We start from the raw sequence: 72,089 nt of genomic DNA, 5'->3' as shown, positions 1-72,089 counted from the left end.
CATTGGCAAACAGGGATAGCTTGACCTCTTCCTTCCCAGTTTGGATGCCCTTTGTTCCTATCTCTTGCCTAACTGCTCTGGATATGACTTCTAGTATTATGTTGAGTAGAAGTGGTGAAAGTGGGCACTCTTGTCTTATTCTAGTTCTTAGGGGGAATGCTTTCAACTTTTCCCCATTCAGTATGATGTTGGCTGTGAATGTGTCATATTTGGCTTTTATTATTTTGAGGTATTTTCTTTCTATACCTAGTTTGTTGAGGGTTTTTAAAATAAAGGAGTGCTGGATTTTATTGAATGCTTTTTCTGCACCTATTGAGATGATCATATGGTTTTTGTTTTCAATTGTGTTTATGTGGTAAATTGCATTTATTGATTTGCATATGTTGAACATATGCATCATAACATCACATCCCTGGGATGAAACCTGGTTGATCATGGTGAATTATGTTTTTGATATGCTATTGGGTTCAATTTGCTAGTATTTTGTTGAGGATTTTTACAGCTATGGTTATAAGGGATATTGGTCTATAGCTTTCTTTTTTTGTTGTGACCTTTCCTGGCTTTGGTGTCAGGGTGATACTGGCTTTACAGAATGAGTTAAGGAGAATTCCCTCCCTCTCAATGTTATGGACCAATTTCAATTGGAGAGGTTCTAGTTCTTCTTTGTAGATCTGGTAGAATTTGTCTGTGAATCTGTCTGATCCTAGGCTTTTGTTGTTGTTGGGAGATTTTTTTATTACTATTTTAATCTTGCTACTCATTATTGGTCTGCTCAGCATTTCTATTTTTTCCTGATGCAAGCTTGGGAGGTTGTGTGTTTCCAACAATTTACATATTTCCTGGAGATTTTCTAGTTTGTGTGTATAGAGGTTTTCATAGTAGCTCGGATGATATTTTGTATTTCTGTGGTATCAGTTGTGATGTTTGCTTTTTTATTTCTGATTGATCTTGTTTGAATCCTTTGTCTTTTGTTTCTGATTAATCTAGCTAGTGATCTATTGATTTAGTTTACCTTTTCAAAGAACCAACTTTTTGTTTTGTTGATGCTTCGTATTGTTTTTTCATTTCCATTGTGTTTTTGTTCTGCTCTGATCTTTGTTATTTCTTTTCTTCTGTTAGCTTTGGGTGTGGTTTGTTCTTCTTTTTCTAGTTCCTTGAGGTGTGACATTCAGTTATTAATTTGTGCTCTTTCTGTCCTTTTGATATAGGCATTTAAAGCTATGAACTTCCTTCTTAGCACTGCTTTTTGTGCATCCCAGAAATTCTGGAAACTCATGTTGCCTTTGGCATTCAATTTGAAAAATGTTTTTACTTCCATCTTTGTCATTGACTCAAAGATCATTCAGCAGCAGGTTGTTTAATTTCCATGTATTTGTGTAGTCTTGATTTTATGTCTAGTTTTATTCCACTGTGGTCGGAGATGATATATGGTATGACTTCAATTTTTCTAAATTTCCTCAGACTTATTTTGCAGTCTAACACATGATCTATCTTGGGAAATGCCCCATGTGCTGATGAGAAGAATGTATATTCTGTAGTTTTTAGGTAGAATGTTCTGAAAATGTCTGTTAAGTCCATTTGTTCTTGAGTTCCCTTTAAGTCCAGTGTTTCTTTGTTGATTTTCTGCTTTGATGATCTGTGTAGTTCTGTCAGTAGTGTTGAAGTCCCTGGCTATTATAATGTCACTTTTTATTTCATTATTTAGATTTAGTATAATTTGTTTTATGAATTTGGGAACTCTTGTGTTAGTTGCATATACATTTAAGATTGTTATATCTTCTTGTTGAATCTATCCCTTCATTGTTACATAATGACCATTTTTGTCTTTTTTATAACAATTGTTGATTCAAAGTCTATTTTATCTTATATGAGAATAGATATTGTGCAGAATATTTTTTCCACCCCTGTACCTTGAGTCCATGAGAATCTTTGTGAGTTAAATGGGTTACTTGAAGACAGCATATATTTTGGTTTTGTTTTTTTATCCATTCAGTCAATCTATTTTTTAAGTGGGGCATTAAGACTGTTTATATTCAATGTAAGTATTGATATGTGAGATATTATTGTTCTGGTCATCACATTGATTGTTTACTAGTTGCTTTGTTCTATCCCTTCTGTTACTGTTTTATAAGAGCTGTCAGTTTTAACTTTTGGGTCTTTTTTCACTGGTGGGTATCAATTGTTCTATTCCACGTATAGAACTTTTTTTTTTTTGTCTTTTTGAGACAGGGCCTTACTCTGTTGTCTGCATTAGAGTGAAGTGGCATCATCCTAGCTCACTGCTTCAAAGTCCTGGGCTCAATCAATCCTCCTGCTTCAGCCTCCTGATTAGCTAGAATTATAGGCATGTGCCATATGCTGGGATTTTTTTTTTTTTTTTTTTGTAGAGAAAGTATCTCCCTATGTTGGTTAGGCTGGTATGTATAAAGTACTTTTAAACATTCCTTAAATAGCAGGTCTGATGGTTACAAATTCCATTAGTGTTTACTTGTCTGGGAAATAATTTATTTCTCCATTTATGAAACTTACTTTTGTAGGATACAAAATTATTGGCTAGCAAGTATTCTCTTTAAGAAAACTAAATATGGGACCCCAATCCCTTCTTGTTTGTAATATTTCTGCTGAGAAGTCTTCCATAGTCTGATGGGTTTTCCTTTTGTAAGTTACTTGATGATTTTGTCTCACAGATTGTAGGATTTTATCCTTCACTTTGACTTTGGACACACTGATCACTGTTTGCCTTGGTCTTGAATCTATTTGTCTTGAATCTTCCAGGTGTTCAATGACTTCCTTGTATTTGGGTATCTAAATCTCCCGAATACCACAGATGTTTTCCTCCATTACTCCCTCAAAAAGGTTTCCCATGCTTTTTGCCTTTTATTCTTCTCTCTTAGGCATACCTGTGGTTCTTATATTTGTTTGCTTTATATAATCCCATATTTCTCAGAGAGATTGTTCACTCTTCTTGATCCCTTTTTCTTCATTTTTGACTGACTGGGTTATTTCAAAAGTCTTGTCTTCAAGCTCTGAAATTCTTTCTTCTGCTTGGTCTAGTCTCTTGTTAAAACTTTCCACTTATCGGCCGGGCGCGGTGGCTCACGCCTGTAATCCTAGCACTCTGGGAGGCCGAGGCGGGCGGATTGCTCAAGGTCAGGAGTTCAAAACTAACCTGAGCGAGACCCCGTCTCTACCATAAAAATAGAAAGAAATTAATTGGCCAACTAATATATATATATATATAAATCAGCCGGGCATGGTGGCTTGTGCCTGTAGTCCCAGCTACTTGGGAGGCTGAGGCAGGAGGATCACTTGAGCCCAGGAGTTTGAGGTTGCTGTGAGCTAGGCTGACGCCACGGCACTCACTCTAGCCTAGGCAAGAAAGCGAGACTCTGTCTCAAAAAAAAAAAAAAAAAAAAAAAAAAAAAAAAAAAAAAAAAAACTTTCCACTTATCTTGAAATTCTCTAAATTATTGTTCATTTCCAGAAATTCTGTTGTTTTTTTTTTGTTTTTTTTTTTGAGACAGAGTCTCGCTTTGTTGTCCAGGCTAGAGTGAGTGCCGTGGCATCAGCCTAGCTCACAGCACCCTCAAACTCCTGGGCTCAAGCGATCCTATTGCCTCAGCCTCCCGAGTAGCTGGGACTACAGGCATGCGTCACCATGCCCGGCTAATTTTTTATATATATATCAGTTGGCCAATTAATTTCTTTCTATTTATAGTAGAGACGGGGTCTTGCTCTTGCTCAGGCTGGTTTTGAACTCCTGACCTTGAGCAATCCGCCCGCCTCGGCCTCCCAGAGAGCTAGGATTACAGGCGTGAGCCACCGCGCCTGGCCATATTTTTTTCTTATGTATCACTTTAGTGAATTTTTCATTGATATCTTGAATTTTTTTTGTTTGTTTGTTTCTTTGTGTTGGTTTTCAACTTCCTTATCAATCCCATTGATTTTACTTGCAATCCATAGCCTGAATTCCATATCTGACATTTCAATAATTTCCTTTTGGTTGGATTCCATTGCTAGTGAGCTAGTGTGATCCTTTGGGGGTGTCAAAACAGCCTATTTTTTCCTGTTGCCAGAGTTCTTATGCTGGTTCCTTCACTTCTAGTACCTCTCCTCTCAGCTGAAAATGGATAGCTTTGTGGTACACCTGTTCTCCTCTGCTGGGAACTCTTTTGCTCAGTGAAAAGAGGAAAACATCCTTGGATGTCATGCTTGAGTTCTACTCTGGAAGATTGATCAGGCAGGAGAAGTGCATATGCACTATGAGCTTTTAACACTGCTGCTCTCCTGTGTCTCCCCACTCCTCCATGGCTGTCATGGGTGGGTGGGGTGTGGTGAGCATGCAGTGCATGGCAGTGTGAGTGTTTACTCTGCCCAGGTCTGGTGGTGGCAGTGGCAGTGGTGGTGGCATGAGTGTTTAACCCACCTAGGTCTGTCAGTGGTGTTACTACCCAGGCAGTGGTGGCAGGTACTCAGGGCCATGGGCATGTGCTCCTTTGTAGATCCTGTGGTTGGGTGGAGCCACCCAGGCAGCAATAGCAGCCACCAGTTTATGGGTACCTGTTCTCTCTGGGTACACTGGTGGCTGTGAGGGGCATGCAGCACCTCCCCATAGGGTGTGTGAGGATGCCTGCCCTCTTTGCTCCCTCCCTGGCTGGGCAGGGGTGAAGGGGGGGGTGGCAGCAATGGAACTGGCCCCTAGGTAGAAACAGTGCTCTGACCTCAAAATGGCACCAGCTGCAGAGCTCATGGTTTGGAAGCCAGCAGGACCCCTCTGTGCATTCTCTCCAAAGCAATGCCACTGCACAGGCTCCAGTCAGCTCTCTGTATCAGACCAGAGGCCGTTGTGGTGGAGCGGCCCTCCTGCAGCTGTGATTGCAATGTCCACAGTGGAATTCTGGAGTCCAGGGATCTCTCCTCTGTCCCTCCCTCATGTGTGGGCGCCTTCCGTAGGTACCTCTGATCCTGCTGAGTGGATTGCCGCATTTCCATCTCCTTCACTTTGAGAGCCTCCCATCGCCTCGCTGTTGATTCCCAATGCTCTCTCCTAGATGATCAATCTGATGGTGAATATATACTTGCCACATTTGATCCTCTCCATGAGAGTGACACATGCAGGATGCCTCTAGTCTGCCATCTTGGCCCCTTCACCCATAATAAACATTTGATTACTTCAATATTTTATTTATTCATTTATTCAGTAAGCATTCCTGGATGCCTAGAATTTGCTGGGTACTAAGAGATAATGAAATGTTTTACCATACAGATATGCTTCCTCCTCTCATGGAGTTTATTATATATTAATAAAAGGTAGAGAGATAAGAAAAAAGACCTAGAAAATAAGTTGGATAAAGTTGATATCAGGGGTGGTAGAAGGTGTGATGGGAGGAGCTTAGATAAATGGGTAATGTGGCCAGGTTAGTGCAGCTCACCAATTATTCCAGCTCTGGATTTATTCCTGTCAAGGGACTGTGAGTGAAGTGGCATGGATCACTTTTTTTTTTTCTTTTTTCTTTTTTTGAGACAGAGTCTCACTCTGTTGCCTGGGCTAGAGTACTGTTATATCAGCCTAGCTCATAGCAACCTCAAACTCCTGGGTTCAAGCGATCCTCCTGCCTTGGCCTCCAAGTAGCTGGGACTACAGGCAGGCGCCACCATGCCCGGCTAATTTTTTCTATATATTTTTAGTTGGCCAATTAATTTCTTTCTATTTTTAGTAGAGACAGGGTCTTGCTCTTGCTCAGGCTGGTTTTGAACTCCCGACCTTGAGCGATCCACGACCTCCCAGAGTACTAGGGTTATAGGCGTGAGCCACCACACCCGGCCCATGGATCACTTTTTATTGTTTTTTCTTTTTTTGTTAATCTTCTCTGTATCGTTCCAATTTTAGTATATGTGCTGCCAAAGCGAGCACTTGGATCACTTTTAAGTGCAGTTTTTAAGGGCATGTGTGTGTTCTCCAGGCTCTCTCCCCCTGGCGTGGTAAGACAGAATCTGCTTGGATTGCTGGGTTACTGCATGGAGGACAGCTGTTCTGACTCTCAATTTTGTATGTGCCAGGAATAAACTTTCTATTATAGCATAGTCTACCATATCTGACTAATGTGGTGCCTAACCCAGACCTGGGAGCTAAGGAAGGCCAGAGTGAAAAGAATACTAGAGAATGAAAGATAGTTCAGTGTGATTAGATCAAACAGTGCTTGAAAGTCAGTAGGAAGAATTAGGTTGAAAGATGGATACAGTCCAGGCTTTGCAAAGCCTTGTAAAACCATGTTAGGGAATTTTTAAAAAGAAAAAGAACCATTGAGGATTTTAAGGTAGAATGAAAATCAGATTGAGTTTATGTTTTAGCATGATCACTCATGTTGCAGGGTAGAGAATAGATTGAAACAAACTAAAATCTGAGGTAAGGAGACGAGTTATAGAGGCTATAGTAGCAATCAGAAGAAAGCTATCCTGAAATGACCTAGGGACTGAAGGTGGAGGGTGGGAAGGGAGCAGAAGTATATAAATATCTCTTTCCCAAGACCTTGGGAGAGATTTTAGCAGTGTGTTCACATACTCCTGTATTTCTGCAAAATTTGCAAACGTAAGATATTTTAATCACACACACTTAAGGCTGCTTGCTGACTTTCTATTTCAACTTCCTTCCCTCTGACACGTGTCCTCTACTGTCGTCAGGTGGCTTTGTAGAGAGGCTGCCAACATATTTGGATTTAGTTAGGGGGTAAGTTGAGTTAGGGATATATTCAGTTTGGGTCTGGTGTGATATAGATATAGCCTGAAGTCACTTCCTTGTATGGTTAAGTTGCTACTAGTCTTACGTACAAACATACTTCCACTTGTCAATTCATCCCGTGGAACATGAAAGTACAATGCCAGAGATCACAAAGAAATTTCGTAGGGTATGGTAGCTGGTCTCAAAAATGATCCCCAATACCTCCTGGTATTAACATCCTTGTGTAGTCTTCTCCTCCTAAATCTTGGCAGGCCATGTTTGTTACTTGATTTTGCTTTAAAAAAAATGTTGTAGAAGTGATTGGGTAACTTTTGAGACTAAGTTCTAAAACATTTTGGAGCTTCTGTCTGGATCTCTTGGAACATGTACTCTAGGGGAAGCAAGACATTATTGAAGCAGCCTAAATACCCTGAAATTGGCATGCTAGGAGGAAGCTTAAGCCAGTCATGTGGAGAAGGCCAGCATCCCCCAGCTGTTTCAGCTGTCCCAGCTGAGGCTGCAGAGATGCGATGAGGAAGCCACCTTGCATGTCCAGCCCACTAGAGCCTTCAGATGACTCTAACTCCAGGCCCCAATGACTGTGGCAAAATGAGAAATGTCAACTTAAAAGTGCTGAGCTGAGTCCACAAACCATACTAAGATGATAGTAAATTGTTGTTTTAAGCCTCTATGTTTTAGGGATTGTTAAGTAGCAGTAGATAGCTGGAACAGAATCACTGTAGTGTAATAAAGATGGCCACAAAATCTTTACCACACCTAGCATTAGGATGTTCTATTTCTTCTCCCCTTGAACCTAGGCTGGCCTGTGACTGCTCTGCCTAATAGAGTATGGCAGAAGTCACCCAATGCCAATGCTGAGAATTTCTTTTTCTTTTTTTTTTTTTTATTTCGGCATATTATGGAGGTAGAGATTTTAAGGTTTCAATAAATGACCTTTCCCCCCTCCCCCCACAAGTCTGAGTCTCCAGCATGACCATCCCCCAGATGGTGCACATCTCACTCATTATATATGTATATACCCACCCCCCTCCTCCCTGCCCAATACCCTATTACTATAGTACCTATGTGTCCACTTAGGTGCTGCTCAGTTAATACCAGTTTGCTGGTGAATATATGTGGTGCTTGTTTTTCCATTCTTGGGAAACTTCACTTAATAGTATGGGTTCCAGCTCTAACCAGGAAAATATAAGTTGTGCTATATCACCATTGTTTCTTAGAGCTGAATAGTACTCCATGGTATACATATACCACATTTTATTAATCCATTCTTGGATTGATGGGCGCTTGGGCTGTTTCCACAGCCTTGCAATTATGAATTGTGCTGCTAGTGCTGAGACTTTCTTAAGAGTACTGGCAGCTTCTACCTTGCCTCTTGGAGCAATTAACCACTATGCAGGAAGTCCAACAACCTTGCAGGAGAAGACCATATGGAGAGAGAGAACATCCCAGGCAAACCCTAGCATGGGAGGCTGGACCCTGCAGATCAGCCCCTGGCTGCCACCTGAATACCAGCAAGTGATCCTATTGACACTGTAGGAAACAGAATTGGCCAGCCAAGCCCTGTTCAAATTCTTCACCTACAATATTGTGAGATATAATAAAATGGTTATTGTTTTAATCTATAAAATTTGGGGATAATGTATTATGTAGAAATAAATGAAACAAGGAATTTCCTCAAATTTATAAAGCATTACTGATGATGAACCATGACTATAAGTTGTAAAGCAAAAAAAAAAAAAAAAGTTAATCTAAATTACTAATAATAAAAAATAAATTCCCACCAACCATTCCCGAAGAAAGACTGAATCACCTTTCTATTCTCTTTGTGGAAAATATTAAAAAACTATTTTCATATGAAAAAGATATTAAAAAGTGAGCAGCCAAAAAAGTAGGAAAAATATATAATGGAGTTATTTACATATTATAAAGTAGTTAATTAATAAAAACTATATGATATTTTTCAGGATTTTGTAAGGGAGATTTGTAGTATGTATCATTTGGTTTAAAGATTTGTGATTTGTTGTGGGCTTTTTCATTTAAAATAAATATTCACTTTTGTACCTAATTTTGTTTTTTGTACTTTGGTATTCCTTTTCTTCAAGAGCTTCTGCAAATTTTAAAAACACTGCAGTTCAAGAGAAGATTCTACAAACTTCCAAAGAGAAAAAAAAATCCCTAATTGTCACGTACAAAAAGTATCAGGAATCAAAACGGCTTTGGACTTTTCAATATCACTGGAAGATAGAATTTAATAGAGAAAGGCCTTCATAATTCTAGCAAGAAGTAATTTCCAACACAGAATTTAATACACAGAGAAAACAAATGAGAGGGAAGAAAAACTTTTTCTGACTGGTATATCAGGTCTCAAAATTTTTACCATTTATCTTATTTCAGGAAAGTACTAAACAATGTGTTTAAGTATATTTAAACTTGTATAAACAGGATATGACTTAACTCTGACACACTTTAATTTCCAAAAACTATGTCTCTTTGACGTAGGTTGTACCTGATAGACTTTGCCAGAAATATCATGCAGACACAATTGGCGCTTTTCAGCAGTAGCAGCCAGTATACAAAGTCCTCTGAAGTGAAAGACAAAGGTCACCTTACCAGCTACATTCCCTAATAAAATTACTGTTTTAAAGAAAAATTTGTATGAGAAATGGAGTAAAAAAAGCATTTATATACAAAAACTGGCTGGCAAAAGCAAGAAAAAAACTTCAAATTTAATTTGTGATTGGAAGAGAAAACATTTTCTGAAATTTTAGTCTCGTTTGAAGTCCTCTGGCATGAAGACTGAAACATCTTGAATAGCAAAAGGGAGACTGAATATTATTGTAGGAGCCATGAATGTGTTGCATTTAATTGCTAATGTCTGGCAAAACATCAAAAAGGATAGGATAACACAGAGAGAAGGGAGCAAAGGATAGACTTGAAGGAGAGAGACTGCAGTGGATTAGCTTCTTTGTCTCACTGTCAGCCAACAAGGTCCCTGCCTGTGTTTCATTCAATCCAAAGGATTGCAAATTATTACAAGGAAAGTTTTCACAGTTCTTTCCTTCATTTGCTTAGGAAGCAGACGATTATCAGAGGAATCAGGGCCAAAAAATATTTATAATGAAAAATGTATTTGTCATTAGAAATAACTGAATCAATTTCACTTATAATCATTTACAGCTATTTTAAAATTTGGCAGTTATTTAATAATTATTAACTAACAAAATATTACACAGGAGTTTAGCTACAGCAGTGTGGACTATAGGTAAAGCAATTTCAAATTTACTATGTTACTGATATTTTACATGACCACAAATTATGTGGTTTTTTTGTTTTGTTTTGAGACAGAGTCTCACTTTGATGCCCAGGCTAGGGTGAATGCCATGGTGTCAGCCTAGCTCACAGCAACCTCAATCTCCTAGGCTCAAGTGATCCTCCTGCCTCAGCCTCCCGAGTAGCTGGGACTACAGGCATGCACCACCATGCCCGGCTAATTTTTTGTATATATATTTTTAGTTGGTCAATTACTTTCTTTCGATTTTTTTTTTTTTTTTTAGTAGAGACAGGGTCTCGCTCTGGCTGGTTTCGAACTCCTGACCTCGAGCAATCTGCCCACCTCGGCCTCCAAGAGTGGTAGGATTACAGGCGTGAGCCACCACGCCAGGCCCATGACCACAAATTATGTATGGACAATTTTATGTTTAATTTCATGTTCATAATTCTGAGAAGTCTAAAGTATTTTGGTAGGGTTGTTAACAGTGCTGTATATAATAAGTTAGGGGTAATTTTGTTTAGAATTTATTGAGGACAATCAAGTCCTGGTGTTGAATTATTTAAAAAGAATGTTGATCTTAAGCTTGAATAATAAAATAAGAATTTTAAAAATTTGAAATAATGTTAAACTAAACCTAGACCATGAAAAAACAGTTTTTAAATAAGGATTGTTAAAACCTGAAGTGGAAAAGCTGACATTTATTGAGCCCTTACCCTATGCCAGGCATTTTGCAAAAAGTGCTTGACATACTTTTAATATCCTAATTTATAGGTGAGAAATTGAGGATACAAGATGCATTTCTACAGTAGACAAGCAACAAAGTGATAATGAATTAACTGAGATTAATGTGTTATTCAAAGATTTTCACAGTTCTTGCTTGTGGAAAAAAAATAAGCTTATTGAAATTCAGGACTGGAACACAAAAATAACATTTCTTGATTTTCTTTTGCATGCATGCATTCATAACGTTTATTAGTATTTTTGCAGATTCTTGCACGACAAGTGTTTCTGATCTGACACCAGTCACAATTATATTGTATCTTTACCTATTTTCTGAGAGAAGCAGAGATTTTATCCCTTTCTTTTATTCTTTCGCTTATTTTTCTCCTTTGCATTTCTCCCTAGTTCATTATTTCTTTTAAATCGTTCACATTTTGTACTTCGTGCCTGCCTGTCTTCATTCATACGAGGCCAGGTGCTTAATTTTAAAATCTCATTCAAAATGGTGCCACGTCATCCGCCAGGGCCAAGGATCCAGAGGTGCTGTCATAGTTCTCCCTGCCAGCGTGGATCTCTTCCGAGCCCCGCCCTCTTCTCCTCACCTGCTTCCTGGGGACGGCGACGCGGAGGCCGCTGTCACAAGCTCTGGCCTAGGGCTCCCTCCCCCACGGGCTCGGCCCCCTCCCCCTCGCCCCGGGGACCGCTCCGCCCCTCCCGGATCCCGACCGGCGGAGCGCATTTATTTGCATATTTCTACCTTTGTTCCCCGCCAGCGGCCAATCAGCGCGCGGGGCGAGACGGGAGGCTGGGCGGGGCTCGGGCTCCGGCTCCAGCTGCCGCGGCCGCAGGTTCCAGAGCGGGTCCGAGCCGCGGCGGGCGCACCGCACTCCGCAGCCCCAGGCCCCGGCCCCCCGCCCGCGCCCGCGCCCGCGCCGCTGCCCCGCCGGCCAGGCCCTAAAGGCGAGGACAAAGCAGCGGGCCCGGGAAGCTCCGCAGGAGTCGCATTTACGTGCAGCTGCCGGCAACCGCAGGCTCCAAGATGGTTTGCGGGGGGTTCGCGTGCTCCAAGAACTGCCTGTGCGCCCTCAACCTGCTCTACACCGTGAGTATCCCGACCCCGCTCCTACCCGCCTAGGGACTTTGCACCTGCTTGGGCGCTCCCTGGCTTCCCTGCCTGGCCGGCGACTCGCTCGCTCGCTGCATCCGCGCCCCCTTCCAGCCTTCCCACGCTGTGCGCGCCCCGGGCCTCGCCATCCGGCCCCGGCTGGGGACCGGGAGCCGGCGCTTGTCGCAGTCTCTTCCTTTCCCTCATTGTGAAGCAGCAGTCTTTCAGGCTCGCTGGCCGCGTCTCTGCACATCGCTCCTCCCCGCCCCCTCACCCACCGCCTTGTTTTTCAGACATTTAACCAGACCTTCCCACTTCCCGATCTCTGCTGCGGCTGATGCTCGCTCCCGGCTTCCGAGCCCATCTGGGGCGGGTTCGCGGGCAGTTTTGCGGAATAGCGCGGTCTGAGACTGACCAGGCGGCATACGATGACCGTCTGTTCTGGGTTAAGCTCTACGTGCTCTTGTGATTTTAATTGAGGCCACCGAGTAGGCTCACAGGATATCCGCTGCTTCCGAAGTTTGTTCCGTGCTTACAATACAAGGATGTCTTTTTGCTATTGTTGTTGCCAGTTTTGCTCCTACTTGATGCTTTCTCCATGTGTCTGCTCCCTTATCAATAGCCTAACTCCATTTTAAGCAAAGTCCACCAGTAAATAAGCGAGCCTCCACCCAAGCCATTCCTTTCCCTGCTAACCAGCTGGGGCCTCTGGGTTCTACCGCTGCAGGCTAGCTTTGTAATTTTCGAGGCGCAGTTCTGGGGGAACAGGATGGGGAGGACCGATTGTCGTTTATTGAATGCCTACCAGGTCCCAGGTTTCACGTACACAGTGTGCGTTCGTTATCTGATAACCATCCTAGGGAAGGGGCATTGTCTAAATTTTAAACATAAGGTAACAGACCCAAAAGGTTTTTTTTTTTTTTTAAATAGGTTTACATAGCTAGAAGTTGGCGAGTCAGGAGGTGAACCTAGGCTGTGGAATCCAGATCTTTCCACAGGCTGCCTCTGCGGGGGTGGGGGGAAGAAACTTCCTCTTCTGTCATCTGTCCATCATAGTCTCGCTCCCTTCTATAAATACACCTGGCGCTTTGCAGCACCCACCCTGAAAACAAACCCAGCACCCCTGCATTAGTGAAGAGCTAGGCCATTTGTGCAAGCTTAGGTTACATCCTTGCAATCGAGAGGCTGCCTTGTGGTCACCAACAGGAGAGAGAGCCTGGGTCATTTTACCATCACTGTTCCTTTGTATGTGAACATGATTGCAAAGCTTTGAAGGCAAGACAGAAACAGGCATAGAGTATGCTTTCCTGGCTAGTTAGAAGGAATTTAGTCAACATGGTCATTAATGGTACTTAAGGGGGAAAAAAATTCTAGAACATCTGGTGATGCATTTCCTTGGAGATACATGTCAAGTTTCAGATCAGAATCCATCTTTGTCTTACCTGATGCATGCTTATCACATTGCTTGTTTATTAAGTAAATGCTGACCAATTTTCCAGTTTATTTTTTTAATCAGTGTGACTGGACTGCTTAGAACTTCAAATTTCCCATTTTGTGCCCTGACCTCTGTTTTGTTTTTTTTCCTGTCAATGATTTAGTCATCTGTTTGCCAGACACTTAAAGTGTCTGCTTACACACGGTAGAATGTCTACTTTGTGTATTTACGTGACTCAAGCGTCTAGATAGATTAATATGCAATATATTTTTAAAAGGCAAGTTATTTTTAAATCAAGTTCCATTGCTTTCAAGATATATCATTTTTAGTTGTATTTACAGTGTATCAGGAAAGTGGGGTGAAAAGAAGGTGATCTAAAGGGACATATTAAGACTATTAATATCTCTTCTAAATTATTGACCTTCAAAGTGTATTCTATTGATTTTAATAGCTATGCGGTAAAACTTAATGAATTGGAAATTCGTGGGACTATAAAAATGGTTAGTCCTTTTAAATCATAAACTTTTTAGACAAAGGGACATTTCTTACAATAAATATTGGCTACTTCTTATACATTGTGCACAGTCTTAAATAAGTTCAGCAGTTTAAAGTGGAGGCAAATAATTGTCAGGTAAAAGTTGGCCCAAGTCTTAAATAGATGCTGAAAATATGTCCTAGCAGTTATTTAGATATTTTATCTTCCCTGGTCTCTCTTTCAACATTTTAAGATGGAAAAAAAAATGTGAAGTCGTTGAATCTCACCCTGTTCATCACCTATACCCAAAGCTGCAGGATTAGGTCTGAGGTCATTTCTAGAAGTGTTGGTAAAACCCGGATTGCATATGGGAATGGCAGGTGTAAAGGCCACAGCTGCCTTCAGCATCATTACTGTTGTGTGAAAGCATTTTCCTGAGGAATTTAGGACTCTCCCGGCTGAACTGTCTGCATGCTCAGCCCAATGATGAGTTCGAGATTTGTGCTAGATTCATGATCAGCCCAGAAACCATGTCACTAAAACAAGTTGGAAGTCCGAAACCTGTCATGGAAATTTGGTCACTAAACAAAGGTTAATAGTTGATTTTTGTTTTGTTTATGGCTTAGTTGTTTTAGTTAACAGGATCTCTAGTAATGGACAACTTTAAATTAATGCAGTACATGTTAACAATTTGTAAGTAACATGTTAATAATTTGTAAGAAGGAGAGGGAGAAGCTATAGTCCCTTATTTCGCCTTCTTGGTGTTCTAACAGAGGGAATGACTTCCCTCAGGGCTTCCTACATTTAAAGAAACTGAAAATTTCTTCCATTCAACAAATATTTATTGCGTGCCTACTACATGCCAAGCTGTTCTCAGTTTGGAAATGCAACAGCGAACTAAATAGAGCTTAATAATCAATATGCTTTTATGAAGCCTTTTAAAAAATTTACTACTAATACTTTTTCTACATATGATCTCAGGAACTGTATTTAGTCAATAAGCACTTGCCTACTGTGTGTACTCTCTGAGAACTGTGGGAAATAATAATTAAATATAAAGGCAAACACCCTGTGGTTTTAACTTACAGTTTTAAAATCAGGAGGGAAATTTTGGAAGTTGCAGTTTTGTTTCTTTTTTTGTGTGTCATTCTAAAATCTTTCCAAGTTTATTTCTTTTTCTTTTGTGATTTTTTTTTTAACACCTTTGGATGTTTTGATAAAAATTCTCATGCAGCATCAAAAATTATACTGACTTGTATCAGTTCTAAGACATACTTACATTTTAATGTCTCAAGTTGGGATGCATTTTATGGTAGATAAAATGTGCCATATCTGTCAGATAAAAAAAAGTTCTTGGGGAGAAAAAAATCACTGGAAATATGAAGAAAATAGAACTTCTCCAACTCTGCTACTTGGACAAACAGCTTGCTTTAATTGAGTTTCAGTTTCTTCATTTATAAATTGGTGATGAAATTTTCCTTTCTTCCCTCCTGGACTTGTAGTGAGGATAAAATGAGATAATATGTATAAATGCTTTAGATATAGTACAGAAATAAAATTAAGTAGTTACAGCTTCAGGTGGAAAAAGTTGAATTACATTAAACTTCTGAATTACAAACCTATAAGCTATAATGGAAAGATTTTTAAGCTATTGGGATATTTAACATGTACAAGCTGGAATTAAATCAGCAGGCCCGGTGGGGCGCAAGAGTTCATACCTTCAGAGTAAACATAATCTTTCTGTTGTAAGAAAAAATTACTGAGGTGTGGTAAGTGTAAATTCGGAATTGTAATTTTTAGATTTAATTGCATGTTTTTTTGTGTCCTGATTTGGTCAGTGAGGTAATTGTAATTGGAAAATTGTAATTTTGTTATAGTCTCAATCCCCAAATAATGAAAAACACCAATATTTCAGTCAAAGAAAAATCTTGTTATAGTTGCTTTCAAATTATTTCATTTGCTGTTTTTCAAAATTTTGATCATTTTTCAAATTATTCTAGTTTAATATTTTAATGAGTGACTAGGTTTGTAGTATTCTCTCTCTGTCATTGTTAAAACTACTAAATGAATGTCTAATATTTGGTTGCTGAGTATTTGTGTTTTGAATTAAGAAAATGATTCACTATCTACAGAATGTTGAATTTTCAGAAGAAATCGTTATGCTGATATTTATAATCTGGTTTTGTGCCAAATATGTTCTTAAAATGTCTTAACTTTTGATTTAAAAATACAATAACAAAAATGACCCTTCATGCCGTTTTTCACTTGAAATGACCTTATATAGATTGATGTTCACAAACTTTACAAAATTACTAAAGGCAGTTTCAAAGAAAGAAACAATTAACTTGGGAGAAAATTCAGCCCATATTTTAAAAGTGATATTTGAATACCTCGGTGGCTTAATTTATATACAGTTTTAACAGTGGGGGTTCATTTCAAACACATTTGAGTTATTGGCAAAAGCAGGCTGGGTTTTGGTCTTTCCTTATCACATTTCACCTGAATTTATCTACAGACCATCTTACCACTGTAAAAGGATTAATCCCAACCCACTTGTAATAATTTATGAAAACTCTAGGACAATAAACCCAAATTCATTAGCATGTTATTCAAGATCTTTCACTGCTCACTAGTCTTTCATGTATAGTGCTTTATATATATCAGCCATCTGGGATTCCCCACAATTTTTTGCCCTTTCCTGCCTTCCTGTCTTTGCTAATCTTAAACCCTTCTCAGTCTTTGGAAAGTTACTGAATAAACCCTCCTAGAAGCTTTATTTTTAAAATTTTCTCTTTGGTATCTTAATATTTAAGTGCCACCCCAGACTAATTCAGTCAGAATTTCGGGGTGGGAGGGAGGGCATGTGATTTTTTTTTTTTTTTTAATTTCTTAGATAATTCTAAATTACTATGGGAGCCGAGAGCTGGTGTTGTAAGGTTTTGTTTTACTTTGTCTTTGCCATTAACCTTATCAGAGCTCCATATTATAGATAATTGTGAGCCTGTGTTTTCCCCCTGATAGACCATTGTCTTCCTTTTGGCAGCAGAGATCATATATTTTCCTCTTGTTGCGTCCTACAGTTTGTAGTGTTTTTTTGTTTGTTTTTAACATAGAACATAATTTGTTCTCGAAATGTTTCGTGATATGAATTTGCAGAATTGGCTGCCCCCTTTTCCAACTGTTTTTCACAGTTAAAACTTGCATAAGGAAAACTTTTGTAAAATGATGCTTTGGGTTTTTGTTTTTAGCACACAGCAATTAAAATTAAATCCAGAAGCACAGCTAAATATTTTAAAGCATGAAAGTTAGCATTTGGTTAGAAATTAACAATATTAGGTAGGAATTACTTTTATCTGTCCACTGTAGAATCTAATGTTTCTTGAAATGTCCTCTTTTGTTCAATTCTTGGCCAACCGTTCATACACCTCTGTGAGTTTCCTGTAGCCTTTGCCATGAATGAATCTACTTTCTGTTAAATTGTAATTATAATTGTCTGGGGTTCTTTATGAGTTTAATATAAGTGTGCTATAAGATGCACCCAGGTCATTTTCTTTATTCTGTTCATTCTAATCATAAATATTAATCGAGTATCAACAGCAGTGAACAAAACAAACCAAAATGGCATAACTTCATGGAGCTTATATTTATGGGGGCAAACAGATGCTAAACAGGTAAATTATAGATCACAGTAGATGGTAACCAAGTACTATGGAGAAAGATAAAGCAGAGTAAATTGGAATGAAGAGTGGTGGGTGGAAGGGAGAGGATAGGTACGTGGTTTCATCTATGGTGGCCACAACTGGCCTGCTTGGGAAGACAACATGGGAAGAAAGGCTTGAAGAAGATGGAAAACAAATATCTAGGAAAAGTGTTTCATGTAGAGGGAACAGCCTTTGAAAAGACCCTATGGAGGACTGACTATTCCTGCCTCATGCAAGGGACAAAGTGGGCAAAGCAGTACAGTGGTAGGAAATGAGGGTAGAGAAATTATGGGCCCCAGATTATGATGGCCTTGGGAGCACTATAAGGACTTGAGCTTTTTACCCCCAGTGAAATGAGGAGCCATTGGTGAGTTTGGGCCTGAGGGGTGTCATGGTCTGATTTTTCTGCAAAAGATCATCTGGCTCTTGAATTAAGAATAGATTATAGATGGCACAGGTGGAAGCAGTGAGACTAGTTATAAGGCTATTACTGTAATTTAGACATGAGACAAAGAAATCTTGGACTAAGATTTCTGGGCCTGTTTTGGAGGTGGGGCCAGACTCAATTTTTTTGAGAGAAATGGATAAGTCACAGATTACTTGTGATTTATAGCTGGCAGGGTAGATTTGCCATTACCTGGGATGGGGAAGATGACGAGTGGAGCAGGCTTGGGGACGAACATATGGGGTTCGGTATTAGATGTGATGCCAGTGGGTACTCAAGGGGAGATGTCAAGTAGCACTCGTGCTAACAACACTGTGCTTCAGGGGAGAGGGTTACCAGGAGATTTAAATTTAGGAAGCCATTTAAAGAGTTGAGAGTGGATGAAATCAAGTTAGTGAGGGTAGATGGAGAAGGGCAATGGTCCATGGATTGAAGCAGTGTCATTCAAACATTAAAAGGTCCTGGAAGTGAAGAAGATTCAGCAAAGGAGCCCGAAAAGGAATGGCCCATCAGGTAGGAGGAAAACTGGGTAAAGGTAGATGTTTTAGAAGCCAAGTGCAAGCCATTTCAAGGACATGGGATTAAACATCTGTGTCAAATGCTGCTAATAAGTAAGATGAGGAGCAAGACTGGATTCTTGAATTTGTGAATAAAGAAGTCATTCAAAAGAACCTTTTATTTTTCTTATGATAAACCCCTCAACAGTAAGGACCATGTCTTCCTCATTCCTGTTTTCCTGAGTGCCTGGAACAGCCCTGGCATGTGGTTGGCATTTAATTGACTGAATGTGGCAGTCAGTACAGGATTGTTCTGCCCATAATTTCATGTCTTGTCACCCAGAAACGCTCCTAAGGAGGAAAAGATAGGTTGGGGTTGAAATTTTGTTGGCAGGTATAGATGTCACATCATACTAGTTATCCCTGGAAAATGACAAGTGTGGGTCCCTTATTTTCAATTTCCTTTATGTAATTTCTTTTCAGGAGCTATTATATACTTTGTATTTTGGCACCATGGAGAACCGGAAAGAAGAAAAATATGGGCAGGAGCAAGTCAGGCTTTCTGGGTCATTTGAAGAATGAAAAAATAAAGCAATCAAAGAACCGAGGTTTTGCCTTCAACAGTAAACGTCTGGTTATTTAGCAAAATTTAGATTATTTATAGAATTTTCACATTTCCATCCAGATGTTTGGCATCATAGAAACACATGTTTGTGCTCCAGTTTTCCACATTAAGCAGAAGTTCAGACGAGAGTTCAATGTTCTTTTAATTCCTCATTACAAATGTTGAAGCATATGGAAGAAGATAGTCTGGGGCCTTTGTTTTCTCTATATATCTATGGATGCTCTATTACATTTTGGTGATAAAGTGTTTCTGTAGCTTATTATTGTTTTTTTTTTTTTTTTTTTTTTGAGACAGAGTCTCACTTTGTTTCCCAGGCTAGAGTGAGTGCCGTGGCGTCAGCCTAGCTCACAGCAACCTCAAACTCCTGGGCTCAAGCAATCCTGCTGCCTCAGCCTCCTAAGTAGCTGGGACTACAGGCATGCGCCACCATGCCCGGCTAATTTTTTGTATATATATATTTTTTTAGTTGGTCAATTAATTTATTTCTATTTTTGGTAGAGACGGGGTCTCGCTCAGGCTGGTTTGCTCAGGCTGGTTTCGAACTCCTGACCTTGAGCAATCTGCCCGCCTCGGCCTCCCAAAGTGCTAGGATTACAGGCGTGAGCCACCGCGCCCGGCCTATTGTTTTATTTTATGTAAATTTTATTGTTTTTTTATTTGATCCCATTACTCCTTGATCTTATTACTGTTTTAAATTTGTTGCCATCCACTACCATCATAACTTCTCTCTTGCTTTAGTGCTAACAAAACATTTTTGAATAATTTAACTATGACACCTAATCCATTTTTTTTTCAAATGTTCTAAATTCCTCTTTCATCCTCAAAGCAATCCATTTACACGGGGAGAATTTTGATGCCACCCCCCCCAAAAGTAGCTGTTTTTAGCAATATTAAAATCTGTCTTTTCATCTTGTTCTTGAAACATGGTGGATATTTGAAAGAATGAAAATCTCTTTTATAGGTTATATAAATAATAATATGGAACATCATTAGACTGAATTTTCTTCCCCCCAAATATTGCATAGGTTGGTGAATAAACATTTGCCTGTCCTTAAAGTGTAACGAGCAATATCATAAGCTCTTTCAATCCACATTTTATTTTTGAACATTTCTTCTGTACCAGGCACTTAGCCAGGTGCTAGGAATATAAGATCAACATATGCCTTGATTATATGGTACTTAAAGTGTAGAAGGCTTATCAGAAGAATTCAAAGTATGGCTGGGGTGGGAAATAGTGGCAAATGAATTATACCTCCAGGGGCAATCCAGGCCCTTCACATCCTGGGATTTGTCAGTTTAGGAGTATGGATTTTATCCTAAGATCAGAAATAAAGAACAGCCAGCATAGAAATGACTCGATCAGATTTGGCTTTAAAAGAATGAAAGAAAGAAAAAAAACCATAATATTAGTTAGGAATAGAGTTCATCTGCAGGTAATAGTAACCTACCTACCACTGATTAAAATGGTAAAGTTTATTGTTTTCATGTAAAAAGAAGTTAAGATGTAGGTAACCCAGAGCAGGTGTATAATTCAAGCATGTTGTTATGGACCCCGTCTCTTGTCTGCTTTTCTGCCCAATCATCTGTGGCATGTGGCTTTCTGCCTTGTCATCAGATTACACCTGCAACTCTAGGTACCGTGATTTGTTCCATGCCAGAAGAAGGAATGTAAAGCTTTGTCTTTTGTTGGGGGGAATTTATTGAGGTGTTATTGACATAGTAAACTGCATATACTTACAGTATAACATTTGATAAGTTTTGTCATATGTATACACCTGTGAATCTGTTGCCACATTCAGGACGTTGCTTGAATATACTCATCACCCCAAAAATCTCCTATTCCTTTGTAATCCTTCTTTCCTGCCCCCCAAACCCCTGCTCATAATCTGCAGGTAGCCACTCACCTGCTCAGCAATAAAACTTAGACTGGAGTTAAATTTAGTAAACCTAAGGAGGGGTTTGCAGAAAAAAGATGGTCTAGGACGTTACCCTGGCTTATTGATTCCCTTCTTCTTTTGATCTTAAGGAAAGAAGCTTTAGGGAGGGTTTTTCAGCTAAAAGGGAATGCTCATAGGCCGGGCGCGGTGGCTCACGCCTGTAATCCTGGCACTATGGGAGGCTGAAGCGACAGGATTGCTCAAGGTCCGGAGTTCGAAACCAGCCTGAGCAAGAGTGAGACTCTGTCTCTACTATAAATAAAAAGAAATTAATTGGACGACTAAATATATATAGAAAATATTAGCTAGGCATAGTGGCACATGCTTGTAGTCCCAGCTACTCGGGAGGCTGAGGCAGAAGGATTGCTTGAGCCTGGGAATGTGAGGTTGCTGTGAGCTAGGCTGATGCCACTGTACTCTAGCCCAGGCAACAGAATGAGACTCTGTGTCAAAAAAAAAAATTAAAAAAAAGGGAGTGCTCATGTTTTTTTAAAGTATATTGACAAGGTGAAGAATTTAGATTTGGTTTTGGTAGGTAGAGCAGTCTTAGTGGTAAAGGTAAATAGTGTTGATACAAATTTGCAGTTATTAAAAAATTTATGATGAGCTCCTGCAAGATGAAGCTTGTGTTAGTCAGGGCTCTTTATGGGTTATTGATGATCTTTAAAGAATGTGTTGGCTCATGTAACTGGGACATCTGATAGTTGGATTATTAGGTTTGGCTGGATGAAGAAGCTCAGAAGAGATCAGAATTCTCTTACTCTTTGTATTTACATTTCAGCTAAGCCTCTGTTTAGCTTCTTTTTTGAGGCTAGATCTTTCCATGTGCAAGATGGCCACTGGCAGAATCAGTTTTGCCCCTATAACTTGCTATAGCAGAGGAACCCATTTTTTTTGTTTTGTTTCCATATCCCTGTATCAGATTTTGTGGGACATACTTATTGACCTTGTTGGTTTATGTACTCATCCCTTGGATCAGTCATTGTTGACAGAAGGATGAGCAGCTGTGATTGGTGGGCCTAGATCTGGTATGTCTGCAGCTGCTGATGGTCAGAGTGGGCCAGTGAGGCACATTGACTAAGGGTTGTATGAGAAATACACATACTGGGTTGCAAAAGTGACATATGTCTAAGACAGAGGTCATTCTTGCTCTGGGCAGCAATTTGTTTCTTCTTAATTCTAGGATATTCTAGCACTTTCTTCATCATTTGAAAGTCTTAGTGTAGAGGTTTAACATTTCAATACCTACTTATGCTAGATCAGGCGTCCTCAAACTACGGCCCGTGGGCCACATGTGGGCCGCCTAGCGCATTTATCCGGCCCTCCAGTTCTCAGCTGCCTGTCCTGCTTAGCAGCCAAATTGTCCCGGGCTCACAGTGCACACTCTCCAATGGTCTAAAGGACAGTGAATTGGCTCCCCTGTTTAAAAAGTTTGAGGACCTCTGTGCTAGATTATAGAGAACATGATGCATATATCATTGTTCTTCACTAACATTGCATGTATCAATCCAAAAGGTGCATAAACACATGCTGGTTACTCTTAAACAATTCTGCTTGCTAGAGTGATCTCAAAGATCAAGTCTCTTCAGCCCAAGGAAAATTTCTTGCTCCCCCACTCTAGGCAACACATTGTGTGTCAGTGTAGGTGTATTTAACAAAATTTCTGGGTCAGATAAAAAGAAAATAAAAAGCACAGAATGAATAAGCTAGCATTTGGTGCTTAACTAATGGAAATGTCATATGAGTAAAGGGCTTTATTGTTCTTAACCGTCTCACAGGGAGTATGTTAAAGAGATGCTATTCAAATATAATACCTATTGATCTGGCTACAAAGCACGAACTACAATTTCTTATGCATTATAATAGTGTCTTTAATATTACATCTCTATGTTAAAAACTAACTTAAATATATTAGTAGGTACTATGACACAGTCCTATAGGAAGAAAAAAAAAATGCACCGATCAGAAAGTTGGCCGCAACTCTGCCACTGGCATGTCACATTGCTCCTCTAATTTCCTCACTGATTAAAAAATGAAAGGGATAGATTATGATCATGGTCCAGGTACCTTTGTGCATTGCTGTTCTGTGAGTTTTTTTTTTTTTTTTTTTTTTGAGACAGAGTCTAACTCTGTTGCCCAGGCTACAGTGCCATGGCATCAGGCTAGCTCACAGCAACTTCAAACTCCTGGGCTCAAGCAATCCTTCTGCCTCAGCGTCCTGAGTAGCTGTAGCTGGGACTACAAGGCATGTGCCACCATGCCCGGCTAAATTTTTTTTCTGTATGTTTTTAGTTGTCTAGGTAATTTCTTTCTATTTTTTAGTAAAGACGGGTCTCGCTCTTGCTCAGGCTGGTCTCGAACTCCTGAGCTCACGATACTCCTGCCTTGGCCTCCCATAGTGCTAGGATTATAGGCATGAGCCACCGCACCCAGCCTGTTCTGTGAGTTTGTGCTATCTTGTGAGCCTTAGTTGAGAATTTCTACATCTTCACTAGCACCAGCATCCTCCTGTTTTGTCACTTTCATTAGAATCTATTCAAGTATACACTGGTAGTTTTGTCACTGTCACCTGCTCTTGGGATTTGCTAGGAGAAGCAACAGTCTGGCTTTGGTGTGCGTTTTGTATTACAGCTCTTTTAACTCTTTTCAAAGCTCTTTTTATATGATTCATCTTTCTTTGTTTTAAAGAGAAAATAGGAAAGGTTTGGCACTTCCCGCTCATAAAAAACATTACTAATAATGAGTTAACAGATGCATAACCTGTTTTTATCAGCATTCTCCCAGAGGAAGGAAACTATTTGTCATAGGCCTAAATTTACTTTCTCTTACAATTAATTTAATAAGAAAACCGTTATCACTATTGAACAAAGGATTCTTTGCAGTTCCTTTGTCTACCAAGTTCTAGGGACAGACTTTTTAATTATGCAGTTAGACTTAATTTTATTTGAATCAATTATTTTTTAGATCACTAGTTTGGAAGACTTTCATATAATCTCATTCTCTCCAAAATTACAAACTAACCACAACATATAATTACCACTACTCAGAAGTAAATTGTTTCATTATTATCTTTAAAAGGCTCCTGTTTAGTAAAAGTTAAAGAAACACTGATAATCAAATCTTATTAGAGGCATATTATAAATCTTTAGGTGTTATTTCTAAATTAAAAAGCTAATGAAGGATATTTGGAATATTTTTGTTATAAGGAATTAGAAATACCGGTCACAAGAAAACACATTGTTTTCCCTTTTTAAACTAAAAAAAAAATCTTGACATATTTTTTGGGGTTTATCAGAAAATCGATGAACTCAAATAAGTTCATTTGTACAGTTTCACTGTTGTAATAATAAATGCAAACTTTTTTTGGATTGGACAATGGAATCCATGTTTGCTTTCATTTTCAAGAATGGCCCTTACAGATGAGACTGTGTATTAATGTGTGTGTGTACCTGAGAGTTGTGTGTGAGAAGGGGGTAGGGCAGCGTCTTGGTTCATACTCGAGATCATCCAAGTGTGATGGAGCTAGAGAATTGCCTTCTGTTATAAACATGTGAAGAATCAACAAGGCATTGCCTGCTACCTTCAGGTGTGTACCAACTTCATTCAAAAGCCTCCTTTTTCCAAAATGGGAACAAATTGTAAGAATATGCACAGATGGGAATATTAATGTGAAATATTTGAGAGAGAAATGAGAATATCTTAATTTAAGCAGCTGGGTTTGGGGAATAGTGGCAACTAAGGCTGGATGAGGAAAGTTGGACTAATTTACAGAGGAAAACAAAGCCAAAGGATTTAGAATTTGGGACTTAGTAAGAAGGGGGTTGTTAAAACTTTCAAGGCTAGTTTTAATTAGGGAATATTTCATATGCACAGAAATTAATATGGTAAACTCTTGTGAATTCATTAGTTAGATTTCATAGATACCAGTGTTTTGCTTCGTTTCTCTCTCTCTTTTTCTTGATTTTTATGAGATGGTGTCCTACTGTGTTGCCCAGGCTGGAGTGCAGTGCCTAGTCACCGTTGCAATCAAAAGCCTCCAACTCCTGGGCCCAAGTGATCCTCCTGCCTCAGCCTCCCAGGTAGCTGGGACTGCAAGTACACACTACCATACCTGGCTAATCTCTGTTTTTAAGAAGTTAAATGTTACAATTGAGCTAAAGGCCCATTCTACAGGCTCTTTTTCCCATTTTTCCCATCTCAAAAGTAGTCACTATCTTGAAATCAACCTCTGTCATTTCCATGCATGTTTGTGACAATTTCACATAGTAATCATCCACAAAGAATATATACTATTGTTTCTTGTGTTTGAAAATTTATATAAATGGGTTGTTTTCTCTATATTTATGCAAGCTGTCTGATTTATTCTTTGATATTTTTGAAGTTTGTCAATTTAATAGAAATAGATAAAAGTCATTTGTATTCTAGTATGTGATCACCCTAGAGTCCATGAATTCCCTAGTCACGATGTTTAAGGTTGTTTTCAATTTTTTGCTGTTATAAACAAGGCTGCAGCAGAATCCTGATATAGGTATAGTTGGGGACATGGGTGTTTCTCTTGGGGATTAACCTAGAAACAGAATTGATGGATTAGTAAGGGATACATATCTTTAATTTTCCTAAGTGCTGCTAATTTGTTCTGTGAAGTGGCTCAACAATTTACATTTCTAGTTATGTGTGAGTTCTAGATTCTCCACCTCCTTGCTGTCATCAGGCTTAACTTTTGCCAATCTGGTGCATGTGAAATGGCATCTTATTGTTTTAATTTTTCTTTTCCTGAGTTTTAATGTCTTTCACATGTTGATTGACCTTCTGAATTCTTCTTCAGTGAATTGTCTCTTCTTACTATTGACCACCTTTCAGTTTGCTTTTTGTGCTGAGTTGATTTGTAGGTGTTCTTATGTGTGTGCTGGAAATATCTTCTTGCCCTAAGCTTATCCCACATTTGTCTAATAGTTTTCCTTGTACAGTATAGAATTTATAAAATATTTTTCCCATCACCTCAAGCATTTATTATTTCTTTCTAGAATTTTAAGTTTTTAACATGAAGTATAGAATGATAGATGAAAACACAAAATCTGCAGCCAGACAGGCTGGGTTCAAATCCTAGCTCCACTTCTGCCTCACTGGGTAACCTTGGAGAGTTACTTGACATCTATCTCTGTTGCACAACTTTTCCTATCTGGGAAATGGAGGCAATACTACTACTTATCTCTTAGGGTTGTTGTGAAGATTAAATTAGTTAATAAATGTAAAGCACTTATAATACTTCCCTTAAACATAGTAAATACCATGTCATTATTATATGTGCTTTTTTGGGCTCTTACAGCAATTTTTCTTTAACCACAGAGTCATTAAAATATCTTTGGTACTTTTAGGTTGTGCTTTTTGTATGTAGAGCTCAATCTGTGGTGTATTAGGAAAGGCCAATATTAGTTCCTAATACTAGTCTTTTTCAAAACGGGAAAGTAATTGTCACAGGGCTACTTATGAAAGCCCACCCTTTCCCAACTGAAGTAGACTTCCATCTCCCTCAAAGACTGTCCCGACCTGCGGGACCTTTTGTTACTCGCGGGGGTCAAGGGGGACCATGCCTGAAAGAGATGGGCGAGAGAAAGGAACAAGACCAAGCAAAGGGTTGTCAAGGTCTGCTTTATTTAGATTCTTAGTAGGTTTTATAAGCATACAGAAACAAGGAAGTAGAAACAAAAAATAGAGTGGGGCGACGATGAGGCTTGAGTCTGGGTTAATCAGCCCCAATCAGCGTCTTATCGGTATCCTGTTTTTGACTGCTTACTCAACTCCAACCTGGCAGGTGGTCGGGAACAATTGCAGTCAGCACTCCCTGGAGCATTCCATGGTCAGCACGTCATGGAATGCATTCTTCTTGGAGCTATAGCTGGAATTTTCCAGGGCGAAGTCCGTGCGTAGGACGAGTCATAGGGGAGTTGAGGGTCTTTGAGGGTCCTTGCCTCTAACATCTCCCCCTCTCTTTATTAATATGAGGGAGGTTTATATAAGTTGGTGGAGAGCCTGTCTTAGGCTACGCGATGTGCTTTTGCAACCAGCACCCCAAATATAAGATCTGGCGATTAATGTGAAGGTGAGGCCTCTGTCTTAGGCTATGTAGGTGGCATCCTGCTCTGGCACTTCTGATTATGAAGTGTGCCCCTGGGCATGGACCTACAATATTTCCGTCATGGAGTTACCTCACTGCTGGCGGGGTGTACATCTGGTACATGGCATCGCGATAATCCCATCATGGGCATCTCCACAGCCTCTATGTCTGAGGCAAGGTCTGAGAAATTTAGACCTTCAGTGGGTGTATTGGGAGACTCTCCTCTCCACAGAGGTCTTCTCTGGAGCCTCTTTATTCTAGCCGTTGGTAAAACACGGAGACCGATTTTTGTGTGGCTGCGTCTACCTGTGACTTGACAAAATTAGTTAGTTTTTTGAAAGCCCAAGGCCCAAAGGTGAGGAGCAACAGAAAGCCTACAAGCATTGTCATCCACTTTCACTCCAAAAAGAAAAAAAGAAAAAAAAAGAAAAAAAAAAAAAAAAAAGAAAGCCTACAAGCGGCCCTAAGACACTGGGAAGCAATGTGGATAGCCACGGGGATGTAGAAAACCAATTATGATATCATGCTTTACTTTGTTTTTTCCGTTTTTTTTTTTTATTTTTTAGGCTCTCTCTAACCCTTTTAATGCTATCATCTACCAGACCTGTTTTGTCTGCGTAGAAGCAACATTCTTCTTTAAGTGCTGCGCACAAACCTCCCTCTTGGAGGAACACTAAGTCTAGGCCTCTTTTATTTTGTAACACTACCTCAGAAAGTGAAGCGAGGGATTCTTTGAGATATTTTAGGCCCTGCTGTAGCTCTCGGAGATCATTATCGATGGCAGCAGAGAGCTGCAGGTATTGCTGGTTGGAGGTGACTAGAGAGGCTATGCCTGTTCCAGCCCCTGTGGCACCATGGCCTAGAACAACTGCGAGTGTTATAGCCATGATGGGCTCTCTCTTTTCTCAGGGCATTGTGGTGCCGTGCTCCCAAAATTTGAGCAATTCGTCAGCAGGACGTATAGTGAGTCTGGGGAAGAGCATGACTAACACACAATATTCTCTATGCTCAAGAAACGTTGCAGTGACTACATACGGGGTAAGGCCGGAAGAATAAGCAAAATAAGAGGTGTTAGATGCCTGAATATACTGAAAGGTGGAGTCGACAGTCATTGACTGATTGCATATTTTTTTTAAGGGTGCGGGGGGAAGCATTCTTGGGCTAAGAAGGCAAAGGCCTAGGCCTGTGATTTGGCTGAGTGTCAGGCCATCATGGGTCTCCAGGCCCCATCTGAGTTTGCTGGTGTCGTTAGTAAATAATTCTGGAATGGGGGAGACTCTAGTCTTTTTGGGAAATATTACAGGTGTCCAATAGAGGAACTGAATTAGTTTATCAGGGGGGTAATGATTATCTAGTTTGCCCTGGAAAGACGTATAGTTAACCGCCCAATCATCATCATTTTGTATTAACCACCGAATTTGGGAAGCATTGTAAGGGAGTATTACGATATCTGGATCCTTTCCAAAGAGCTTAAGGGAGTTTTCTCGCCCCAAGTGAATAATCTTAGCTACTAAATAAGGGTAGGTGGGAAGACTTTAGGGGGGGAAAACCAACAGGTGAACCCCAAAAAGGGGCTTGCCCTGCCAAAAGAGTCCCGTGGGCGAAAAGGGGGTAGGGAGGGCAATGAAGTACAAGGGGGAATCGGGGGAGAAGTAGCCAATGGCCTAGGCATTTATAGCCTGCTCGACCAAATTAAGCGCTTGCTGCCCTTCTTTAGTTAGGGAGCGTGGAGAGGTTGGATTGGCATCTCCCTGTAGGATGTCAAATAGGGGTTTTAACTGTCCTGTGGTGAGTTTTAAATATGGGCGAAGCCAATTAATGTCGCCTAGGAGGCACTGAAAATCATTAAGACATGAAGAGAGTCTTTTCTGATTTGCACCTTTTGAGAGAGGACCTTATTGGGGAACAATTCAAAGCCTAGAAACAGGTGAGGGGGGCAGCCCTGAATTTTTTCAGGGGACAGGCGGAGGCCTCGAGCTTGTAAGGCCGAGACAACCTGCATGGTAACTTGAAGTAAGGTGGCCTCGTCGGCTCCGGCAAAAAGAATGTCATCCATATAATGAATTATATATAGCTGAGGATGTTGAATTCTAAAAGAATCAATTGTCTGAACTACATATTTTTGGCAAAGGGTAGGGCTGTTGGCTATGCCTTGAGGCAATACTCGCCATTGAAAGCGCGGGGAGGGTCCTATACAGTTTACTACCGGGAGACTGAAAGCGAAGCTTTTGCAGTCATCCAGGTGCAATGGTATGGAGAAGAAGCAGTCTTTCAGGTCAATGACTATTTTATAGTAGCCTTTGGGGATGGCTACGGGCGAAGGCAAACCAGGCTGGAGTGCCCCCATGGGAACCATTGTTTGGTTAACAGCCCCTAAGTCTTGTAGCAGCCACCACTTGCCAGTCCTTTTTTGGATGACGAAAATGGGGGTGTTCCATGGTGAAGTAGAGGGCTCTATGTGTCCGGCAGCTAATTGTTCCTGCACTAACGCTGTAGCTGCGGCTAGCTTGTTAGATGGGAGGGGCCACTGATCAATCCAGACAGGTGAGTCACTCTTTTAAGTGATTTTATCTGCCTGAAGTGCAGGAGGATCAATGGCCCTTACGAAAAATGGTCTTTGAACCCTAGTCCTGATCTGTCTGACTTAGGGAGGGTGGTTAGGGGTGCTCTTAGTCCCTGACCCTCTTTGCCTAAACCCTGTCCTGGGAGGAATCCCTGTTTAAGTATTTGGCTGGCTACAACTTCATTGGGGCTACACATAATAACATTGATTTGTGCAAGGATATCACGCCCCCATAAGTTAACGGGTAGGCTCGGGACTACAAAGGGTTGAGTAGTACCTCCGTTTCCCTCAGAGTCTTCCCATGTCAAAATTTTTGAGCTCTGGAGAGTATCTCTAGACTATCCTGTACCTTGTAAGTGGGTAAGGGAGGGCTGCAGTGGCCATGAATCGGGCCAGGCGTCTTGGGCAATAACCGTGGAATCGGCACCTGAATCAAGAAGGCCTTCAAAAAGTTTACCATCTAATTTTAGCCGCAGGGTGGGCCATTCTTTGGTGATAGCTTGGACCCAATAGAGATCAGAAGAGCCAGGGCAGGAAGCACCTCGGTTAGAGGCGATGGCTGCGAAGGATGTATTAAGGGGCAAGGGTAATGCCTGAGCTAAGCGCTGTCCCTTAGAGACACACACAGGGCTGGTAAGCGCACTGGCTAAGATGTTAATTTCTCCGGTGAAGTCACTATCTACTATGGAGGGGTGGACTATGAGCTCTGCAAGAGTGGAGGAGGCTCGGCCCAGAATAAAAAAGAACATATTAGCCGGGGGTGGGGAGGTGGGTCCAAAGGAGCCAGTGGGCAAAATTTGAACACCATCTTCAGGTCTTAATATTGTGTCGGAGGAGGCACACAAGTCCACTCCTGTGCTCCCTGTGGTTGCTCGGAGGAGTCTAAGGGCTGGGGATCCTCTTGTCCGCTGTTCCCCCAGGCCAACTGAAATTGAATAGGACAGGGGGCCCGGGGCTGGCCCCTCAGGCCGTTTCCCGAAAGGGGGGGCAAGGGGTTTCCAAAGACATCAGTCTTGGAGCGGCATTGATTGGCCCAATGCTTTCCCCTCTTACAGCGAGGACAGAGGGAGGAGGGCTGGGCTGGCCTGCCTGGCGGCTCCCTGAGGTTAGGGGCAGCAGAGGAGACGGCTAGGGGGCACTGCCTCGTAAAGTGCCCTGGTTGACCGCATTTAAAGCAGTCCCTCTGTGCCACGGTCCCTGTGTGGCGGCCTCAACCGCAAGCTGTACGGCCTGCGATACCTTATGGGCGAAGGGGTCAACATCATTACACATTCTAATCATGTCATTAAGGTCTTTATTTTTGAGTTTACCCCTGAGGATGGCCCTGAAGATGCTGTTGGCATTTTTATAGGCCAATTGTTTAATAAGCCTATTATTCTCATCTTGGTGTCCGAGAGTTCTTTCAGCAGACTCTAAAAGCCTGCCCACAAATTCACTAAAACCCTCTTGAGCTCCCTGGGTGATTTTTGTCAGGGGAGTAGGGACAGATCCCGTAGAGGGAAGTGTTCGCCAGGCGCTGAGGGCGGCTGCGGCGGTCTGGGACAAAAGTCCAATTGGGAGTCTCCTTTGGCGCTGTTCAGTAGCAAATCTCCCCTGTCCACTAAGCTTTTCAAGGGTCCAAGATGCAGAATTGGGGTTTTTTAAATTATTAGCAGCCGTGGTCTGACAGCGGTCGAGAAAGTCGGCCTTTCAAGAGAGGAACTGCCCGCAAGAAAGGACTGCCTGTACTAGTTTGACCCATTCTCCGGGGAGCAGGTAGCCACCCCCTGAGGCTGCCTCTAGGAGGGAATAGGTGAAGGGCGCATTGGGCCCATACGTCCTAACAGCAGAATTTAGTTTTTTTAAGGTTTTAAACTTTAGTCTGCGAAATTCAGTGGGCTCTGAGTCTGTTTCTTCTGGGAGGTTATCACGTTTGCTTTTTTTCCCCTCCCTTCCGTATCCTCATTATCTGAATCTTGGGGCGGGGACTGGCTCGTAGAAGGGGCAGCAAGGTCTTCTCACCTATTAGACCGAGTAACAACCGGGAATGCTAGGGCTTTATGGGAGGACTTTAAGGATTTTTTTTTTTTTTTTTTTTTTTTTGAGACAGAGTCTCGCTTTGTTGCCCAGGCTAGAGTGAGTGCCGTGGCGTCAGCCTAGCTCACAGCAACCTCAAACTCCTGGGCTCGAGTGATCCTTCTGCCTCAGCCTCCCGGGTAGCTGGGACTACAGGCATGCGCCACCATGCCCGGCTAATTTTTTATATATATATCAGTTGGCCAATTAATTTCTTTCTATTTATAGTAGAGACGGGGTCTCGCTCTTGCTCAGGCTGGTTTTGAACTCCTGACCTTGAGCAATCCGCCCGCCTCGGCCTCCCAAGAGCTAGGATTACAGGCGTGAGCCACAGCGCCAGGCCTAAGGATTTTTTATTTAAGGTGGCATATGATTGGGCGGTCTCATGACGTGGGTGGCTAATGAAAACAGAATCTTTAAGCGTATCTTGGAGGGAGGACAAGTCTTTGGAAAGCTGGGCAAATTCTTTTTGAAGTTGTGAGACATCCTTTAATTGCATAACCCTTTGACTTAAGTCTTTTTTGGCACGCAAAAGTAAGGGCATTGAAAGGGGAGGCATTAACGAAGGTGCGCAAATCTGGGGCGCGTAAGGAAGCGGCCATTCGGGATCGTGATATCGGGCCGCTTCCTCTCCGAGGGTTGCCTCTTCTGCGGGGTCGAGGGACTCTTGGAGGGGTTGTTTCTTGAATACCGGGTAATTGAATGCATGAGGGGCTGTACCCTCGGTTAAGGGAGGATAGAGGGTCTTGGTGTCTGGCCTACTAATTGGGGGCTCGTCCCTAGATGTCTGGAGCTCAGCCGAGGGGTCTTGAGGGGGCATATTAATACAAACCGAGGGGCAAGGGGAAGGGCATGTTGGTCTCTCAGGATCATTAGGGGAAGCCGACCCTCCGGTCGCCTCTAAAGACGTTCTCAAAGCGGACCGCGACACGGGTCGGAGGCAGAATTCTGCTACTGAGAGCAGCTGCTTTTTTTTTTTTTTTTTTTTTTTTGAGACAGAGTCTCACTTTGTTTCCCAGGCTAGAGTGAGTGCCGTGGCGTCAGCCTAGCTCACAGCAACCTCAAACTCCTGGGCTCAAGCAATCCTGCTGCCTCAGCCTCCCGACTAGCTGGGACTACAGGCATGCGCCACCATGCCCGGCTAATTTTTTTTTCTATATATATATTAGTTGGCCAATTAATTTCTTTCTATTTATAGTAGAGACGGGGTCTCGCTCTTGCTCAGGCTGGTTTCGAACTCCTGACCTTGAGCCATCCGCCCGCCTCGGCCTCCCAGAGTGCTAGGATTACAGGCGTGAGCCACCGCGCCCGGCCAGCAGCTGCTTTTTATTGGGGTCTGAATCTGCTCCCTCAACAATATCTCTGATTAGTCCCCAGTACGAGAAAACGGATACAGGGACGGCATCTGGGCCCTGATTCAGAAGTAAATTGTTTAGATCTCTGCCTACCTTTTGCCACTTGCATGGGTGAATTTCAGGTCCACCAACAATGAACCAAGGACAAGCATGATCAATGAACACAAAAAACTTTACTAGGTCCTTTTTCTTAACGCTAATTCCTCTCTCTCTGAGTGAGGCCTTGAGATCCTTGATAAAAACGGCCTCTTTAGACAAAGAATGGCCCATCTCGATGGGATGACAATGTAAAAAATCTACTCACCAGACCGTCGATTCTGTGAGCGGCAGAAAGGAGGTCTCTTTAGGGATTCTCCGGAGAACTGTCTGTAAACTGCGTGCATCCGACAAAAGTCCGTACCTTGAGCCCCACGTTGGGCGCCACTTGTCCCGACCCGCGGGACCTTTTGTTACTCGCGGGGGTCAAGGAGGACCTTGCCTGAAAGAGATGGGCGAGAGAAAGGAACGAGACCAAGCAAATGGTTGTCAAGGTCTGCTTTACTTAGATTCTTAGTAGGTTTTATAAGCATACAGAAACAAGGAAGGAGAAACAAAAAATAGAGTGGGGCGACAATGAGGCTTGGGTCTGGGTTAATCAGCCCCAATCAGCGTCTTATCGGTATCCTGTTTTTGACTGCTTACTCAACTCCAACCTGGCAGGTGGTCGGGAACAATTGCAGTCAGCACTCCCTGGAGCATTCCGTGAACGTCATGGAATGCATTCTTCTCGGAGCTATAGCTGGAATTTTCCAGGGTGAAGTCCATGCGTAGGACGAGTCATAGGGGAGTTGAGGGTCTTTGAGGGTCCTTGCCTCTAACAAAAGACCACACTGTTGGCTTACTTAAATCTGTGTCAGTTACTTGGTTTTAATGACTGAACCATTATAATACACTCTGATATTTGTTAGATGGTTTTTAACTTCTTGAAAGTTCTTTTAATTTTACTAATTAAAGAAAATGAAACATGTCCAATAGACATAGAGTCAGGCTCAAGTTTTGCAGGGCATAGGTGAAAACGGCAACAAAGGCAGGATTCAGGACAGTTAGATTTAACCACTGACATGGTTGATTTGCCACCAGGGGCATTTCTTCTGCATGGTGCTGGTGACAGCGCAGCTGGGCTGAGAAAAAGTGCATCAGACGTAGGCTTTTCTCCTTAATCTTCTTAAAAATGTTCTTAGCTCTTCTGTGACATTTATTCTTCCATAAGAATTAATGGATCACTGTGTAAAGTTCCATCCAAAACCCTATTGAGGCTTTTCCTAGAATTAGATTGAATTTGTAGGTTAAATTGGGTGTGAATGAATGCTTTATAACAATGAGTGTTTCTATCCATGAACATGATCTTTCTCTTCATTTATTTTAGATCTTTTTCTCGGTCTTGAATACATTTCACAATTTTCTTCATGAAGATCTTATACTACTTTCATTAGATTTATACTATCATGTACCTTATACTTTGGGAGCATATAACCACTTGTATCATAAGGAAAAAATACATTAAAAGTATTTTCAGTGCATGTGCATGCTGTTAATTTTTATATATTGATCCTGTCTCTAGCAACTTTTCTGGTTCTTACCATTTGTAATAATTTTGGGATTCTTCTGGATTTCCTTTGTAGATACTCTTATTAATTTGTGAATGATGATAACTGCGTTTCCCTCCTCCCAGTGTTCTGTATTCGCTCTTATTCAATTGCCTAAGACTCCTCCACTGCAGTGCAAAACAAAAGTGGTGAAAGCCCCATACCCTTGTCTTATTCCTGAATTTTGGAGGAAATGTTTCTTATGTTTTAGCATTGAGTATGATTTTTTGCCTTGGGTTTTTGATAGGTATTCTTTATCAGTTAAAAAAATTGGGGGAGGGGATTTACTCTTGTTCTTTCCCTTAAAAAATAATTTTGCTGAGGGCTGTCATTTTTTTTCTCTTTTAATGAAGCCTTGTGTATTTTCCCTATTATAATTTCCTCTTTCTCCTTTCTTTGGTTTTATTTGACTTTTTCAATTGTGTATTTTTTAAAACATGCTTTTGCCAATATTATTTTTCTCTTTTATCTTTTTATTCAGTTAGGATATATTAATTTTAGCCTCATTCAGTTATTTCTGTTATCAGACGTTCTTGGGAGCTCTAATGCTTCTTTTGCTGTGTTTGTTACTGGTCTCTCATGGTAAATATTTTTCTTATGCATTTTGTGATTTTCAGTTAGCCGTTTTAGTTTTTTCTTTGGGAATCATTTAAGGATTGAGATTTGGAAAGTTCCCTCCTGAGTCATTTTGGATGTGACTTTTCTTCCCCCAAATGTCTCCATCCCCTGTGATCAGCTTTTATCTGAATTGCTTGTTTTGAAGATTCCTGCATGTCTGAGGCAGTGGACATTTAGACTCCAAACCTGGGCATGATAGGCTTGGTGTTTCTTTTTCTTGCCAACTTTTTGAAGAGACTGAAAAATCTTTCTGGTCTTCCTTGATGTATTAGAGTTTTTGTATAACCCTTACATACTAAGAATATAGCTTTTTGAAGATCCTAGTTATAGAAGGGTCCACTTCCCAATTCTGGCTGGTATAAAACCTAAATCCCTCCCCCTTAGGGACTTTTCTGATCCAGGATCTCTTTCCCCACCCCTCATGGGACCCTATGGTGCCAGTTGTATGTTTGTGGTTCTGACTTTCTGTTCTCCTTTCTTTGTTGGCCTATGGGAATTTCCTGTAGTTTCTCTGTGCTCAGCTATATATTTAAATACAATGTTGCAATCTTTTTTAATGTTTAAAATATTAGTAGCAGGGCTCACGCCTGTAATCCTAGCTCTCTGGGAGGCCGAGGCGGGCGGATTGCTCGAGGTCAGGAGTTCGAAACCAGCCTGAGCAAGAGTGAGACCCCGTCTCTACTATAAATAGAAAGAAATTAATTGGCCAACTAATATATATAGAAAAAATTAGCCGGGCATGGTGGCGCATGCCTGTAGTCCCAGCTACTTGGGAGGCTGAGGCAGAAGGATTGCTTGAGCCCAGGAGTTTGAGGTTGCTGTGAGCTAGGCTGATGCCATGGCACTCATTCTAGCCTGGGCAACAAAGCGAGACTCTGTCTCAAAAAAAAAAAAAAAAAAAAAATAAAATAAAATATTAGTAGCAGGAAGGATTCTGTGGTAATTCAGTTACCTGTTCCCAGAATCCTTTGTGGTAGGCTCAATTACAGCCACTCCCAAGAAGTTGTCCACATCCCAATCCTTGGAACGTACAAACATGTTACCTTACATAGCCAGGGGAACTTTGAAGATGTGATGAAATTAAGAATCTTTAGATGGAGGGATTATTCTGGATTATCCGGGTGAGCTTTATGTAATTTACATGGGTTTTTATAAGAGGGAAGCAGGAGGGTCAGAGCCAGAAAAGGGGATGTGCTGAGGGAAGCAGGCTGTGGTCTGAGAGATTTGCAGGTGGAATGCTGCTCCTTTGCAAGGAATGCCAAGGAATGCAGGTAGCCCCTTGAAGCCAGAAAAGGATTCTCTCTCTAGAGTTTCCGGGAGTACAGCCTGACTGACACTGTGATTTTAGCCTACTAAGACCCACGTTGGACTTATGACCTCCACAACTGTAAGACAATAAATGTATGTTGTTTTAGTCCCCTGTGCTTTTGGTGATTTGTTAATGCAGCAATAGTGACCATCTTCAAGGGCTTTAGAGGGTTGCCTGGTGGTAGTAATTGGAACAGAATGAAAGCTATATTAAAGACACAGCAGAATCAAGTTGGTGAGGAATACCCTTGACAGAGAGCTATATATTAAAAGGAAGCAGCGTCTCTTTTCCCATATCTGAGGGAAAAGAAAAATCAGAACAGAAATATTTGTGAATATTCTCTATGATTTTTCAGTAATAGCATAATGCCTGTTCCAAGAACCAGACTACTGCTTCTCCCCTCCTTGGGTTGTAGAAATTATTTTTCTAAAGGAGAATAGATTCTCATTAACAAGCCTATTTATTGGCAACTGAGCAAGCATTGAACAGTTTTCTCATTTTGCTGAAATGTTGGTGTCATAAATAGAGTATTTGGTTTGCTGGGTGGTAGGAAGCTGACAAGTGTCCCGGCCCGCGGACCTTCTGTTACTCGCGGGGGTCAAGGGGGACCTTGCCTGAAAGAGATGGGTGAGAGAAAGGAACGAGACCAAGCAAATGGTTGTCAAGGTCTGCTTTACTTAGATTCTTAGTAGGTTTTATAAGCATACAGAAACAAGGAAGTAGAAACAAAAAATAGAGTGGGGCGACAATGAGGCTTGGGTCTGGGTTAATCAGCCCCAATCAGCGTCTTATCGGTATCCTGTTTTTGACTGCTTACTCAACTCCAACCTGGCAGGTGGTCGGGAACAATTGCAGTCAGCACTCCCTGGAGCATCCCGTGGTCAGCACATCATGGAATGCATTCTTCTCGGAGCTATAGCTGGAATTTTCCAGGGCGAAGTCCGTGCGTAGGACGAGTCATAGGGGAGTTGAGGGTCTTTGAGGGTCCTTGCCTCTAACATCTCCCCCTCTCTTTATTAATATGAGGGAGGTTTATATAAGTTGGTGGAGAGCCTGTCTTAGGCTACACGATGTGCTTCTGTGACCAGCACCCCAAATATAAGACCTGGCGATTAATGTGAAGGTGAGGCCTCTGTCTTAGGCTATGTAGGTGGCATTTTGCTCCGGCACTTCTGATTATGAAGTGTGCCCCCGGGCATGGACCTACAATATTTCCGTCATGGAGTTACCTCACTGCTGGCGGGGTGTGCACCTGGTACACGGCATCGCGATAATCCCGTCATGGGCGTCTCTACAGCCTTTGGAACCAACTGCGTTCTATGTCTGAGGCAAGGTCTGAGAAATTTAGACCTTTAGTGGGTGTATTGGGAGACTCTCCTCTCCACGGAGGTCTTCTCTGGAGCCTCTTTGTTCTAGCCGTTGGTAAAACATGGAGACCGATTTTTGTGTGGCTGCGTCTACCTGTGACTTGACAAAATTAGTTAGTTTTTTGAAAGCCCAAGGCCCAAAGGTGAGGAGCAACAGAAAGCCTACAAGCGGCCCTAAGACACTGGGAAGCAATGTGGATAGCCAGGGGGATGTAGAAAACCAATTTTGATACCACGCTTCACTTTGTTCTCTCCGTTTTTTTCTATCTTCTAGGCTCTGTCTAACTCTCTCAGTGCTATCTTCTACCAGACCTGTTTTGTCTGCATAAAAGCAACATTCTTCTTTAAGTGCTGCGCACAAACCTCCCTCTTGGAGGAACACTAAGTCTAGACCTCTTCTATTTTGCAACACTACCTCAGAAAGAGAAGCGAGGGATTCTTTGAGATATTTTAGGCCCTGCTGTAGCTCTCGGAGATCGTTATCGATGGCAGCAGAGAGCTGCAGGTATTGCTGGTTGGAGGTGACTAGAGAGGCTATATGCCTGTTCCAGCCCCTGTGGCACCAAGGCCTAGAACAACTGCGAGTGTTACGGCCATGTTGGGCTCTCTCTTTTCTCGGGGCATTGCAGTGCTGCGCTCCCAAAATTTGAGCAATTCGTCAGCAGGATGTACAGTGAGTCTGGAGAAGAGCATGACTAACACACAATATTCTCTATGCTCAAGAAACGTCGCAGCGACTACATACTGGGTAAGACCGGAAGAACAAGCAAAATAAGAGGTGTTAGATGCCTGAATATTCTGAAAGGTGGAGTCGACAGTAATTGACTGATTACATATTTTTTCTAAGGGTGCGGGGGGAAGCATTCTTGGGCTAAGAAGGCAAAGGCCTAGGCCTGTGACTTGGCTGAGTGTCAGGCCATCATGGGTCTCCAGGCCCCATCTGAGTTTGCTGGTGTCGTTAGTAAATAATAGTTTACCAAATGTAGCGACACCCTCATAGAAGGGAGGCCGGGGGGAGTAGCATATCCAACATTCCTGATATTCTGAATTGTTGGCCTCTGGGATGGTCCTGACAGAGGCGTTGACTAAGGTGAGAATTAGTTCTGCAGAGGAGGGGGGCCCCTCGGGCAGGGTAGGTTGGTATAGGGAGGTGCTAAATGGAAAAGGAGACACAGCTGGGGAGGAGGGTAGGCCCCTGGAGGGACCGTGAGGTCGAGGTGGGTGTAGGTCGTGGTTAGGACCTATTGCGACCGTAGGACCTCTGGGGAGGCTTTTAATTAATTTGATTTTAAATGTGAGACCAATGTCTTTTCCAGATATGTAAAGTCTAAGCCCCCACTCAAATCCCCTGGACTGATCCCAAGAAGCCTTTTTTCCAGCTTCGGTGAATGAAATTAACAGGGGGTTGCACCATTGGTTGTTACACTGAGGATCAGTGGGTGGTTGTGGGGTGTAAGGGGATGAAGGAGCTTGACGGGGAAACTGCTTTTTGACGATGATATAATCCCAGGAAGAGGAGGGATTCCAGTAGGCATCACTGGTGGTCTCACAGCCCCAGGAAGCATAAAAGAAGTCAGGGGCGTAACCACATTGGTAGTTGTTGGTACGAGGTCGTTGGGCCCCCGGGCAAACATAAAAGTCTTTATATCTCGTTGTAGAGCGTCCAGCTCTCAAGGAGCAAAAGCCTGGGGAGGAGTCAGTCGTTGGAGGGGCTGGCTGAGGGGCGAAAAGTGCGGGAAGGCCCCACGCAGGGTCTTTAGCCCCAAGAGCTAATACGCATAGGTCAATTTTTAATGGATCCCATGGTATAACGGCAGAGAGACGTGAGGAGGAATTAACAACGTCTCCTGCCTCATTAATTACCTGCCATGTATAGTTGTAGATCTGATAGATGTTGGTTGCAATGGTGCTCTTGATCACGACTAGAATCAGGCATAGGAGGGGCAGCACCTTTTCTCGGGGAGTCATCGTATTTCTGGAAGAGAACAGAATTAAGAATTCTTCTCAGGGGATTCCCTGGGTGGATTATATAACTTAATCGCTTTTTCTGGTAGCCATCTGGCGTTTCCTGCCTGGGTATCGTAGATGCAGGCATGTCCTTTTCCCCATATGAGGACAGGGTCAGGCCCCAGCCATTTGCCCGTAAGTGGCTCTTTCCATAAGGCCTGTGCATAAGTATCTGTGGTGGATGGGTGCCAAAGGCAGTCAGCGGCTGTTTTACCGGTGGTGTCAAAGGTGAGAAAATTTAAAATGAACAGGGCATGATTAAGCAGGGTTTTGGAATTACCTGTCAAAGGATACAAAATTCCTCTTCCCGATTGTAGTTTGGAGAGCGTGTTTTTTAACGTCTGATGAGCTCTCTCTACAATACCTTGGCCCTGAGGGTTATATGGAATGCCTGTAATATGCTTAATGCCTAGCTGAGCACAAAAGCTTTTGAAGTTGGAGTTGACATATCTCGGGCCATTGTCAGTCTTAATAACTTTAGGCTGAGGGAGGGAGGTGAGACAGGCTATAATATGACTAATATAATGTGGCGGGTGGCTTTGCCTGTTTGTAGGGAAGCAAAGATAAATCCACTGCAAGTGTCCACAGAGACATGTACATATTTAAGCTTCCAAAAGGGGGGTAGTGAGTGACATCCATTTGCCAGAGCTCTCCAGGGATCAGGCCGCGAGGGTTGACTCCTAGGTGTGGCTCAGGGAGAAGGGTAAAACAAGCCCTGCATTGGCGGATGATTTCTCTGGCTTGTTCTCTAGTAATGGAGAATTTAAGCCTAAGGGTATGGGCATTGAGATGGTGTAAATCATGAGCTTGGCGTGCAGCGCAAACAGGATTAACAGTGATAGTGTGGACTGCGCCTGCAATGTGGGTTGCCTGATCAACAAGATTATTTCCAGCTGATAGAGGTCTAGGAAGGCCAGTGTGGGCGCGAATATGGCCTATGAAAAAGGGCGCGGAACGGGAGTGAATGAGTCTTTGTAGTTGCTGGAACATTTGAGTGGTATTGTTGGAGGGCCGAATATGAGGCACAGTTTCTAAAGTGGCGACAGCATGAGCAACATAAGAACTATCAGTATACAAGTTAAATGGCGACTGATCTACATTTTTGAAGACCGCGACTAAGGCTGCTAACTTAACGAGTTGAGCAGAGGAGAACCCGGTGGGAAAACTGTGGGCCTGGCCATTAATGCTATAGGCCGCGGTTCCTGAGGAGGATCCGTCGGTAAAGACTAAGACGGCTCCTGGAATGGGGGAGACTCCTGTTTTTTTGGGAAATATTATAGGTGTCTGATAGAGGAACTGAATTAGTTTATCAGGGGGGTAATGATTATTTAGTTTGCCCTGGGAAGACGTACAGTTAACCGCCCAATCATCATCAGTTTGTATTAGCCACCGAATTTGGGAAGCATTGTAAGGGAGTATTATAATATCTGGATCCTTTTTAAAGAGCTTAAGGGATTTTTTTCGCCCCAAGCGAATAATCTTAGCTACTAAGTAAGGGTAGGTGGGAAGGACTTTAGGAGAGGAAGCCTATAGGTGAACCCAAAAAAGAGGCTTGCCCTGCCAAAAGAGTCCCGTGGGCGAAAAGGGGGTAGGGAGGACAATAAAGTACAAAGGGGAGTCGGGGGAGAAGTAGCCAATGGCCTGGGCATTTATGGCCTGCTCGACCAAATTAAGCGCTTGCTGCCCTTATTTAGTTAGGGAGCGTGGAGAGGTTGGATGGGCATCTCCCTGCAGGATGTTAAATAGGGGTTTTAACTGTCCTGTGGTGAGTTTTAAATATGGGCGAAGCCAATTAATGTTGCCTGGAAGACACTGAAAATCATTAAGGCATTGAAGAGAGTCTTTTCTGATCTGCACCTTTTGAGAGAGGACCTTATTGGGGAACAATTCAAAGCCTAGAAACAGGTGAGGGGGGCAGCCCTGAATTTTTTCAGGGGACAGGCGGAGGCCTTGAGCTTGTAAGGCCGAGACAACCTGCATAGTAACTTGATGTAAGGTTGCCTCGTCGGCTCCGGCAAAAAGAATGTCATTTATATAATCAATTATATATAGCTGAGGATGTTGAATTCTAAAAGAATCAATTGTCTGAGCTACATATTTATGGCAAAGGGTAGGGCTGTTGGTTATGCCTTGAGGCAATACTCGCCATTGAAAGCGCGGGGAGGGTCCTATACAGTTTACTACCGGGAGACTGAAAGCGAAGCTTTTGCAGTCATCTGGGTGCAATGGTATGGAGAAAAAGCAATCTTTTAGGTTAATGACTATCTTATAGTAGCCTTTGGGGATAGCTACGGGGGAAGGCAAACCAGGCTGGAGTGCCCCCATGGGAACCATTGTTTGGTTAACAGCCCGTAAGTCTTGTAGCAGCCGCCACTTGCCAGTCTTTTTTTGAATGACGAAAATGGGGGTGTTCTATGGTGAAGTAGAGGGCTCTATGTGTCCGGCAGCTAATTGTTCCTGCACTAATGCTGTAGTTGCCTAGCTTGTTAGATGGGAGGGGCCACTGATCGATCCAGACAGGTGAGTCACTCTTTTAAGTGATTTTATCTGCCTGAAGTGCAGGGGGATCAATGGCCCTTAGGAAAAATGGTCTTTGAACCCTAGTCCTGATCTGTCTGACTTAGGGAGGGTGGTTAGGGGTGCTCTTAGTCCCTGACCCTCTTTGCCTAAACCCTGTCCTGGGAGGAATCTCTGTTTAAGCATTTGGCTGGCTACAACTTCATCGGGGCTACACATAATGACATTTATTTGTGCAAAGATATCACGCCCCCATAAGTAAATCGTTTAAATCTCTGCCTACCTTTTGCCACTTGCGTGGGTGAATCTCAGGTCCACTAACAATAAACCAAGGACAAGCACGATCAATGAACATAAAAAACTTTACTAGATCCTTTTTCTTAACTCTAATTCCTCTATCTCTGAGTGAGGCCTTGAGATCCTTGATAAAAACAGCCTCTTTAGACAATGAATGGCCCATCTCGATGGGATGACAATGTAAAAAATCTACTCACCAGACGATCCATTCGGTGAGCGGCAGAACGGAGGTCTCTCTAGGGGTTTCTCGGCCGAGGAGCTTGCAGTGGCGTCATCCGACAGAGGTCCATACCTCGAGCCCCACGTTGGGCGCCACTTGTCCCGGCCCTCGGGACCTTCTGTTACTCGCGGGGGTCAAGGGGGACCTTGCCTGAAAGAGATGGGTGAGAGAAAGGAACGAGACCAAGCCAATGGTTGTCAAGGTCTGCTTTACTTAGATTCTTAGTAGGTTTTATAAGCATACAGAAACAAGGAAGTAGAAACAAAAAATAGAGTGGGGCAACGATGACGCTTGGGTCTGGGTTAATCAGCCCCAATCAGCGTCTTATCGGTATCCTGTTTTTGACTGCTTACTCAACTCCAACCTGGCAGGTGGTCGGGAACAATTGCAGTCAGCACTCCCTGGAGCATCCCGTGGTCAGCATGTCATGGAATGCATTCTTCTCAGAGCTATAGCTAGAATTTTCCAGGGCGAAGTCCGTGCATAGAACAAGTCATAGGAGAGTTGAGGGTCTTTGCCTCTAACAGTCGAGGATGGCTGAATGCCTCCTTCTAGCTCCATGGTAGGGATTCCATTGACAGTAGAATATCAGGCAGTCCTGTAACTGTGACAGGTTCCTGATGTCCACTTCCAAATGTGTGAATCGTTGTGTATTTGTTTTCCAGAGCTGTTGTGGAAAATTACCACAAATGGGGTGACTCAAAAACAACAGAAATTTGTCCTTTCATTGTCCTGGAGACCAGACATTTGAAATCAAGGTGTCCACAGAATTAGGCTTCCCTGGAAGGCCCTGGGGAACAACTCTTCCTTGCCTCTTCTATCTTCTGGTGGCTGCGGCATTCCTTGGCTTGTGTCTGCAGCTATCTCTGCCTCGTTACTTCATCACCTTCTCCTTTGTGTGTGTGTCTCTCTAATTTCTCTCTGCCTCTCCCTTATAAGGATACTTGTGATGACATTTAGGGCCCGCCCAATAATCCAGGATAACCTCCTCCTCTTACAATCCTTAAGTTAGTTACATCTTTTGCCATAAAAGGTAATAATCATTCTTTTGCTACATAAGGTAATATTCATGGGAAGGGGTCATTTTTCATCCTACTTCTTGCTAGTTTACTGTTTCTTTGCAGTCTTTGGTCTATTCTGTTTATCTGGATTGTTTTGAATTATTCTCTGACATTGTGACCCACCTTGTAAAAATCTCAGGTGTAGCAATTATTTGTCCCATTGTAATTTTTCATTCTCTCTTATATCGACTTCTAGAGAAAGGGTCAGAAAACCAGAGCTCATTCCCCAAATCCATTCCATTGCCTGTTTTTGCACAGCCTGCCAGCTAAGAATGGTTTTACATTTTTAAATGATTGAAAAAAAAAATCAAAGGAAGAATAATATTTTGTGATACAGGAAGATTATATGAATTCAAATTTCAGCACCTGTGAATAAGGTGTTATTGAAACACAGACTTGCTGGTTTGTTTACACACATATCTCTGCTTTTGTGTACAGTGGCAGAGTTGAATAGTTGTGGCAAAGACCAGGTGACCTGCAAAGCCTGATAGAAAATATCTGGCCCTTCACAGAGACAGTTTGCCAACCCCCATTCTTATAGGAATGTCTTATCTCTGGCATTCAACACATGGTGGGCACCAACCATTTGCTGATGAATAATTATTATTTAGGAATATATAACTGTTGATATTCTTATATTTAAGAATTTCATTAATATAGGAAGGATTTGATACGATTCCCAAAAGGGATTCTTTAAAACTATGGTGTTAGGAGAATGTTATATATGAAATGATTCATATATAACATTTTATATTTTTATATTTTTTGGCTCTAAGACTTAAAGGATGGAACATAGTCCTGCTCATGAGCTTAATTGAATTTAGGAAATAAACATCACAGCCAGAACTTGATGTTGGCTAGTGGGATGGTTAATTTTATGTGTCAACTTGGCTAGGTTGCGTGATCAAACACTAGTCTAGATGTTGCTGTGAAGGCATTTTGTAGATGTGACTACCATTTACAGTTAGTTGACTTTAAGTTAATCCTGTTACCCTCCATCATGTGGATGGACCTCTTCCCATCAGTTGAAGGCCTTAAGAACAGAGATTGAGGTTTTCTGAGAAAGAAGGAATTCTGCTTGTTTCCAGCTTGCCGGCCAGTCCCACAAATTTCTGACTCGTCAGACACGACAATCATGTGAGCTGATTCTTTAAAATCTTGTCTCTGTTTCACTCTTTCTGTCTCATTTTCTCTTGATAGATAGATCTAGATCTAGATATATTTCCTTTTGGTTCAGTTTCTCTGGACACAGAAATACAGCAGGCTGCTCTGAAGTGTTTCAGACGTGGCCTATCCTCATATTCTGTCTCAAACTGCAATGAGGACACTACGGTGTTTCCTCCAAAATAAGACCTACCCATAAAATAAGCCCTAGCAGGATTTCTAAGCATTTGTGCAATATAAGCCCTACCCAGAAAATAAGACCTAGTGATGTGCGTGGCTATGCAGCGTATCTGCACAACCCATGCATTTCAATGGTAAAGAAGACGAGCAGCCCTTCTCATCTGCCCCATGAGAGCTCTATTGCTCGACATGAGAGATTGGGGCCAATGGTTCTAAAGGAAATAGAGCCGCAAGAAATTCAGGATGGAATTCGGGGTCTGGAGAGTTATGATGATGTTCCAGAAGAAGATGACTTACCTATATTTGAATAAATGTGGATTGTTGTACTGTACTTAAAAAAAAATAACACATCCCCTGAAAATAGGCCCTAGGGTGTCTTCTTTTTTTTTTTTTTTTTTTTTTTTTTTTTGAGGCAGAGTCTCGCTTGTTGCCCAGGCTACAGTGAGTGCCGTGGCGTCAGCCTAGCTCACAGCAACCTCAAACTCCTGGGCTAAAGCAATCCTTCTGCCTCAGCCTCCCGAGTAGCTGGGACTACAGGCATGCGCCAACATGCCCGGCTAATTTTTATATATATATATTAGTTGGCCAATTAATTTCTTTCTATTTATAGTAGAGATGGGGTCTTGCTCTTGCTCAGGCTGGTTTCGAACTCCTGACCTCGAGCAATCCGCCCGCCTCAGCCTCCCAGAGTGCTAGGATTACAGGCGTGAGCCACCGCGCCCGGCTCTAGGGTGTCTTCTTGAGGAAAAATAAATATAAGACCCTGACTTATTTTCGGGGAAACACGGTAAGCATAGCCCTCTTGCCTGGCGTCACCCAACCCTCCTTCCTTCGCACCTCCCTCAGGCTTCTGTTTCTTATGGCTTGTGAAAGGAGATGTGTTATATTTGAATACCACAAAGTCAGAAATAAGCTCACTTGTGAAGGAGCAGGGGACTTTTTCTCAGCTCAAGATTGTTTCAGGTTGTGAGAAGACTGTGAGTGAGGATAATAAAAATGAAACAGAAGCAATGGGCCTGCTGATAAGGGGCGGTTGAGAAAGTCACAGGGACTATACAAATTTCTGAGTGACAAAATTGGTGAACATTTTTCCCTCTTCTTCTCCTTGTAAAAATAAAAGCTTGCTGTGTGTACCACCAAGTCCATAGAACCCCCTGACTTGGTTTTATCATGCCATAGATGGTTCCTTTTATTCATTCTCAAGTTTGGCCTCTTTGGCAAAAATACAAAAATATTTTGGATAAAAATTCAAATAGATGCTCAATATTTTGCTTATGTCTCTATAGGTATAAGAAGTTTTATATACCAGTAAATGTTACATTTGTCTGATGAACTATTGTATCACATATGAAAAATTACACATTTGAGCAGAAAAAGATCCATTTGACTAAGTAGTGATTATTTTTATGTTTCTAAAAATCCTTATCAGGCTTTAAAGGGTGCTAGAAAATATATTTTGATATTTTGATTCTTCCCAACTGGATGTGGTACTGTCACATTGCTTCAGGGAAATAGGACTAAATTGAAGATTCTGTCTCCTTGTTCCACGACCCCTCCCCCAGCCTTCCCCTGGTACCCGTTTTAAGCCACATCTTCTACCAGTGAATTATCTTTATGTGGCATATTATTTACTTAAGAGTTATTTTAAAGAAGTAATTGTAACTTTGAGTTTGACAGGTCCCAACCATTAGGCCTGTGTTCTGGTTCTTCAGATGGTGTTTTTTAAATAAATATATAAATAAAATGATTGGAATATAAAATAAAATTTCTTCTTGTTCAGAATGCCATTTCACTCTAAATAGCTAAAATCTCTTGTACTCTTTTTATCTTGCTGAGAGTTTTAGTGGTCTCTCTATATATGATTTCCAGTGGAATGGATAATGACATTTAAAACAATTCATTTCAACAACAATTCTGTGAGCAATTTTTGAGTATTCCCCAGGGACCTTGTCTTGAAAAAAAAATGTGGATCCTTACTCTCCAGTTGCTGCCAGTCTTTAGGAGAGACAAGCTTGGAAACACAGTGTGTTATGAAGGGAACTATAGAACTGTGTTCAATGAACAGAGATTGCCCAGAGAAGGGAGGGATTAATTCCATCTATTTGGGACTAGAGGGACATCACAGAGGTTACAGTCCAGTTGGGCTTTGAAAGAAAGATAAGTGATTTCCATGTGAAGAAACGAATGTGTTAGACTGAGCTGTATCAGCATCTAGAAGTTTTACATATACTATTACTTCAAAAGCTTATGTAGCATGCCTTTAGGCTTAGTAAACCAGATGACCTCTGCAGATAATTTTGTTTTTTTTTTTTTTCTTTTTTTTTTGAGAGTATTCAGAAACAGGAAATTTTGTATATTATTGTTAGACTTTATTTTGAAAGCATGACTGAGGATTAATATAATTTTTTAAAACAATACCACCCACTGAGATCTTGTGTGTATTCTAGTATTGAGTATTAGCACTTACTTGTAAGATATTAAGTAGGTGCCTGAGAAATGTTCTTGATGTTTAATAAACGAGATTTTCCCTATTCTCTCTCTTTCCTCCCTGCCTTCCTCCCTCCCTCCCTCCCCATTGTTTTTGCAGTTGGTTAGCCTGTTGCTGATTGGAATTGCTGCGTGGGGCATTGGCTTCGGGCTGATTTCCAGTCTCCGGGTGGTCGGCGTGGTCATTGCAGTGGGCATCTTCTTGTTCCTGATTGCATTGGTGGGGCTGATTGGAGCAGTAAAACACCATCAGGTGTTGCTATTTTTTGTATCCTTTTTTTTTTCTTTGGCATTTTTACCCCAATTGGGTTCTTACTCATTATTGGTTACTATTTTGATGGCTACAACTAATTTAATGTTATCAGTAGGAAATTAATTGCCAAAAAGTGAGTTTTGTGCATATTTGTTCAAGCACTATTAGGAATATATCTTAGGGTAAAGTTATTGTATATTTCCATATTCCCACTCTGCCTCCACACGCCATGAAGAATTTAGTCTGCAAAGTTAGTATAGTCCTATTTCTGTACTGCAAATTCAGAGTTAAGTTGAATTGATTGACCTCTAGGTTCTTTCTAAACACTTCAATAAGTGGTTGAGAATTTCACAGTCTTTTAAAATTTAATATTAAGAAAGCTTACATATATTTATCCCTATTTCCTATTTTATATATGTAAGAATTTTTATTTTATTCTGAATGAAATCCCAATAGATATGCTTTAGTTATATAATTATCATTATTAGTATTTTTCTATATGAACTTCTAGCTACAGTGTACTATCAAAATAATAATGTGCATCCTCTTTGTACTTTCTCTAAGGGCCATCTGTTGTTTTCTGGATGAATTGCTTCTAGTTTATCCTAAAGTTGTCAGTACCTCTGCTTTTTGCTATTTTAAGAGTATTTAGAAATATCCTTAACTTTTAAATCTCAGTATATGATTATTCTCTTACTTGTATTTATTGTTCAGTTTTCTGTATCTTGTGCTTGTTTAGCCCTGAACCAGGAGCAACAGGTAAGCAAAGACTTTTTGCCTTCTACTTTGTTATAGAACATATTGTAACATTAGTATGAAAAAAGTGAGAGAGGGAATAGAAAATCATTTCTTCTTGCTCAGAATGCTATTTCACTCTGAATAGCTAAACTCTCTTATTCCTAATTGCATTAGTGGAGCTGATTGCAGCTGAAGACACCATCAGGTGTTGCTATTTTTTGTATCTTTTAAATAGAAATTTGTTCTCACTGGGTAAAAAGAGCTACTGCTAAAAGATGTTCCCCCAGTCTTTACCCACCGTTATGCAATGAAACATTTGCTCCAGAATGTTTGCAGTTCCACTCTAGCAATGATTCTTTTCAAACTCTAATTTGTAGAGGAATACAGGTTTCTGTCTTGGGGCAACAGAAGGTTTGTCTTGTTACACTCTAAGAATTATGCCTTTGAACTAAGTGCTTCTTTTAAATTGCATGTACAAATTAAGACTTTTTCATTCTTGGGATAGAAATAGTGCCTTAATTTTTGTTGCAGATTGAGAGATAAGCTTTTGAAAATTTTATAATTTTAAATATAATGGTTTTCTAAAGAACATTTATTTTAGGTACACTCAGTACTAAAAGTTATAAGCTCTAGCTTTATACATTTTATGCAGAGATGACACCTTTTCATGAATATATTAAATACATTTTCTAGGGTCAGCTTCTGGAGGTTGGTTGGAACAATACAGCAAGTGCTCGAAATGACATCCAGAGAAATTTAAATTGCTGTGGGTTCCGAAGTTTTAACCCAAATGACACCTGTCCGGCTGTAAGTACAAAGTATAAAGTATTCTTTTGGAAATGTATTACTTACAGATGAATGATGATTAACATTGAAGAAATGGTCTTTCTGATGCTAAATTGTGTTTCACAATTGTTTTACATGTATTACATTTACATATTCACTATTGTATCATTTGCCTGTTTTCCCATATCCACTCTTGAGAGTGCTGTATATTTCAGGGCTTTGGGTTGTTGTTATTATACAGAAGCTTCTGGTTTACTGTCCCTGATTTCTTCCAATTCTACGCCTCCTAGAACAAGTTGTGAAAGAGAAATAACAGTAGCTCAGATCATGTGTGTTTAGATTTTGGGGAAATTCCTATTACCACCTCCCTGAGCTGGACAGCCCTGCAACGAGACCTTTTTTGTGAGATTATCTCCTTGTATGGGTCTGCATTACTTTTCTATGGCTGTGTAACACATTATCACAAATTTTAGTGGCTCAAACAACACTCATTTGTTATCTCAGTTTCCGTGGGTTAGGAGTCTGGGCATAGCTTAGCTGGGTCCTCTGCTCAGCATCTCACCTGGCTGAAATCAAGGTGTTAGCTGATGTTGCAATCTCACCTGAGACTTGGGATCCTCTCTCAAGCTCAGTGGTTGGCAGAATTCAGTTCCTTGTGGTTGTAGGACCAGGGAGCCCCTGTTCTCTTGCTGCCTGTTGGCGGGAAGTCTTTCTCAGCAACTAGAAGCTGCTCTCAGGTCCCAACCATGCTACTCTTTCACAACATGGCAGCTTCAAAGTGACCGTGAGAATCTCTCCATTCTGTTGAGATGCAGTCCTATGTAATACAACGTAAATAAGGGAGTGACTGTCCCATCACATTCATAAGTTCTACCTATGCTCAAGAAGAGGGATTCTGCAGGGTATAGATACCAGGAGATGGGGAGTCTTGGGACGGTCTTAGAAATTTGCACCCTAAAAAAAACAAGGAGTCTGGCCGGGCACGGTGACTCACGCCTGTAATCCTAGCACTCTGGAAGGCTGAGGCGGGCAGATTGCTTGAGGTCAGGAGTTCCAAACCAGCCTGAGCAAGAGCAAGACCCCGTCTCTACTATAAATAGAAAGAAATTAATTGGCCAACTAATATATATATATAAAATTAGCCGGGCATGGTGGCGCATGCCTGTAGTCCCAGCTACATGGGAGGCTGAGGCAGGAGGATTGCTTGAGCCCAGGAGTTTGAGGTTGCTGTGAGCTAGGCTGATGCCATGGCACTCACTCTAGCCTGGGCAACAAGCGAGACTCTGTCTCAAAAAAAAAAACAAAACAAAAAACAAAACAAAACAAGGAGTCAGATTGGATATAATATCCCCAGATATTGTGTGCAGTTTTATGTGCTCTTTATAAATATACTTTGGAGTAAAAGTTCTTTTCTTTAACTGATACAGAGCTGTGCTAAAAGTGGCCACCCATGCTCACCGTGTGCTCCAATAATAGGAGAATATGCTGGAGAGGTTTTGAGATTTGTTGGTGGCATTGGCCTCTTCTTCAGTTTTACAGAGGTATGTGCAAATCACTTAGTATTTTCTTTGTCACAGGGATTCCTGTTTTGTATGGTGAACGGGCATAGCATTTCACCTTAATTTTTGGAATGTTTCGATGGATATTTTCATTGAGAATTAGTGTTGTGAAAGGAAGAACCCTGGCTTGGCATCAGAAGATCCACAAATCTAACGCCAACTTTAGGACAGGGTAAAATGCTTGATCTGTTTCCTCTTACCTAAAATTTAATGAACTAATGAAATGAGATTGGATCATCTCAAGAGTCTCTTTTATTTATAGAGTTGTATGGTAAATTACAACTTCAAATTTAATTTTAGAAGAGTTAAGACATTCATACTGTTTAATATATATTAGTAGATTTGCTATGAAAAATTGCCTTCCAATACCATCCCTATTCCCTTCTGTTCTTAGCCTTCTAAAACCTACGGATAACCACTATCATCAACTTCTTATATATATGAAACATACATTTACACTACTCTAATATATTTATACTAATTAATATTTTTATCTAGTATATATGTCTATAAGCAAAGCCACCACACACATATTATTTGATCATTTTTAAGGAATGTTAATTTGTCTTTATTAAACTCTCAGTATCTGTAAACATTTTTCGATCGTTCTGAGTTTGCAATGTATATCAAGATTAAATTTTTTTCACTGACATTATTTTATTTCATGGAGATAATTGTGTAATTATGAAAATGAATACACAGAAATGTTTATTGTTTATTCAGCAAGCCTTTGTTCCTCAACTATGTGTTGGTTAAGGTATAGCACACGGGAGCACATGGTTAAGGAAATGATTTGGGAGCTGTGCTGTCTGGGTTTTAATAACTAATAAGCAGCTGTGCTGCTTATTAGTCATGTTACATTGGTAAGTTACTTAACCTTTCTGTGCTTCTATTTCCTCTTCTTTAATAAGGGGGGTCATGATAGACAGCCTTATTTCATAGGGTTGTTGTAATGATTACAGGAGTTAGGACATGTGCAACTTTTTTTTTTTTTTTTGGACGAGGTTCTGGGGCCCCAAGAGCGGGGCCCCGGAAGTCGCCCTCATGTGCAACTTTTAATACTTAGAATAGTACCTGGTACATGGCAGGTACTGTGTAATTGTTAGCTGTCATTTTGTAGCCATTAATAGATTATTGATACATGTCACCATATTATACCCCATTAAGAAAAAGATGATGGGACCCCTGTTATTGTCGCTGTCAGATGCCTGTGTCACACTCCTATTTAAAGCTATTTGTTAAGAGTGAGTATTAGGCTGGGCATGGTGGCTTTTTTTTCTGTATTCTCTAGCTCATTTCCTTAGAATACATTTCTTTTTCTTTTTTTAAAAAAAACCACCACAGGGTGATAAAATACATTTCTCGAAGTAATATATGACATGGTATGTGGGCAGTTTAAAAGATTTCAATAAATATTATATAATAACCTTTTGGGGGGAATTTTACCAACTTCTGATTCAAGTACTAACTCTAGACATTTTTATTATTAAAAAATTGAAAAAAAATTATAAAAAGGTTATAGGTAAAAATAGTACTACAATTCCATGTGCTGTTTTGAGAAAGTGGCCGGTGAATTTGACCATGTCTACATATGGGGTTTTTTTGCCATTTATATCTCTTCTTTTGTGAATTGCTTATTTACTTTTGCCTTAGTCCAGGCCGTTTGCCTTAGTCTGTTGCATGTGACAGACTCAGAATAGCATATGCCAAACAGTGGGTCTCAGGCTGGGCTGTGTTGGGGCCTTAGGACAGGTGGCCTTGGAAAGCCAGGCTCTGCTCCCTGCATCTCCCACGGCTTCCCTGTGTTCTCTAATTCTTCCCTCTCCTATACCTTTTTCTGTGTTCTTTGCTTTATTCCGCTTTCAGTTTCTTTCGCATTTACTTTTCATGTAGTCAAATCGATCACTTTTCCCCCTATGGTTTATCCCTTTGATTTTATGCTTAGGAAGGCCCTTCTTTCTCATTTTGATATTTTATGTGTGTGTAAAATGTATGTGTAACATATGAATTGCATTTGTGGACATAGTGTATACATAATGTTTATATGTATATAATATGTGATTAATATATAGTACATTATATATCTGTATTTATCATTTCTTTTATTCTAATTTAATTTCTTCTTTTCCACTCAAGAATGAAAAATTCACATTTGGCTGTCATTAACAGAGTGGCAAAAAGAAAAAAAAAGACCAAGCTTAAATATTCGTTTTTTTTAAAAAAAAGTTTCCCTTGACATTTCTTACTTACTCTGACCAATTTTTTTATTTCACTTTTTCTCAGAAAAGAGCTATCGTGACTTGTGAGTTGGTTGTGACATTAATTTTAAGAAAATTTATATACAGCTTGAAAAGAATTCTGTGTATTTTTCTTTTCTTTCCTTTAAAGAACATGGATTTTTGTTATGAAAACTTAAAAATATAGGTAGAGAAAAACTGGATTTAGGAATCTCTATACATATATTGGCCAGATTCAGCAGTTATCGGAATTTTGCCACATGGTTTCTTTTTTATATCTAGAGTTTATTTTGAGAATTTAGTTCTTTTGAGCAGCCCTGTTTTCTTGTCATCAGATCACACTGCTCCTTTTTAAAAATACCAATTCTTTAAAAATAGAAAACTCATGAGCCTCAGATTTTCTAAAGTGTTCTTTCATTGAATCCTACTCCATATTTTATATACCATCTCCTTTTGAAACTTGGATAGAGATTTTAATAACTCATCCAACCTGACATTTTCTGGATAGTGAATACTTAGTAATTCTCTCATGTTTTTAAGTTTGTATTTTTTTCAGTATTTCACAGAAGCACAGGTTTTCAGAATTTGAAGACATAAGGCTAACTAGCTGATGAGTTCCTATAATAGGTGACACAGAACAATTTGATTTGAACTATTTATAATACCTTCAAATAAATTTAAGCCATCAGAGAAACATTGATTTAAAATTTGAAAAAAAATTATGGTGATTAATACATGTTCTTTGTAGACACTAAAGAAAATACAAAAAAATGTGAAGATGAAAATTAAACATATCTACTAACTAAAAGTGCCTATTCAGAAATAATTGTATTTTGGCATATTTCCTTCTGCCTGCTCTATATTTAATGAAATGAGTACAAACTTATTATTGCATATTCTGAATATCTTTCTACATACACATTTTTATGTTATGAGCTATACTTTGGTATCCTACGACATACTGGGCGGCATAGGTTGTAGAGTCAGTAGAGTTGAAAGTCGAAGTTACCTTAGCAGATCTCTAAGTCATGAGCACTTTTGTAAGCTTGAAATCCAATAATTATCTAATTTTGATCTGTTTGCTTTTTGGGTGTGGCCTCCCTTTCCATCTCTCTCCCTGGGAGTGAGGGAGGAGGTGGTAGTTCAGCAGTAGGGTAAAGTTTTCCTCTTGTCATTTATAGCTGAGTTGGGGGAATTAAATTCTGCTAAAATGTGGCTCCAGATTATTGCATTTAGTTCACCAGATTGTGTTGCTTCCCCAAGGCTTGTGATTTACATTCTTGGCATATATCCAGGGGTGATAATAAAACATTTAACGACCTCAAAAATTCTGACTGGAAGCTTCCTGTGTGTCAAAATTCCTAAGGTGGAGAGCAAGCGAAATGATGGTTGGGCAGGTGGAGGGGGTATCTCAGAGAAGTTGTTGTTTAACAACAGGTATGTAAGTATTTCAGTGTTGTAACAACTGGTGTGGCTGAAATGGTGGGTGGAATGTTCGAACAGCCAGTATCACGCCAGATTGATGCATAAAAGCTACGAAAGTGGGGAAGGGCAGGGATTCCAGGTTTGAACACTGACTCCACCACTGAGGACCCGTATGACGATTAGCCAGTTATTTATCCTCTCCCTACCTCAGTTTCCTCACTGGTAAAATGACAAAATTATTAGTTCCTATTTTGTGAGGGCTGTTGCGAGAATTATATGAATTTATAAAGTTTAAAGAATAAGACCTTTCACTAATACTCTGGGTGCTTGTTAAATAAATTTCTTTCCCCTCCACCCTGCCCCCAGCATCATGCAGACTCCAAAGGAGATTTTCTACTTCTTCAAATTAGTCTTTCCTTGATTCAACCTGCAAATCATAGCTCCATCAGCCCATACACGTTGTAGCTATAACCGTTGCCAGTTATGAATTTTACAGTAACTTGTAGATTAATATTGTGGTCAGTGGAAGTAATGAGGGACTTAACACAATTTTCTAGTCATAGTTTAAAGGGCTAATGGATAGCTATGAAGTCAAACAAAGTTTAGATTAAAAGTTGTCACACCTGGAAAGTGAGAAATACAGCTTGGAATCTCAGTATAATTTTGTATCTATTTTAGTTCAAGAAGTTAGAATTTTTGATTGTGTAAAATAGATCAACTTTGAAATAGCAGAGATAGAGCAAATTTTTTAATTTTGAAAAAGCTACGTAGGCTAACAATCTTTGTGAACCTGGTGTGGGAAATGGCACAATAACAATGTAATCATTTTTCTAGAATTGTAGACTCCCCTTGCCCTTGGCAAGACAGAAATTGCAGCATTTTTAGTGATTCGTGTCAGAAAATGATTGTAAGATTTTTTTTTTTTTGAGACAGAGTCTCGCTTTGTTGTCCAGGCCAGAGTGAGTGCCGTGGCGTCAGCCTAGCTCACAGCAACCTCAAACTCCTGGGCTCGAGTGATCCTTCTGCCTCAGCCTCCCGAGTAGCTGGGACTACAGGCATGCGCCAGCATGCCCGGCTAATTTTTTATATATATATCAGTTGGCCAATTAATTTCTTTCGATTTATAGTAGAGACGGGGTCTCGCTCTTGCTCAGGCTGGTTTTGAACTCCTGACCTTGAGCAATCCGCCCGCCTCGGCCTCCCAAGAGCTAGGATTACAGGCGTGAGCCACAGCGCCCGGCCTGATTGTAAGATTTTTGCTATTGCTTAATTTTTACTGAACCCAGTTTGTTCCTGAATTATCAACATATGTGATATTTTAGCTATTTAGAATACCCAGTGTTTTGTATTAATTAGCTTCCTGTATTGCTGCTTTAACAAGTTACTATAAACTTAATTGCTTAAAACAATGCATATTTATTGTCTTATAGTTCTGCAGATCAAAAGTTTAAAACAAAGCCACCTTCCAGAGGCCCAGCTGGTAGCCTGCTTTTCCATCCTCCAAGCCAACAGTGTCACGTCTTGTTTTTCTGACTCTACTTCCCTTTGTTTCTGTCCTCACTGTTGCCTTCTCTCCGTGTCTTTGTCCTTCCTGCCTCCCTCTTATAAAAACCCCTGTGTGATTAGGTCATTGAGCCCACCCAGATAATCTCTTTATTCCAAGATCTTTAACTTGGTCGCACCTGCAAATTCCCTGTTTTTTTTATTTTTTTTATTTTTTTTAAAAAAGTAGAGACGGGGTCTCGCTCTTGCTCAGGCTGGTTTTGAACTCCTGACCTTGAGCAATCCGCCCGCCTCGGCCTCCCAAGAGCTAGGATTACAGGCGTGAGCCACAGCGCCCGGCCTGCAAATTCCCTGTTACCCTGGGAAGCGACACATTCCCAGTTTCTGGGGATTAGGATATGGACATCCTTGGCAGGCAATCATTCAGTTTACCACAGTGTTCATAATAATTTTTCTTAGGGCCTCTCATTTGGTTTACTTCAAAAAAAAAAAACAAAAAAAAAGAAAGACATCTCTCCTCTTTGAACAAAAGAAGTGCAGTGACTCAGAGGTTCCAGAGTTATTTTATTCATGTGCTAAATACATATATGCAAATGTTACTTTCTTTTTCATCTTTTTTTTTTCTTTTCCCATTCCAGATCCTGGGTGTTTGGCTGACCTACAGATACAGGAACCAGAAAGATCCTCGTGCTAATCCTAGTGCATTCCTTTGATGAGAAAACAAGGAAAATCTTTCATATTCTGATCTTGCTCACCTTCTGTCGTTTTAATTTAAGCTGATTTGTCCATTTAAAGAAGGAAACAATAGCTGAAAAATTATATTATTGACAGTGGAATTATATATTTTTACTCTCATGTTTCTCTAAATGTTTTTCTTTTTCCATTGCTGAAAAAAAGATTGAAACTGGTATCCTCTGAAGCTCAGTGGTACCTGTAATCCACTGTATTCAGTGTCTGGCACTGTCCATGTGGCCTTTCTTAGCATTTTTATCTGCAGAAGAACTTTGTATGGTACTCTTGTGTCGGTCATGTGGTTAATCTAAATATACATCTCACTGGAATAATTGTATGTAACACTGTGCTGTGTAGATAGTTCCTATGGGGAAAAATGTTGAAGTTTATTAAATCCAGAAAGTATGAGATTCTATTATGTTAAGCTTAATAAAGGAAATCCAAACTCCTGATATTTTTTTTGTCTTTTTAGAAAGATATGTTGTGGTAAAATGTGTGAATATAAAAGTGGTCATTTACTTCTAGTAGTCTTTTATGATTACACCCGTGTATTCTAGAAATAGCTGTGTCTTTAGGAAATTGTGATTTTGCTTTTGACTTTTACAGGTAAGTGCAAAGGAGAAGGGGTCTCATGAAATGTATAACATTTACCTTCAACCTTCAGGATGGAATGAGTTGGAATCATTCAGGAAGTCAATCTATATAATCTTGATATTGTTTTGTAATAATTTGAAGTCTAAAAAACTGCATTTTTAAACAGGTTACTCTTAATGTGTTCCCCCACGTAGCAAAAATATATTTGATTATATTAAAAATTGTTAAATACCCTTTTCATGAAATTTCTCAGTATTGTAACAGCAACTTGTCAAACCCAAGCATAATTGATTGTGATCTCTCAATTTGAAATTGAAATAGTATTGTGGTTCTGTATATTATGTTAAAAAATTAAAGGATAGAAGAAACCTTTCTTTGTGTATGCATGTTTGAATTAAAAGAAAGTAACGGAAGAATTGATAAATTAAGTGAGGTGGAATTCTTTTCTTTCTACTTTAGGTGCTCTTTGCCAGACTTAGAGGTAGATGTTGCTGTTTTAATGTATAATCAAGCCATGGAAATGAAAGTCGAGTACTAATATTTATTGGTAGTCATCCTCAAATCCTTTCTTAAATGTTTCAGTAGTTGATACAATCTCCATGGTGAAAAAAGGCTGTTTTTAAAAAGTGAAGCCATTTATATTTATTTGGGAAAAATATGTAAGTTCTTTCTCAATAACAAAAATTGTTCATTTTTAAATCTTGCATTCTAGCTAGCATGTGATATTTTATTGGTAATTGTCTTAGTAGATTATAGACCAAGAAAGAGGCTAGATGGTTGATCTGTAGAATTTTAGAGCCTTTCATAGGTTTGTCACTTCCATGACTGCAATACTAGCTAGTCTTCCCAGAAAACAGGATTGAATTATTCCCACAATGTTATTTCGAGCTCTGGGGCTGCTCTGCCAGTGTTCCCAGTTATAAGATTGTAAGTGACACATGAAAGGAGATTTTTGAATTCTCTCTTCCTTTAAGGCATTCTGTATTTTCCCTGTTTGTTTTATTTCATTTTGAAATTTCTAGAAGGTTCTGGAATCTCCTAATGTAATACTTTGCTTGTTGGAAAGGGCTATTCCGGAGAGAACCAGACTGTACCTTTCTTTGTGTTCTTATTGCAGTGGCCTTATTTGGGTCAACTTACTTTGCTTTATGCATCATCTGATAAGTGATGCATCCTGGAAATTCTAACACAGAGAACTCTTTATTCTGTTCAAATATAGCTTGACTGATGTCATCCTGCCTCAAGTGTATTACTTAAAAAGCAGAGTGCAAAGAGAACAGCTGTCAGGGTGAGAAGTCTAAACACATTTCTGAAAAGTAGCCTGGTGCTGACAAAATATATTTATTCAAGCTCAAACTTCATGAAATTGAGTTCATTAATTAGGATTTTAAATCATTGTGGATAAGGAAAAAATATTATTTGTATCTAAGCTATTGAATAAAGCAAAGATATGAAATTATGTAAGATGATGTTAAAATTTTTGTTTTGTTTTCTTTTGAGATAGAATCTTATTCTGTTGCCTGGGCTATCAGACTAGCTCACAGCAACCTCAAACTCCTGGGTTCAAGCAATCCTCCTGCCTCAGCCTTCCGAGTAGCTGGGACTACAAGCATGTGCCACCATGCCCAGCTAATTTTTCCTGTATCTTTTTAGTTGTCCGGTTAATTTCTTTCAATTTTTCAGTAGAGACGGGGATCTCACTCTTACTCAGGCTAGTCTCGAACTCCTGAGCTCAAACGATCCTCCTGCCTTGGCCTCCCAGAGTGCTGATGTTAAGATTTTTTTTTTTTTTTTTTTGAGACAGAGTCTTGCTTGTTGCCCAGGCTAGAGTGAGTGCCGTGGCGTCAGCCTAGCTCACAGCAACCTCAATCTCCTGGGCTCAAGCAATCCTTCTGCCTCAGCCTCCCAAGTAGCTGGGACTACAGGCATGCACCACCATGCCCAGCTAATTTTTATATATATATTAGTTGGCCAATTAATTTCTTTCTATTTATAGTAGAGACGGGGTCTTGCTCTTGCTCAGGCTGGTTTCGAACTCCTGACCTCGAGCAATCCGCCCGCCTCGGCCTCCCAGAGTGCTAGGATTACAGGCTTGAGCCACCGCGCCCGGCCTGATGTTAAGATTTTAATAAAATGAGTTAATGAAAAAGAAAGTCAGGGTGTAGGAAGGATGAATCTTTAGGACTACTAAATTATAGGATTAGAGTGCTTAATAATGATGAATAGCCACTTAAGAAGTACACATTTTTAAGCACCAAGGGCAGCCCTGTCAAAAGAACCTGGGCTTTTCGTTCTCTCAGGCAGATCTGAAGGTGATAGATTATCCAACCAGTTCTATGATATTACCTGTGATCTTTATGTTTGGGTGCATGGCTACTGAAAAGGCTCTTGAATAGGTCCATCCTGAGTGGCCCTACTATGAGCTTATAGAGGTCAGGCTCATCCCAGGATTACCGGTAGCCCACTGTCTGTGTGCATAGAAATACTGCCATAAACACATAGTGTCAGAGGAGGGCAAGTTTCAAATCAGGATCTGTCCTCAAATTACAATAAATGGCTGTAAGGTGAACCCAAGCACCTAGATAACCTTTCTTCCAAATCTAGCATTTCTTTAAACAGGAACTGTATACTACTTTGAAAAAAAAAATCTCTTTTCCCTGTTTACGTATTCCATTAAGAGGAATGTTTCTTAGAACATTTGCCCAGTCAGCCTTGATGTTAAAGGTGAAATTTTAGCTAGGGAATTTAATGCTAATACAAAAGAAAAAGTGTTCAGCTATAATTTCTAAAGTCTGAAGCTTATCGTGGCTTAAATTCATCTGAGATACTCTGTTATCTAAGCAACAAAGTGTTTGGTATGAAAACCAGTTTTGCATGTTCGCCCAAGGTAATATGCTGCTGAATGGGACCTTTCAGAGAGGGAAAGGAAACCAGAAGTGTGGCTTTTAGTTCTTAGGTTCCTTGAGCCCAAACCACCTCCTCTAATTTTTCTAAATATTTGTTTAACTCTTTTAAAGTTTATTCATTCCTTTAAAAATAATCTAAATTCATGTAACTATTTCACTTTCAGTCGGTACTAAAAAAGTTAGAATCACATTTTTACATAGTATTTCATAGGAGAAAAATGCTTTGAGGCATCAGGATTGTACAGACATGATCATTCACGTGTGAATTGTTTTATGAGAGATGACGATAAAGACTAACTTTTCCAGGTTTCTGGATAAGTGAGGGAATTTGTGTAGAGTTTTCTGTACGTGGCACAGTTGGGGCTAACAGATAATTTTTACGACAGGCTCTCTCTGACAACTGAAATTACAATATGTGTTGGTGAATGTGTTCTAAATAATTTTAAGGGCACAACCAGCCCTTCACTCCACACCTCCACTCCACGAAAAAGAAAGAGAGGGGGGAGGAGACAGAGAATGACAGGGACCAAGGCTTGTTATTTTTCTTAATGTCATACCATAACTGAGCAATTGCAGTCATTGAACTACCTCTTAGACAATGACAAAGGGGAAAATCTGACTCCCCTCCCATGTGCCAGGCTACTTCTCATCATTCTCCTCAGGAAAACTAGTTTTTGGAATTCATTTTCAAGTGAGGGCTTGAGGGAGTTGTTAAAATATGTATCAAAGAATGGACTTTGACATAACTTGGATGGTGAAACCATTTTTTTTGCTTACTTTTAGGATCTTTCTTTTTACAGGTAGTTGAGGTCATAACTTGACAAGTGGCCTTTTAGTAAGTCAAGCTGACTTGACTTGGACTTTGAAGTCTAGCTCCTGGAACTGAAGAAAGTTCTATTCTTGCCTTAGAGCTTTTACTCATTTCCCCTGGCTATTGGTCTTACCAGTGATTGCTAAATACAAGGTCTTCAGTAGCTGCTTAGGATGATTGAAAGCAAGAAAAAAATAACACAAAACAGAGGTAGGCAGTCATAGATGATCATTTGAAGAAGACTATCTGTATGAGTGAATTTTAGATATGATTTATATAAACAACATTTTTTATAGTTAATTCCTCTTTTTTTCTCCTAAGTTTTTGGATCTTAGATAAAACTGAAAAAAAATTTTATTGTAAAATATATGTATAGCATAAAATTTATTATTTTAACCATTTTTAAGTATACTATACAGTAGCATTAAGTGTATTCACATTGTTGTGTAACCATCACTACCATTCTTTTTATTTATTTATTTAAATATTGCCCGGGCTAGAATGCAGTGACGTCATCATATCTCACTGCAACCTCAAATGCTGGGCTCAAGCAATCCTCCTACCTCAGCCTCCTGAGTAGCTGGGCCTACAGGCACCACGTGGCTAATTTTTCAATGTTTTGTAGAGATAGGGGTCTTTCTGTGTTGCTCAGGCTGGTCTCAAACACCTGGCCTCAAGCGATCCTTCCTCCGTGACCGTCAGAAATGCTGGGATTACAGGTGTGAGCCACTACACCTGGCCTATCACCATTCATTTCCAGAATATTTATCTTCCCAACTGAAACTCTGCATCTATTAAACTAACTCCTTACTTCCCCTTCCTTCAGCCTCTGGTGACCACCACTCTCTCTCTCTCTGAAAACTACTCTAGTTACCTTATATAAGGAATCATATTGTATTTGTCCTTCTATGACTGGCTTATTTCACTTAGCATAATGTCTTCAACTTTCATCCATGTTGTAACATATACCAAGATTTCCTTCTTTTTTAAGGCTAAATAATATTCCATCGTATTTATATACCACATTTGGTTTATCCATTCATCCATTGATGGGCACTTGAGTTGCTTTCACCTTGCAGCCATTGTGAATAATGCTATTCACAATGGGCATGGGCATACACATATCTGTTCCCTGCCTTCATTTCTTTTAAGTATATGCTCAAAAGTGAAAATACTGGATTGTGTGGTAGTTCTGTGTTTAATTTTAAAATTTGTTTTCCACCGTGGCTGCACCATTTTACATTCAGAACATGTCACCAACATTTTTATTCAACTTTTTGAAATAGTACTCTCTGGTCTTATAGTCCTCTTCAACTTCTCTGTTGTCAGAGAGATAGTCAAGCTGTGCTTTCACTTGAAATGTATTTAAGCACAAATGAAAAATTGTGAGATGGGGAAAAATAGAGGAATTTGGTAGGAAAAAACAGGTATTTCTAATATTTTCAAGAGCTTAAAACAATTGTTTTCATGTTTGTAGCTTCAATTCCATTTTTAACCTTGTATGTACACATTTCCTGTAGTTGCAGTTAGTATAGAAATTCTTAACTTCTTTTTCACTTAGGCCATTTCTGTTTTTGCAGTATGTTTATTACTTTTATAGATGAAAACATGGTATATTCTGTACCTATGAAACCCTTATATTTGAAGGTTGCTATTTTTTAGTATGTTTAAATAATGTTGCCCTTGGCATCTTCAAAGACCCCTGTTTCTCTTGAATGATTTCCTTAGGATAAATTCTTACAAGTAGAGGAGACTTGGGCAAAGTCAATCAATATTTTTTTATGACTCTTGCTCTGTGTTTCTTTAATGGTTTTCTAAGGAGTACACATTTTTCCTACAGCTTTGACATTTGATGTCCTAAAGATATATTTCAAAAATTTTTGTGTTATAATAACATTTTGTCATTCAATAAATTTTAAAAGGACCTAATCATTTTATTTCACATCAGCCCAATAAAAATGTAAACATTATTTTGCTGTACTATAGAAGAAACTTGAATCCCTTAGAAGTTTTATTCAAAATATTTGTTTATAGAAGTACAGCTTCTCCCCTCCCCCCCACACGATTAGCCCTCAGAGAACTTTCTAAATGGGATGTTTTACCTTTCTTAGCACATGTAAGTTAACTACTTATAAGAAGGGAATGATTCCCTCAAGATATTTTTGCTGAAGATGTTTTTTGTTTTTTTTTTTGAGATAGAGCCTCACTCTATTGCCAGGGAAAGAGTGCCACTGTGGCTTCAGCTTGCCTCTCAGCAACCTCCAATTCCTGGCCTCAAGCAGTCCTCCTGCCTCAGCCTCCGGAGTAGCTGGGACTACAGGCATGTGCCACCGTGCCCGGCTAATGTTTTCTATATATTTTTAGTTGGCCAATTAATTTCTTTCTATTTTTAGTAGAGACAGGATCTCACTCTTGTTCAGGCTGGCTTCAAACCCCTGACCTTGAGCGATCCTCCCGCCTTGGCCTCCCAGAGTGCTAGGATTACAGGCGTGAGGCACCGTGCCTGGCCTGCTGAAGATTTTTATATCATTAAATCAACAATCTATGCTGAGCAGCTACTAGTGATAGTTTCTGTGAAAGATAGGAAAACATTGAAAATGTATTGTTCTACTCTGGAACAATCAATAATGCCAAAGGATTTGTTCAGAAAAGTATCCAAAAAAGTTAATCAAGACAAGCAATAGATAATCAATATGCAAAGCAATAGATAATCAATATGCAAATCAATATGCAAAGCACTTCTTATATATATGACTATATAAGAAGTCAGTGGGGCTGGGTAATAGCGGAATTTCATGTAAGAATGTAGTGAAGAAGGGCCGGGCGCAGTGGCTCAGGCCTGTAATCCTAGCACTCTGGGAGGCCGAGGCGGGCAGATTGCTCGAGGTCAGGAGTTCAAAACCAGCCAGAGCAAGAGCGAGACCCCGTCTCTACTATAAATAGAAAGAAATTAATTGGCCAACTAATATATATAGAAAAAATTAGCCGGGCATGGTGGCACATGCCTGTAATCCCAGCTACTCAGGAGGCTGAGGCAGAAGAATTGCTTGAGCCAGGAGTTTGAGGTTGCTGTGAGCTAGGCTGACGCCACCGCACTCACTCTAGCCTGGGCAACAAAGCGAGACTGTGTCTCAAAAAAAAAAAGAATGTAGTGAAGAAATGAACATATAGTTCTAATTTCTGTTAGAATGTTCCCCTACCTGATGCCTTACCCTTTCACAACTTTTCCCAAACATTAGTGACCTCTGATCTCTGTCTCACTGACATGGATGGTGTCACTGGCCTTTGCTCTTCTCCCAGTCAGTCACTTGTTGGTGAAGAAGATGGGAGCAATTCAAATTGAATTATTCTAGTTCAGTACTCTGGAACTGTAAGAGACTGAATCTATTCCAGGGCCAATTCTTAGGGTGTGTGCAGGGTTGCAGAAGGTTTTTGGATAACCTTTCCACAAAATTAGTCTTCTGAAGGGGAAAGTTACCTGCCAGAGATTTCCCTGAGAGGATTAAGGTGGGAAAAATCTGACTAAAATTGAAATATTAAAGTGTATACATTAGAGTTTCCTATCAGGGTGGGGAGCGTTGTTTCTTAGTAGTAACCTGATTTTCTTGGACTGTCTTTTGAGATGTTCTTCCATGTTAAAGCATATGCTGTTTGAGGCTTCTGTTTATTATCCTTATGCCTACATTTAGTCACCCAGTGAGAACCTGTAGTGCGGTGAAATGGGTAAAATGGTACTTTGATTGTCTTTGGTCTTCATCATTTGAACTAGTTTTGTCCCTTCCTTGAGCAGTTTGGGTGTGTCCAGTAATCCTATTTGATGAACAAACCAGTTAGCTTTAGTGTGAAAAACCAAGTTGGGAAGAAAAAAACTCCAAAATTTTAGTTAGAACACCCCCAAAAGGATTTATTTTTTAGAAAATCATGGCTCACTATGGTAGTATACAATATTGTTTTTATACATGAATACTTGAAACCAATTTTTAAAAAATAGTTGTTGTAACATGACACCATAATCTAATCCGTGTGTCCGACAAGTGCTTCTGCATTCTCCAGTCTTCTAAAATCTCTTCTGGTTTCAAGTCTCAAGGTCTAACACAGAGGGAAGAGCTTGCAGATTTTGTATTTTCGTTACAGTTCAGTCTTCAGCAGCTTGAGAGCTTTTTTCATGTTGTCAAGCACTAATGGGGATAAAATTAGGAGAGTCAAGGCATCATCAAAAATTACATGAATAGATAGAATAACTGCAAACTTGGGTTGTCTATTCATTGTTTAATGGGGTGCTTTAAAAATCATAGAGTAAGTAGTTGCTAATTTTTTTTTTTTTTTTTGAGACACAGTCTCACTGTGTTGGCCAGGCTAGAGTGCCGGGGCATCAGCCTAGCTCACAGCAACCTCAAACTCCTGGGCTCAAGCAATCCTTCTGCCTCAGCCTCCCAAGTAGCTGGGACTACAGGCATGCGCCACCATGCCAGGCTAATTTCTTCTATATATTTTTAGCTGGCTAATTAATTTGTTTCTATTTTTAGTAGAGACGGGGTCTCACTCTTGCTCAGGCTGGTTTCGAACTCCGGACCTTGAGCCATCCTCCTGCTTCAGGCTCCCAGAGTGCTAGGATTACAGGCATGAGCCACCACGCCTGGCTGCTAATCTTATTGTAATTTTTTTTTCTAAAATTATATGAAATGTCTTTTGTGACAATCGAGTTCTCTAGTGTATTCATTTCTTCTCACATCTTCCGTCTCCAATTCCACTTCCAAAAGAATCCCTTTATACATTCCATCAGCAAGAAATAATCTTGGCTAATTTAGAAGTAAATTTTAAAACATGTTTATAAGAAATATCTATTAGTAGGTGTGTGCAGCTCCTGAAAATTGCTTTAGAAGTAGGAGGGATATAAATTATAAATAATGGCAAACCAGATGCTTTACATGCATGAATTGCTTTAAGCCTTACAAAAACTCTATTAGAACTTTATTTTTATGTAATGAAACTGGCACAGAGAGGCTGAGCTGCTTACTCAAAGTCACACAGCTAACAGGTGATGGAGCTACTGCTCCAGAGCCCAAACTCTAGAACACTGTTCCTTTCAGCAGCAGTTCATGAAAGTGAGGTTTGTGATCTACTAAAATAAGATGTGCACGTGATAGGCACTCAGCAGCTGCTTATTCACTCTTTCTATAGTTACTTATTTTATTTTATTTTTTTTTGAGACAGAGTCTCGCTTTGTTGCCCAGGCTAGAGTGAGTGCCGTGGCATCAGCCTAGCTCACAGCAACCTCAATCTCCTGGGCTCAAGCAATCCTTCTGCCTCAGCCTCCCGAGTAGCTGGGACTACAGGAATGTGCCACCATGCCCGGCTAAATTTTATATATATATATATATATATATATATATATATATATATATATATGTATATATATATATATATGTATATATATATATTAGTTGGCCAATTAATTTCTTTCTATTTATAGTAGAGACCGGGTCTCGCTCTTGCTCAGGCTGGTTTTGAACTCCCGACCTCGATCAATCCACCCACCTTGGCCTCCCAGAGTGCCAGGATTACAGGCATAAGCCACTGCGCCCAGCCTACAGTTACTTATTAAATGCCTGTTCTGCTAGGCACTATGATATTACTTGTGTAACATAGCTGCCTTTAAGGAGTTTTGTCTTATTAAGGTATATGATATTATCCAAAATAGCCAATTCTACCTGGAATGTGCTTTCCCTGGTCCTCCCAGCACCCACTGGAAACATCACTAGTGGGCTGTGATGATCTTTCTTGCTGCCTAGACAGCCTCACACTCCTTCCCAACATGATGTTCTAAGTCAGTGTTGGCCAATAGAAATTTCTGAAATGGTGAAAATATTCAGTGTCTGGGCACTGAGTACTTGGAATGTGGCTGGCATGAATAAAGAACTGAATTTTAAATTTTAAATTAGTAACATGTGGCCAATGGACAGCATAGTTGTGGGCAGCCACTACTAATTGACCAGTATTATTGGTGCCTAGGATAAAAGCCAATTTTCTTCCCAGAAGGACTAACTAGGTGTTACAACTAGGTATAGCCTTGCATTTAGGTACCTCATCTGCCTTAAGTCAGTTTCTCTCTCTTCCCTGCCTCCCCCGCCCCTATGGCAACCACCGAGAAAGTGATAATCTTGTTAACTACAGTGTTCCCTTCAAAATAAGACCTACCCATAAAATAAGCCCTAGCAGGATTTCTAAGCATTTGCCCAACATAAGCGCTACCCGGAAAATAAGACCTAGTGATGGGCGTGGCTATGCAGCATATTTGCACAACCCATGCATTTCGTTGCAGAGCGGTAAAGAAGATGAGCAGCCCTTCTCATCTGCCCCATGAGAGCTCTATTGCTCGACATGAGAGATTGGGGCCAATAGTTCTAAAGGAAATAGAGTCGCAAGAAATTCAGGATGGAATTCGGGGTCTGGAGAGTTATGATGATGTTCCAGAATAAGACGGCTTAACTATATTTGAATAAATGTAAATTGTACCGTACTTAAAAAAATAACACATCCCTTGAAAATAAGCCCTAGGGTGATCTTCTTGTGGAAAAATAAATATAAGACCCTGTCTTATTTTCGGGGAAACACGGTATTTGGATCATCTTTCCTCCTGATCTTTAAATTGAGCCTGAATTTAACTTCGAGCTAGACTATTTCACTTTTGTTATTTTGGGGGAAAAAAACCCCACGCAGATTACTACAACTATCGCACTCAAATCTGTGATAGGAGTGTGTGTTAGTATACCTAACAGAAAACCTGAAAAGCAGGTAATGTAGTCATAGAATCGCCTGAGAGAAAAAGAGACCTAATCTCAATAAGACATCTTCAATTGAGATTAAAAAACAAACACACAAACCTGAGATGGAAAGAGTGTGATTTGCCTGAGGACACATGGCTAATTAGGGTCAAACTGACTCTCTGGCATCCCTAAGCAGAGCTCTCTGTCACCTCCCTTGTCCCATAACTATAGCAATGGAGATGGTCAACACTTGGACACCATCCAAGTTGGAGATAACACTTACACAGAGGTAGATCTGAAGGTTCATAAGCATAGAGACGATTTGAATATCTTCCAGTGATGTCGGCTCTAACTGTCAGGGATGGGTCTGCAAAGGTAAAGCAAAAGGGAATGAAAAAAAATAAATAAATTAAAAAAATAAAAAAAAAAAGGGAATGGAATGCTTTGTTGTCAAATAACCTTGATTTATTGACTGATGTAGCCAAAGCCTATGAATCCAAGTCCCACACGATGTGTCCCCGTCAGATCAAGCTCTGTTCCACCCACTCTGCTACCCAGCCTCTGGCTGTTAAGCTGGGAGGGTTCGACAGCTGTGCAGTGCTATTTGTGGCAAAGGTTATGAACCCTGCCGTCCTATCTATAGCAACACGAAACAGAATAATACATATTTCGAGAGTAGTGTGAGGTTTGTTTTTCTGGTGAAAACGTTCACATTCTTTACTGCAAAATGATTTTAAAACTTTGAAATGACTATATTGTAGTTGACATGTTTTACCAAGAGCAGCCTAAATAATTAGAAACGTACATCCAATGTCAATTTTCAAAATGAAAGGGTTTTTTTTTTTGTAATGAATAAAAGAATGCAAGCCCTTAAGAACAGCAAAGGTCGAATAAGTATATAGCATCCTATTTTTTTTTTACTTTACTGTTAATTAGCTGCATTTTAAAAATAGGGATTTGAGTCTTCTCTTATGTAGGGTTATATTCCTCTAAATTAAAATCCATTTTTGTCATGTTTTATATTTAACTTGAACTGATCTAATTAATGAGAAAAGGGGTATTTTAAAAGTAAGGTACATCCAAAAGGGCGGTTGTAGGACAGAAAAGTTTGGAAACCTTGCCTTGAGATAAGTGAGTGAAGGAACCTAAGCCGTTGTGTCCTGAAAATGAGATGAAGAGAACACCTGAGAACCATCTGCACATTTGCAAAGTCTGTCACCAGTACTGGAGTGGACAATCTCTGTCGTTTCAGAATGCTGCACTAGGTGCAATAGACATAAATTACAAGAAGCAGAGGCTCATTTATTCACCAGAATTAAGACTGACTGTACTTTTTTGTTGCTGCAGAGGAAACAAGGTTTGTATTACATTTGTAACAAATTAACATGAGAAAGGCTTTTTAAATACCCAACACTTTTCTCCCAGCCCCAATCACCTGGAGAGCTGTAACAACTATGATGCCTGCCTCAGACACGCAGAGATTCTGACTTAATTGGGTTAAGGTGTGGCCCAGATGGCTCGATTTTTAAAATCCTCCAGGTGATTCCAATGGGCAGAGTGGAGAATGAGCCGAAAGAGCAAGCTGCCTTGACGTTGGTTCTTACGACTAAAGAATTGAATGTGTTAAAACGCTCTCCAACAGAGATACTGGAACAAGAATTCCTGCACAAGGTATGACTGGATGACCTATGAATATCTTTTCAGTGTTAGGCTTCCAGATGTTCTAAATTCTGATAGAATCAAATCTATCAAATTAGTGCTCTACAGTCAGCCTTCCTCCTTTGTTTCCCCCAACACTTGTTTTTCTTTCCCCTGTTTTATACATTGAATGTAAACTTTAATGGATGACATAGGTGAACCACTCAGAGTGTGTTCTGCTATGTGATAGATTTAATTATGGATTATTCTTAAATCAGTAGGACTTTGAAAAAAGCCAAACTCAGTACGTTCATTCAACAATTCAACAGATATTGATTGAGAACCTCCCACAGGTTCATGCTGGGAATATAATGGTGAGAAGAAATAGGTACAGCCCCTGCCCCATGGGGCTTATAGTTGTGTGGGGGAAGTATTTATTATGTAATCACCCAATAAATACAAAATTATAATTGAGGAAAGGGTGATCAATAATCATGCCACAAGAGCACATAGTGGGGATTTGACCAGGTCAGTGAATGGCAGTGATGACTGGGGAGTTAAGAAGGTGACCTTAGGGGACAGAAAGAAAGCAGGAAAAGCTTCCAGCAGAAGGGAAAGCATATGTAAAGTCTCAGTGTTAGGAACAGCATGGCTCCCTAGATTCCCCCTCCCCAGCCCCTATTCCTAACTTCCCTAAAAAGAATGATCAAAAATGCCAAAAAGAAAAATCCAACACACAAATGGAAAGTTTGCCTGATTAAAAACTAAATATTGGCAGGCTTGATGTAGTCAGGAAAATTATCACTATATTTAAACAGCTAACAAGGTGTTTCTTCTCAGATGTATTGTGGCAGAAGATCAAAAGTTCAGAGTAGCAGATGAGAAAAGAAAGTCTTCTGTGGAAATAGGTAGAAGCTCACATTTTCTAATGAAAAATATGTTGTGGGGCTTTAAGGAATGTTCTACCCCTTGCCAGAGCTCAGTAATGACGCTGGCCATGGTGAAGTGGCAGGTAGGGTGGGAGGGAGGACAGGGGAAGGGGTGTAGCAACACCCGTGTTACCTTCAGACTGTGTGTCATCTCATTACTTACCGATAAACATTATCCTGGGGACGTACTGCCCGTCGGGAGAAAGATGCTTGTCAGTTGTTTCATACTAAGATTAAAAAAAAAAAAAAGAAAACAGCTTTTAGTTTACTCTTCAGTTATTGTCAAGTGTGTTAACACAAGAATGTGTCCACTACTGGGTCAGGCATCTTAAGAAATCACAAGGCACACCTCTTTCACAGGAGTTTAATAATATAAATGGGGAGGCAAGTTACATGCATGAAATAATAAATAAGACAGAGCAGCATGTGATGTGGAAAATGAGGTAGAATGCAGAATGGATGTGATAAAGAGCAAAGAAATTTGAAAAGAGAGAATTTGGAAGGAGTTATTGTGTTTGGGGAAGACATCTTGGATGAGGTAGGAGGATATCGATCAATGAAAAAAGCAGAATTCATTTCTGGAGAAATTACAAACACAGGATTTCCTTGAATATTCATTATCCATTTAGCAATTTTGATTTAGAATTTTTTATTTATTTAGCAAGGCACAGTGTTTATCCGCAATGAATGCATGCTCTATTGAGAGATAACAGATAGGAAAATGAATATTGAGGATCCAGGTGAGTGAAATGTTATGATGGAGGATGAGCAGGGGGAGTGGGAGCCCAGGGCAAGACACTAGCACAGGATTCAGGTTCCAGTAGGACTTTCTAAAGTGGGTGAGGAGGAATCCTTAAAAATGAGCAGGAGCCAGTGACATGGAAAAGAAGTCCACTCCACACAGGGCGAAGAGCACGTGTAAAGGTATGGAGAGCAAAGGCATAGCACTTTCTCTTATGACCAAGTGCTTGGGAAGGACTGAAATGCATGGGGGCAGTGGTGAGAGAAGGTGCTAGATCTGCTTCCAGAGCCAGCTTGTGGATGCCTGTGTACACCATGCCACAGTGTTTTTGTTTGTTTAGAAACAGTTAAGAACCACTGGAAGGATGTTGGAGGAGGCACCATGACCTCAGTTTGGTCTTTAAAATAATTACCCTGACAGCCATGTGGGGTTAGACAGGGTTTGTCTTGTAGGCAGGAAGCCATTTAGTAATACTACAGTGAGGTAGGCAAAGTGAAAAAGGCTTACACTAAAATAGTGGTACTGAGTTTTTAGAGAAGTGACTAATAGCATGAATAGACTTGAGACGTGCAGAGCTTC

General features: G+C 40.5%; 2 protein-coding genes across 3 annotated transcripts in view; one reads left to right on the top strand and one right to left on the bottom strand.

Moving 5' to 3' along the window:
• The first annotated feature begins 11,552 nt into the window (after positions 1–11,552).
• On the top strand, positions 11,553–58,090 carry TSPAN13 (tetraspanin 13). Its single transcript, XM_012781027.2, has 6 exons — positions 11,553–11,832; positions 47,991–48,158; positions 48,822–48,902; positions 49,575–49,688; positions 51,095–51,208; positions 57,030–58,090. Exons 1-6 carry the CDS (start codon positions 11,770–11,772, stop codon positions 57,102–57,104), a joined length of 615 nt encoding a protein of 204 aa, XP_012636481.1. The 5' UTR covers positions 11,553–11,769; the 3' UTR covers positions 57,105–58,090.
• A 7,243-nt stretch (positions 58,091–65,333) lies between these two features.
• AGR2 (anterior gradient 2, protein disulphide isomerase family member) overlaps positions 65,334–72,089 on the bottom strand; it is a 13,163-nt gene continuing 6,407 nt past the window's right edge. For both annotated transcript variants that reach the window (XM_076006176.1, XM_076006177.1), the window contains exons 6-8: positions 70,932–70,995; positions 68,485–68,568; positions 65,334–65,612 (exon numbers count right to left, since the gene is read on the bottom strand). In XM_076006176.1, coding sequence (XP_075862291.1) covers positions 65,563–65,612; positions 68,485–68,568; positions 70,932–70,995 — 198 coding nt within the window. In that variant the 3' untranslated portion in view covers positions 65,334–65,562. The remainder of the gene's footprint in view (positions 65,613–68,484; positions 68,569–70,931; positions 70,996–72,089) is intronic.

Source organism: Microcebus murinus, chromosome 9 (assembly GCF_040939455.1).
Source record: "Microcebus murinus isolate Inina chromosome 9, M.murinus_Inina_mat1.0, whole genome shotgun sequence".
Lineage (NCBI taxonomy): Eukaryota > Metazoa > Chordata > Mammalia > Primates > Cheirogaleidae > Microcebus > Microcebus murinus.
This window is presented reverse-complemented; position numbering and strand designations above follow the sequence as displayed.

Coding starts and splice junctions, on each gene's coding strand:
- TSPAN13 (XM_012781027.2), top strand. CDS start 11,770: ATGGTTTGCGGGGGGTTCGCGTGCTCCAAGAACTGCCTGTGCGCCCTC. Junction 11,833..47,990: donor CCCTCAACCTGCTCTACACC/GTGAGTATCCCG, acceptor TTGTTTTTGCAG/TTGGTTAGCCTGTTGCTGAT. Junction 48,159..48,821: donor ATCAGGTGTTGCTATTTTTT/GTATCCTTTTTT, acceptor TTTAAATCTCAG/TATATGATTATTCTCTTACT.